Here is a 72,089-nt window from a genome sequence, read left to right as displayed (position 1 = left end):
ATTTAAATCACAATGTTGATCTTTAGGGAAAGATTTTCCAAAAATGTTTACACACAATATCAGAATTATAAAAATTGTATATACCCATTTATTATTACGAATAATCATAAATCTTAAAATTTTACACCATATTAATTTTCTCATTTTTATTTTATCATTTGGTTACTGAAATTGTGGTTTTTACTTTTATAATTGCATTTTACAATTTTCTTATTTTATACAAACTGGAAAGCCCACAACTTTCTCGTAGTGCACACGTATCCAGGTATTTGGGCATAACGACTTTAACGAACTCGTGTACTAAATTTTCATGTGTGGTTAGTGTACTGCACTACAGCATTTCATTTATAAAAAAATCGCACTCCATTATATGAAAAAATTATATATAAAAATTAAATAAAGTGGGAGTCTTCAAAGGTTACATTTTGAGGAGGGTGAAAGGAACAATTATGCAGAGGTAAAACAGGTCTCTGTTTTGGAACCAGTACTCCCTCAACATGCTTTATATTTAACATACAATTATTGATGATTATAACATTCATTTACCATAATTCCAACCAAATGTTAATACATTTTACTCTTAATTAAATTCTGATATAAATTTTATTACGATTTTTCAATTCTACTGCGATTTAATATGAAAATTATACATAGATAATTTTAATAACAAAATACGATAGCTGCTTTTAATTGGCGACCTCCAAATTAACATTCTAGATTTTGTGATCTCACCTTAACTTCATCTTTTCTCCTAAATTCGAGATCTTTCGACGTTACGTAACGCTACTTGAAAAGGATAACCAAAACTAATAACTAACCAATCATAACTTATCTCTCGAATCGCACCTACTCTGGTATAAAAATACCTGACAGTTAATTACGTCACTTCTTCTAGCTCCCACCTTGCTAATATCTCCTCGCTTTGCTTTCCCGCCTAAAGTGCCTGCATCTTAAATTTAAGAATCAATGTAAATAGCAGTTTATCATATTTCATTATGATTGAATCATAGAAATTAATCGGATTTCATTATGATTGGATAAACATCTATGGAGATGATTTTATATATGTGAAAATAAAGACGGTAAATTCTTCAAGTTCATGTTTTATTATTTTCATCAGTATGCCTTAACCACAGCCATGACGGACAAAGAAAGCTGTCAAGAGTTCCAGCCATATATGTGTGTGTGTGTGTGGTTGTTCTATCTTTTCTAGTATTTAATGTTTGATTTTAATATTTGTTTTAATATTTTTTCTCAATTTTAATTTACGTATTCACTTTGGTATGAGTAAAAATTTATTTGTGATTTAAATTCCATTTTTACCAATTCAAAAGTAAGAAGAATATCTTAAATGAAACCTGAGTTACTGGCAAGCATCTGCCGTGAAAAATCAACGGGAAAAGAAATAATTTTCTTGATAACAACTGATCAATTGATTAATGTAAACAAGAGTCTAAAAATATGCAGTTTTTCAAAACTGCTTTGAAGGTTCTAAGAAAGAAGGTCAAAAACCTTTAATTAATATCTGAGAAATGCCTGTAGCAGTTGGCTTTGAATTGCGTGTAAACAAAACTAATTGCATCACGTAAATAGCATTTGAATTTCAAATTTCTCATTGTTTCATACTTGGAAACATATCGGAACATCACTTCGACAGCAAGACAAATTTTTAAGAAATGAAATTGTACTTATACATTATAAGGATTAAACTGCTGCGGGGTTAAATCAGAATCAATTGTATGAATAACTAAGGAAAGCCTTTCCCATTTCAATTCTTAAATTAATGGCAAATTTAGAAGAGTCGACAATGTTTAAATTGGCCATTTTTGATACTATATCTTTTCTCAACATCTGCTGTAGATACACGTTTGAAATTTTTTGTGTAATTAAAGTACGCCTATATAATTATATTGAAATGAGCTTTTGAAACGTTTTGAATTATAGAGTCATTTATAGACTATTTTATTAGACACGGTAAAATTTACCTCTTTTCTCACAAGAAAATGTGTCAAATTTTTATCACAAAAAGCTCGTATTTCTCCCGCCTTCTTAGCCTGCCTTCGTGGTGTCGTAGTCTGCACGCTTTGCGCGTATTCCAGGGGTCTATGGTTCGATTCCCGGGGAGATCGTGCTCATTTTTCAATCGCTCTTGCTCCCAAAAACTCCTAATGTCTCTACAGTGGCGCCCGAATTAAAAGGGTAGTAGATGATGATTCTCCACAACCAGGATTTGGCAGTTGGTTCCCCTAAAAAACCCAGTCGCCCTTTAAAGGAAGGAGTACATAAGACATTTCTCCCGCTTTCTTAGCATGCCTTCGTGGTGTGGTGGTCTGCATGCTGGGCGCGTATTCCAGAGGTCCGTGGTTCGATTCCCGGCGAAGGTGTTGCTCTTCTTTCACAGCTCCTGCTTCCAAAAATTACCTAATGTCTCTACAAAATATTACGAAATATAATAAATAAGCGATAAAAAGGTTACCTACATGGTGAGCAGTAGTTCCTGAGAAAAAGTTCATAGAGTTTAAAAATTCACATTTGGAGAAAAACACATTTTTATGTAAAAATCCTCATTTATCAAAGCATTCGAAGATAAATTAAAACTAGAATTTTTACATTTCTTATTTTCATAGAGATTAAAGTATGGTATTTTTAGAAAGCTAAAAATGTAGAGAATTTGAAAATGCAAAAATTCCAAATCACCAATTTTTTGAAGATTTTTTTGTTTCCAACATCCCTTAAGCGTTATAGACTGTGCTCATTGGTCAGGTTGCAAAATTTTTTTTAATATTTCTTGATAGCCCTCTCCTCCAAAGACCAAGCATTTGCTGATTGTCCTGTTGAAGCAGTCGTTTCATCGTCTTGTCTGTAAAAGGGTTGCCCTGGATGAATTATCAAAGATAAAATTGATCGGAAATGAAACTGGTGAAAGACAATATAAATGTCTATCTATTATCCAGATCCAACAGCGGGACACCTGCGTATCCTAATCAGTGCTTTTAATTGTTGCTCTTACCAACTGGAATGTTCAACTCTTTGATGAGAAGCTGAAACTATCATTTTACACTTATGAGCAAGATGTACATCATTTGAAACTAGTAAGAAGTAGCTGAATTATTTGTCTCCACCCGGGTAGGTATCACGTCGCTTATGAAGGCAAAATCTGAGATTTTAATATAGTTGGATTTCAGAATGAGAAAGCCAGCTGTACTAAAATATCGGTTATATCGATTCATGGAGATCGATAACTGTCCGTTGATGTTCAAAGAGCCTCAAGAAAAGTTGCTTAGTTGCTGTCAGCATACTAAGAATTAAATTATCATAACATTACATAGTATATCTGAATAAACAAGCAAACAGAATAACATTATCAAATTTTAGGAAGCCGCAGAAATTATAATAAGATTGAAATAAGTAAAATAACAACTCTCTAAAATACGATGAAATCTACTATATTCGTGAGCATTAAGAGTTCCAGTAATTTCAAAAAAAAAATATCTATCTTAGTGTTTTTCATAGTCTGGAACTGCGGTTAAATTAAAATCGTATTCCTTGAATATTAATCATTGTATCTAACTGCCACTAGATTACTTTTGAACTGTATTTATAACGATAATGGTAACATATTTGCATTCATAACTGCGCTAGTTCCTTTCTACATATTCCTTGCGATATGGTAAGAAGAAAACATGAGCAACATTAGCTTATCATTATTAAAAACCAATCGGCGTTTGAAATGATTCTATCTGTTCACTGTCTCAATCTTATTTAGAGGGCTTATGTTAATTAGTCTCGTGAACTTGCCGTAAAAGCCTTGAAGTTGGACTTTGTTTGATGACTTTTATCCTAATCCCTTCCACTACTAACCCACAAGCAAAATTTCAAACCAATTCATCTGTTGATGCTTTGCGTGATTCAGCACCAAATGTACAGATAATTTATTACACTCTTTTGTAAAAAAAATAACGAAATTTGGCATGCAAAAACATCTTGATCGAACATGCAAATGATCAAATTTTCAAGGTAAATGACCAGGAATTGCGATCGTAGCGCGCCTTTCTAGAGCGCAATTCGCAAAGTATAAAACCAGTAACAGAGGTGGGAAATTTATCTTTTTTGTTGCCATTGTAATTCTGTAAAGAAGCAACTGAAGATGCCATTACGATGATATCGAAAACCTTACAGACAACTAAACGATTTCGAAAGTGGTCGCACTGTAGGGTTGCGTGAAGCTGGGTGGTCATACCGAGCAATAGGCCTCCACCTGCAGCGAACAGACACTGCTGAGCAAAGATGTTGGCAGCAATGGTTGCTACAAGGAAATTGCCGACGAAAGCTCTGGAAAGCCAAGAAACTCAAATGCGGGATGATTTTTTGCCAGGCCTGAGCCGCCCCAACGGTATCATTGTCGACTATTCAACACGGTACAGCCACGTGGTACCGCCCGTGGTACCGCCTGCCATCTCATAGCGTTTGTCTGAGGCGAGGTTACGCTCATAGAGGCCTTTAAGACATTTGCCTTTGATCCCACAGCATCAGCGGAGTCGTCTGGAATGGTGTCGCAGCCGATCATCATGAATGCCATCAGACTAGCATCGTATAGTGTTCAACGATGAAATCACGCTTCACTCTTGAAGCAGATGACCACCGTGTTCGTGTCTGGAGAGGAAGGGGCCAGCGGTCCCAATCAGCCTTTGTTTTACAAAGGCATACAGCCATAACCCCTGGCGTCATGGTGTAGGGCGCTATTCATTATCATCATCAGGTCATCTTTAGTCATCCTCCGTACATCCTTAACAGCTCAACGATATGTTGATACTATCCTGCGGCCGGTTGCATTACCCTTCACAGCACGTCATCCTGGGACCCTTTTTCAATAAGATAATGCCAGGCCACTACCGCTCGCATATCTTTGGACTGTCTCCTTGCGGTTGATATTCTTCCTTGGCCAGCAAGGTTACCAGTTCTTTCATCAATCGAGCATGTTTGGGACCTGGTAGGCCGTCAGATTCGGGCACCACAAAATACCGCAGATCTGGAGCAGCAATTGATGAATGCTTGGCAGAATGTGTTACAGGATGACATTAGAAACCTCTACCACTCCATGCCTCGACGAATTCAAGCATGTATTGCCGGCAGGGGTGGTTCGACCAACTACTAAATTGAACACTCAATGGGTGATTGTAAGCCATGTACAGGTACTATGACCTTGATTTTTTAATCATTTTATTATCTGTGTATGAGCTATACACATATTCAGTTTCATCAGAAAACACAACTTCCTTCATGGTGCTTCGCTTTTTTTGCAAAAGAGTGTATATTGGTAGGTATATAATTATTCAAAATATGTGGTGTTTCATACTGAATGGGATGAAAAGAAAGCATGCCTGTGAACGCTGTAATTACTTTATCTTGATAAATCAAATTAACAGTGAAACTGTAGTTGTCACAGTTTCTATAGGTGTTCTACGTGTGCCTCTTTGGTGATGCGGCAATAGTATGTATGCGGTGTTCCAGTTCCTGATATATTCCTGGTAGAATATCTTTTGTCATCTGGACTTCAATTATCTGCTGTTTAAGCTGTTGTAAATCCCGGGAAAATGGAAGTACGAATACTTTATCGTTAACAAACCCCATAAGAAAAATCTCAAGAGGTTAGGCATCAGGATCTCGGTAGCCAATAAAGCAATGGCATATCGTTTGAGCTAGCAATGGCAATCCAGCGATGGGGTACACTATGGTTCAGGTAGTGGGATACGTTTTTATGCCAGTGGAGTGGAGAGCCGTCTTGTTTCAGAATGAAGCCGGCAACTGCTTCCTTCAACTGAGCGAACAACCACTCTGATAGCATATCTTGGTAAATGCACCCGTTAATTGATTTTTCCACGAAGAAAAAACAGCCAAAGCACAATTGTTGGAAATGGCCCCAAAAGCGTTCGCCTTTAAAGAATCAAATCATGCTTATTATCCCTTACATAGTGTGGATTTTCCATACTTCAAAATCGTAAATTATGGCGGTTAACTTTGCCAGAAACATAAAACAACAGTAAACACAAACCTGTTCGCAAAACCATCCATTTCCAGCTTATCTCTCAAATTCTTACATAAAGCTTTAAGCAATGGTTTTCTCGGTAGATTTTTAACGCCCACACCATCTGAAAGGTGTGTGGCCGAAATTGTAGTCGTTTCCGCAACACGTCATGCCGTTACATGAGGTACGTTGAGATCAAAACTCGCAAGACGCGTTGATTTTGTTGGACTTCTTAAAAACTTCAACCATTTCGGTTTTGGTTGTTGTTCATCCTGGCGTTGTTTTCTTAGACAAGCAACTCGTGTCCTCAAACTGCTTCACCCACCATTTGATGTTTTGACGATGCGGTGATTCTTTACCAAATGTCGGGGGATAATATCTTTGAACGACGATAAACAATGATATTTTTGCATATTCCGAAACACAGTATGTTTTTTTCCACATGGACGCGCCATTTTGATTAGCGATACCTCTAGCGGCGGTTTCGTAATCGGAAGATTTTTCGCTGTTGCCAGATCATACTTGTATAATCTTAGTTTTAGAATTAATTTGTTTCGAAATAGTAAATCAATTACAGAATTTGTACTATGCGATACTTTTTGTCCCATTCAATATGAAACAACCTGCGTATTTACAAAAGAACTAATCTTTTATTTCATTAGAAAAAAACAATCATTATTTTCTAAAATTCAAAGGAATTTTCAATATGAAACATTTTTATAAAGTGAATATTTATTATAAACTTAATGAAACTCTTTAACAAGGCTAAAAGGAGGTTATTTTTTAATCTTCTTGGATGCATATCCATTTTACAGCAAACGCTTTTTAAATACGGAATGCATTAACACAGAGTTCCCGTAACACAAAATGTTTCTAAGAAAGGCCAGGCATTCTCTGAAATAAGATGATTTATCTACGTTGTTCTCCACGTATCGTGATTATTCTTACTCGAAATATTTTGTGTTTCAGTTGCGGTTTTTCTCGGTAGACACACCCCCTAGGCGGAGAGAATATGTTTACATTCCATGAATTCAAAATATTGTAGATGATTTCTCAAGTGGTGTAATTGAAGTTTAGAAGGTTTTTGAGAGAGGCCATGTAATTTTTTTAATTTTTTTTTTTTTAATTTTAATTTATTTATTTATTTTATTTATTTTTTTTTCCTTCGTTTTATTGCATTTAGTAGATATTTCGTAATTTTAAAGCTAAGTTTTGAGGGACTATTGTTTCGACCAGTTTAGTAAGTAATTAGTAAAAGAAGTAAAACTCGTGCAACACTAGTTCAATAAATAGCTCTACAAAATGTTAAAACTGAAGAGAAAAGTTTTATCATAATTTATCATAACTTGAAAGTTATAATTGATTAAGTGAAGACATCTGATATCACAGAAATTTAAGTAATGACTTTGTTAAGTTGTTATTTAAGTTAACCAGTTATTTATAACTTCATTTAGTTACCCGAAGCTATCCAAAATACTAATGTTTTGAAAAAGGGACGAGTAATGTACCAATTTTTTTGTAGCCGCAAATGTTGACTGAAATAGAAAATCTTCCTTAGCCGCCCAGTTTGTTCTTCATTATGGATCAACATTCTGTGCAACAATATTTCTACGACATCGTTACTTCTAATATTGTTACACACACACACACATATATATAGTATATGTAAGATATAACAAAACACGATGGCTGCTTTAAGAAATAATTGGTGACCTCAAAATTAACAATGCTAGATTTTATTCTTTCCCTCTAAATTCATCTGTTCTTCCAAATTCGAGATCTTTCCGTGTTACATAACGCTGCTAAAAAAAGTAACTAAAACTAAAATTAACCAATCACAGCTTAGATTACTTTCTACATATACTTGGAATAAATATCAATCGCAAGTTAACTACGTCATCTTCCTTTCCTAGCTTTATTCTTCAAAGCTTTACAAGAAATAAAAATAAAGAAATCCAATATTTATGCTATTCCACAAATAAGATCCCATGAGAAAAGCTGAACTAATTCAAATTCTTTCAATAACTACCGAAGAGATTTCAATACGTTTTTAATAATTTTGGAAATAGTTAAAAAAATTAAATTGCTAGCTCAAAAAAAGTAAAAATAAAAATTATGAAATTTAAAAAATAAGGAAAATGTACTGCGTTTTTCTTTAATACTACTACTTTAATACTTCTTTGCTTCAGCAAGATTGACTGCTATGGCATTTTAAATTACAAATTAGATTAGCTGATTTTCACAAACACATCTTCGTAGTACATTTCTTTGAACAGTTGCATTTTCTGAGTCCTTGCTTCCCAGTTTGTACACTTATTTCTTTTGTATCAACTTCTTCGGTGTTTAAAAAATTTTCTTTGCAAAAAGAAAACTGATTTCTTGTGTACAAAAATTTTAATTTATCAAACTTAGTACCAAAAACATAAAACGCATTTTTAACTGTAGTAACGGCTATTACTGATTTTAGATCCATTTTCGATTTATCAATGTCAGGCACTTTTATTTTAACATTTTATCCTAGAGTTGGTTTCGGACAAAATTTTTACAAAAAGGAAAAAAGGTTTTAGTAGATGCGATTTTCAACTTTTTGCCGCCTTCTCAAATCTTTCCTTAGCTGCCTCTCGAAACACTTTCACATTTTGTACTTTATTGTTAATCGCATCCGTTGTGCCAAAATATATTATCTGGTTCTTTTTTTTTAATTTGAACTTCCGTATCTACTTCCATCGTTATGCAGGATTCCTTTTCACATGTATCATTATTATCTTGCGATTCTAAATCAACTGTTGATTCGAGATTAGTGCCTTCATCTTCTGTATTAACCCATGCATTCATTATTAATATTTATAATTTTTCGAAGTCTTCTTCAGTGGCCATGTAACTAATCAAATTACGTGGCAAAACTAAATTAGCAAGTCCTAGCTTCATAATAAAACTAAACATAGCTTCGCAAAGTGAACATTTGATTCCCTTGTTATATGCTTTGTTTTTCATTGCTTGAACAAATTTTAATCCTTCCTACCACTTTTCTGTGTTATTTGTTTCCATTCATGTTGTCAACATGTTCTCAATGTCTTGATTCGCCCGTTCGACAGAACCTTTCGATTTACTGTGCTTCAGTTTACCGTAAACTGTTTTTATATCACTCCACATTCCAAATAAACTGTTTATAATTTGGTTGCAAAATTCCCTCCCACAGTCGAAATGGAGAATGTTCGACACTCCAGAAATTGTGAAAGTATCCAGATAGGGATATGCTACTTAATCAGCTCTTTTACTGTGTAAACTTCGGAGTAGGACGAATTTTGTAAGATGATCTTAATACACTAAAATAAATTTCATATCGCAACCAGGATTAGACTGCATATCTGTCTACTTGGCATCGAGAATTTATTTTGCTATGTATAGCGTTTCAATATTCTGTAGTGAGTTGTTTGTTTTTCCTTCACACATTTTGCTTCTTTCACTTCATTTATTAAAGAAGTGTATTTCTCATTTGTTAAATAAAAGCTGCTATCATGCTTATTTTTTACAGATTCAGACAAAATGTCGTAAAACCTTTTCCGCATAACATCACTCACTTCCTTTCAGGAAAGCAGAAAAAGCAAAATATTTTGAAATGGAAACAAACTACTTCTAGTTTAGATCGTAGCCACTTACACTTGTTTGAATTCACTCGAAGCTAGATTGCAAATGGCGCAATAAGGAAGAGTAGGAATGCAAAAGTGTCGCAATAGAATTTGCACCCGCAGGTCGATTCAAGGTCGAATTAAATTGCTCGTTTTGGGCTGTTGGTAACTTCGAGGTTTTACCGCCAAGGCTTAGTAATTGGCCGAAATCGAATCATATTAAAGCATACTTCGGACTTTTATCAAGCCACTTTGGTTTACCTAGTTTACCAGACTTTGAGCTTTTGTAGTATGAGTTAAGACACACAAAAAAGAGACTAGGTGTGTAGCTTGAAAACAGAGTGGAACTGGCAACAACGGTTTTGCTGATGTCATACTACACATCTCCTTTATCCACACGGCCAGTTTCGATTTAACCGACAGCGCCAGTGTGGAGTACTGCTTCTTTGAGTGAACACATGCAATTGCATTCTGCCGGAAAAATGTCTAATTTAAAAACCGAACAGCGAATCAACATCACGTTTCTTGTGAAACTTAAGAAATCAACCACAGAGGAAACATTTCAAATGATAACCGAGGCTTATGGAGATGAAACTGGTTCATGCACGTGTGTTTGAATGCTTGAATGCACGTGTGAATGAAGCGGTTTTCAGGGGGAAGGGACAGAGTAGAAGATGGTTCAATGGTGATGAACGGGCTCACCATTGAATGGATTCCCAGTGGTCAGACTGTTAATCAATACTCTACATTGAAGTACTAAAAAGACTTCATGAAACAATTAAGCGGAAAAAGGCCATAGTTGTGGAGTGATGGATGTCTGTTGCACCAGGACAATGCGCCCCCTCATACGGCCCTATCTCTCAAGCAATTTGTGACCAGCAAAAACATTACTGTGATGGGGCATCCTCCTTATTCATCTGATTGGGCTCCATGCCACTTTTTATATTTCCAAAAGTTAAATCTTACTTAAAGGCAGCCCATTTTACCTCAGCTGAAGAGGTTCAGGCGAAAACGGAGAATCTTCTAAAGGGCTTCCAAAACCCTCATTCCAGAACTGTTACTAGCAATGACAGCACCGAATGCAGAAGTGTGTGGATGCTGAAGGGAACTACTTCGAAGGTGATAATGTCACAGTGAACTGATTCTGTAAGTACAATGATTTATTGGACCAGTCTCATTTTTTTGTGTCACACTTTGTATATACTCTATGACCACTGGATGATTATTCGTTTTTCTGCTTTTAAACTAACAAAGTGACATCTAGATTTCATGAAGAGTAACAATTCTATGCACTATTGCTCATAAAAATGGCATCAGAATGAAGAGTCACTAAAATAATATATAAACTGAGGTCTTTCTAGGTCGCTGGGCAATTAAATAAATGGTTCGAGTTGCAGGACCAGCTCGATTTTATTATGCAAACTATGCACTCATGAGTGACATAAAATAAAATGTAAAACGAAAATAAATATCAATTGACCTTTAAAATTATTTTAGACTTAGAGTACCATCTACTGCGCACAAAACAGTTGAATTTAAGTTCAGTGACTTAATATATTTTTTATTCCTCACCCTGCAAGCTATCCTCCTGGATCTATAGTCATAAGACAGTCTACTTCAATCACTCATCGAAGTATATAGTAAGACAGCTGGAAAACACCTTGCACAATTAATGCAAACTAGTCGCGGCATACAAGGATAGTTGGAGTCGGAGAGTATTTTTGATTGATACGATCGCTGACTGCTAGGCGATAACGGATCGATATGAGATAACTGATCTGCATCGATACTAATTTAATCTTCAAAAATTAGGGAAGAAAAAATAATAATACGCGTCATTTACTTTAACTTATCTTTTCAACAGAATTTCCTTAATATTTCGCGATCATTAACATTATACCTGATAGATAACCTTTACATGATTTACATTAATTTTCCCGAAACTTATTTTAGTTCTAGCATTTTAAACGTAAACTCTATTTTTTCTACTTCTTTTCCCCCTTAAAAATCGCATTTATTTTATTATTTATCAACATATTTGTACTTTAAACATCTTCGTTTCGCAAACTGCTTAATATATAACGGTTTTACGCCCACCAGCGGCCGAGTGGTAAAGTCTCTAAACACTGGTAGTTCGGTCCGAGGTTCGAATCCCGCGAACGGGCTGGCTGCATGGGTGTTTTCGTGGTTTTCCCCATGTGTAACGTAAATACGAGCCAGTTTCCCTTAGAAAGTCCTCCACGAAGGCATCCCTCCCCTTAAGCAGATAGCCCTCGAGGCTTTGCCATAATCATACACACACACATAAGAATATAACGGTTTTACGTCTTCAAATTTGGCGATTAGTATACCGTTGAGCCATTTTATGATATGTTTGCTTACCAAAATTTTGATTTCTTAATTTTGGAAGCTCGTGACAATTTCTTGAAATAGAATAATATTACGTGATTAATATATTAAAATTTCATCATTTTAAGAAAAAAAAAATGGAACTTTTATTTTTAGTCCAAAGGGGCTTTGTGCCTGAGGGACTATTGCTCTCGTTTTGTGTCGAATCACTCTGAATGTCCGTTTCACTTTTCAAACTGTTGCCACCCAATATTATCGTCCTGTACTATATTTGAAAAAATTAAATAATAAAGAATCTGCATAAATGTATGTAAGTTTCTCGTATTGTTATAAAACAACGGTACCTAGAGCCATCCAATTTTGATAACGTAATCCTACTGCGAATATGGGCATCTGGAAGCCCAAATTTGAAATTTGGAATTTGTTTTATTATCGATTTCATATTTTGTACTACGTATTAAGCATCATAACTTAAGTATTAAGTGTTGGGCATTATATTTTAAGTACTGTGTCATCCTGTACATACTTCCGCACAATGTACCGTGCACTATGCTCTGCATAATAATGTCTCAAGTATTGTGTACTGCATCAAGTATAGTATTATGTATTGTGTCATTATATTGTACTAAAATTATAATTGCACTAATATGTTATATCTTAAGTAACGCATTTTGTAGTAATTAATGTGTAGTGTAATGTATCATCATAATGTACTAAATATATAGTTGTACTAATACATAATATCTTACGTAATGAGCATTGTTGTAAGTAATGCACTAAACATATATGTACTATGCATTATGTCCCGCCTTATGTACCTAAACAACTTTCAGTATTTATCCTTGCGATATGTATCAAGTCCTAGAGTAATTCTTAGGCGTTCAATCTTCCTTTTATATTATATGTCTTTATGTGCTTATGTTCTTATTTTATGTGTTATGCGTGTCTGTGTTTTATGTGCTGTGTTCAGTGTGTGTTATGTGTTTACTTGGTTGCGTTCGTGTATGTATTTGTTTTCTATTTTGTGTTTTTATGTCTTATTCTCTATGTAATGTACTTTGTATGTCACCTCAACCACATGTGTAATCCACCAACTTATGTCAAACAATTGCGCCTGTATGGCCTTGTAAACCTTTCTTATTATATAAACTCCCCTCGTGCGGCTCCAGGGAGTTGTTACCTCTAGATAGTGGAGGACGCGGGACACATGCCTGTTTACCTCTGTTAAACACCAGGCGTCCCCTCCTCCGTCACCTGTCACCTGTCTCACGAATTCAAGCGGTTATTCGCTTACTAGTTATTAAGATTCTTCACTAACTGTAACTTGGAATTACACAGTGGGGGGAATCCTACAAGCTGATGATCACTAATAATAAACCACTGGTATTTGCTTATACAAAATAATTATTCGTTTAAATAATCCAGAATCAGTTAAGAACGGGGACAAAACAAAAATAATTCATTAAACGCGTGCCTTTTCGCTGTTTGCTATGTGAAAATCCGTACAATTTTTTCTGAATGTTTTCAAAACTTTCTGATTTTTAGATAGGATTGGAAGATATGTTATGAATTCAAGCAACTGAAGTTATCTATTTCCAATAAACTTAAAAAATTAAATTTAGTGAATTATGTAAGCGATTCGGTGCATATTCTGCAAGGCTGCTTCCACTAACTGTATAAAAAATGTATTATTATTCCGCGCATGCTATCGTGGAGAATGTCGTCAGCACGTCTAGCTGACATTTGGAATATCTGGCATTTGGAGTTCGAATCCCGAGAAAAGTGCAGTTAATGTTCAGTTTCCGCGCTTCGAATGTATTTAATTATGGCAAAACTCTCGAGGGCTATCTGCTTAACTGGAGGGAGGACTTCGCGGAGTCGAATGTCTAATGAATCTCAACAACTGGAATAATTTCTTATCCTATAGTCAGTTCTTCTTTTAAAGCTGTCTCTTACTTTTATGGCTGTCGACTTTGTTAGAAATATTAAATCCTCACTCCAAAATTTTATAAAAAATCCTTCATTGTGTTTCCTTTATTTGCTTTCGATATCATTTTAGATTTTGTTTTGCTGAGTTTATGAAGATACACTGAATAACGTTTACATTTTAAATTGTTCAGATGTAACCATATTCCTTTATGACCAATGTACCTTCAAAGAGTCATTTCAAAAGGATTCTATAGCCTTCATGCCTTTGCTTCAGAGTTCTTCTGATTAATGTTCACTTTTAACTACTCTTTAAAAGAGCTAAACGCAAATTACAAGTGTTTAGCTGCCTCGTAAGATTAGATTAACTCGTCTTTCTAATGGGAGCTAGCATGTATTAACGTAGTACGTGAGAAAACGTACTGTATTAACGTAGTACTGCTGGCCCATTTGCTGTAGTCCAAAGGGGCAATATGCCCAGAAGGACTATAAATTTCGCTTTGGCATTTTGCGTTGATTCACTACAAGTGTTCTTTCTTTTTTTTTTCAAATTGTTGTCACCAAATATTATCGGCCTGTATTATATCTGAAGAAATTAAATAATGAAGAATCTGCATAAATGTGTCTATCTTTCTCGCACTGTGATCAAACAACGGTACGTAGAGCCATCAAATTTTGAATAACGTAATCATCTTGCGACTATGGGTATGTGGAAACCCAAATTTGAAATTTGGAATTTGTTTTATTATCGATTTCATATTTTGTAAAACTTTAAAGAATTTTTGATGAACAAACTCAAGGATTTCAAAGCGAGCAATGGCAACGTGGTGCAGGAAAAAAAATTTTATCTCCAGCGCGAGAGACTGTGTATGGGAAATTCTAAAGATATGCTCATTTTTGTGTTATTTTGCGATATTGCTGTTGAATTGAATTTTGTGGTTTAAATGTGAAGAACATGACATTTAATAAATAAAGGTAACACAAAAAGCGTTAATAAAACGCCCCTTTGGGCCTAATGTAAAATCTGAAACCTTTCCTATTCCTATTATTATTATTAAAATATTTAATTATTTTCTGGTGTAAGTGATAATAACTATTTTGATTCCTGATCGCGGTGAGCCATTAGCCTCAGGATCTTGCACTAATGTTAAACGCCCCTTTGAGCGTTTAACATTAAAGTGCAAGATCATTCGTTTAAAGAATTTCATTTCAAAGGCTTTTCACTTGAAAATGACCACCATTCTGAGCCGAATTTCTGAGGTTAATAATGACAAAGGTAAAGACATAATTGAGTTCGAATTCAGACTGCAGCTGGGCAAGAGATGGCAAAATGGTTACGCGAATCACGCAAAACTATAGAGAATAACATAAGATGCCTTAAACTCGTTAAGAAGTTCGATATTTGGATTCCGCATAAATTGAAAGAAATCCAGTTTTTGCGATACGCATTTCACACGCAATGCAATCGACCCTTTTACGACTGAGTTGGTAAGAAAGTAATTTCGGTTTACACAAAGAGATAGCAGTATGTTCTTTTTGTTATTCTTCTGCCAATCTTTCAGTATTTTTCGTTTTGATATTTGCTATCTGACACTTTGTTATAGAAACTAATTCCGTGTATTTTTGTTTCCAACTGTTAGTTTACGGTCAGTTTTAACATGGGTTGCAAAACGTTTATTGGTTGTGGGTTGCAAATGTATTTTACTTTTTTACTTCCATAAAGGCAACAAAGCGGCTTAAGATTCACTAGAAGATATGGGAAGCTTATGGTGTAGATTGCCTTATAGAAAGCATGTGTCAGAATTCGTTTAAAGAATTTCATTTCAAAGGCTTTTCACTTGAAAATGACCTCCATTCTGGGCCGAATTTCTGAGGTTAATAATGACAAAGGTAAAGACATAATTGAGTTCGAATTCAGACTGCAGCTGGGCAAGAGATGGCAAAATGGTTACGCGAATCACGCAAAACTATAGAGAATAACATAAGATGCCTTAAACTCGTTAAGAAGTTCGATATTTGGATTCCGCATAAATTGAAAGAAATCCAGTTTTTGCGATACGCATTTCACACGTAATGCAATCGACCCTTTTACGAAACGAAATATCAGTGGTGATGAAAAATGAGATCGTCTACAATAACGTTAATCGAAAACTGTCATGGTTCAAGCACGATGAATCAGCACAAATCGTATCGAAATCTAAATTGCATCAGAAAAAAAGATCATGCTGTGAATTTGGTGGATTACAAATGTGCTGCATACTTTGAGCTGCTTCTAAGCAGGCAAACAATCAACTCAGATGTTTACTGCCAACAACTTATGAAACTGGAAGAAGCAATCTAAAAAGAAAAGCTAGAATTGGCAAATCTATTAAGACAATGCGAGGCTTCACAAATCTTTAGTAGTAAGCATGGAATTATCAGATCTTGGTCGGGAAGAAGTGTCGGATCCGTCACAGAGTCTCGACCTTGCACCAACGGATTATCATTTATTTTGAAGTTTACAAAACGTATTAAATGGTAAAAATTTCAGTAATAATGATGAGCCCAATTTGCACTTGATTAAGCTTTTTTGGCTGATTAAGACCAAAAATTCTAAAAGTGCGAAATCGTGAAGTTACCAGGATGGTAGAGAGTCATCGAACAGAATGAAAGATATATGACTGTTTAAAGTTCATTTTTGTACAGAAAAAAACTGAGTTCTATTTCACACTAAAAAACCAAAATTACTTTCTGCACAACCTGACATATCATTCTAGTAGTTCGATTGACGCAGAAATCTATAGTAATATGAACTGAGTTCTCCTTTGGTATAACCATAAGTATTTTTTTTCTTTTCTTTTCTTTTTTTTTTTTTTTTTTTTTTTTTTTTTTTTTTTTTTTTGTTCAATAGGTTATCCACCAGCATTAAACGAAAATTACATTTAACTAGGGAGCATTAGTTATAAATAAGGAGATAGTATTATTTTTCCTCCGAGAACAGCAATTGTGTTGCGGTTCATCCACAGGAATGCCACTATATTCATTATTTTTCATATCAAATTAAGGTATCCCTTCATTTTAAGTTGTTTACAATCCTTGTCTTAACTATAACTAATAAACCGAATATAACCAAATCAATATAAGATATCGATTCGTTTGTAGACCTGTTTTACAACATCAGTTTAGCATTTAAGTTTTAAATTCAATCAATCTTGAAATACTGTTGCTTTTATAGAAAACTGTATGCATTTTGAGATTTGCAGCTTCGGTTACTTCTTCTTTACGGAATAAGTTAATTCTGTATTGCAAGCCGAAAATACATCATTTAAATAAAGTTTGTAAAAATAAATAAATAACTGATAAAAGCGGAGGTAAAAAACATATGCTCTATTTGTCTAACAAAATAGAAATAAAAAATTAAAGTTAGAAAATCAAATTTTTAAAGTTTTCGAAAAATTACATTGAAATTAGTAATCAATGTATAAGAGATTTTAATATATGGATAGATGATCAAACATCTAAGGCACCAACGAGGAAGCCATTTCAATAATTTTAGAGGAACTGAATTGATTTAAAAAATTTCACTTTTTTTCTCTTACTTTTGAACTTTTGTGCTTACTTGGGTTCACTGAACCCTGTTATGAGAACATATTTTCATAACGATGTTTACCAATATCCGCTCGTTACTGGTTATTCTAGTTAGTCATGACATATTACGTCCTTTCCGAATTCCTGGAAATCATTGTCTGTCAGTTTAAGCAACGAAAATACCTCCTCAAGACTGCTTTTAGTAATGACATACCTTACTATTTCTGTATGTTGGATAATTTGTGTTATTTGGCCATGAAAGAATGGCTTCATGCACATTTTCTTGCACATTATTATTCTGTAAAATCCGCAGTGCTTTGAGAAGAAAACTTAATTCAACGCTAAATATACACCTTCAAATATCATTGAATAAGTATTCTTAACTAATATCATCACTTTATCTTCTATCTCCTACTTTATTTTTCTATAATTATTGATTGATTTCTATGTTTCTTAACTAATATCATTACTTTATCTTCTTATTTTATCTTCTATCTCCTTTATCTTTCTATGATTGTTTTAAGATTTAAATAATTGTATTGCACTTTCTCGGTATGAGGACATTGTTAAAAAGTACTGGACAGCCCGTGAACTAATGGCTTAAGCGCTAATGTTTGGCATTTGTAAAATAAAAATAAAAGTAAAAAAATCCGAAAGCTTTCAAATTTTAAATTACGTCCAAAGGAGCGTTTTTTTTTTTTTTTTTTTTTTTTTTTTTTACATTTTGTGTGTTACCTTTATTTGTTAAATATCATGTTCTTCGCACGCACGTAAACTATAAAATTCAATTCAACAGCAATATCACAAAATATTTAAAAAGGCGTATATTTAGAATTTCCGATACACAGTCTCGCGCGCTGGAGAAGTTTCTTTTTCTTCAGTGTTGCCATTGCTCGCTTTGAAATAGTTGAATTTCTTAATCAAAAACTCATAAATACTTTACAAAATATGAAATAGATAATGCAACAAATTCCAAATTTGGGCTTCCAGATGCCCATATTCGGTTGGAGACGTGCTTTATTCAAATTTTGATGACTCTACGTATCGTTGTTTTATCACAATTCGAAAAACATACATACGCAGATTCTTCAGTATTTAATTTCTTTAAATATAATACAGGGCGATAATATTTGGTGGCAACAATTTAAAAAGTGATTCACCGATTATAGTGAATCAAGGCAAAATTCCAAAACGAAATTAAAAGCCCTTCTGGTGAAATTGCCATTTGAGCTAATAAATAAATATTTCTAACAATCTTTAAACTATTTACGACTGTGCTGGTGCTTTCACATTGTAAAATCATCAGTCTAAAAGAGTGTAAAATCATAATATTAAAACAACAATGGTGAGAAATTTAAAAACTATTATTTAACTTATATGGTTAAAAACAGCACAACAAAAAATGATCGCTTGGTGAAAAAGTCAACCACAGTGCTATAGGATTCCCCACCGCCCGCTGTCTTCTACATTAGGTACATTAGGTTATACATTAGGTATTTTTGAAGCAGAAGAGATGAAAAATGAGCAACGCCTTTGCCGGGAATCGAACCACGGACCTCTGGAATACACGACCAGCATGCTGACCACTACACTACGAAGGCATGCTAAGAAGGTGGGAGAAATACCTTAGTCTTAAAGATTATCCGTAGAATTACAAACAGTAGTGTTGAGTTCATAACTCAGATTGTTAATCCTGACCTACATACCGGAGATTCTTGCATTTTACTTTGAATGTCTTCGAACGAAGAGAAATGTTTATGGGAAAATTGTTGAATTTAAAGAAACTGAAACATAATTTTTTAAGTCATAGGAAGCTTTAATGGAAATTTTATCTTGCCACAAATCAAAAAGGAGTAAAATGCACTTATTTGGAGCATGATCTAATAATGTATTAGGGCATCTTGTAAGTGCAACTCAAACTGTTGGCGTTTGCTTGATTTTCCTTCTGTGTAAAGTAAATGCGATCAATTTTCCTGAAAACGTTCTCCAAGAATGCATCCTTTCCCTTAAGTACCTAGATAACCCTTATGCCTTTATGCTTTTTTAACCCTTATGCTTTCTAGACGAACACAGAAATAGGGAAAATTTAGTCTTCATAAAAAAGTAGTAATTCTTTGTACTTTTGTTTGTTAAATTACGTGATGATGAATAATTAAATGAGCCTCTGTAGAAAGGTATACGAGGCACACTCTGAATTGTTTGAGATACAGCTAATTAGTATAAATTAATCTTACCAAATTTTAAAGTTCAAACAGTTCCCTCCAATATAAATACAGTTATTTCTGCAAAATTTACAGAGATTTAATTCTTCAAGTCATTCATTCCTTGGAACCTATGAAACCTATGCTTTAGTGGCATCGTTAATCTCACGCCTAGAATGGAAACGGCGGCAAGGTTTGATTTTAGATTACAAAATAGCCAAAAGACATACATAGCAAGATCAGGAAAATAAGATGCATGTTCTATCTTTTTAATGTGTTTTTACGCAAGAAATTCAAGTTACGATGAATTCTGCCAGTTACGATGAATAAGGAGATACATTATCATGGATACATTATCCTTAGTTCCTGAATTTTCATTTACACTTCAATGTGTGCCCTGAGGGAGATCGTCAATTTGAAAAGTGTCGTCAGTAGCTTTGAACAGCTTTAATAATTCAAACAATAATCTAAAAAAAAAATCTGAAAGCTTTCAGATTTTACATTATGCCCAAAGGGCAGTTCTTTTAACGTTTTTTGCGTTACTTATTAAATATCATGTTCTTCGCACTTAAAGCATAAAATTTAATTCAACAGCAATATCGCTAAATAATTTTAAAATGAGCATATCTTTAGACACACAGTCTACGCGCTGGAAATATAACTGTTTTTTTTTTTTTTTTTTTTTTTTCTTCCCATTCAGTGTTGCCACTGCACGCTCTGAAATCGTTGACTTTCTTAATCAAAAACTTACAAATGCTTCACAAAATATGAAATAGATAATAAAACAAGTTCCAAATTTGGGCTTCCAGATGTTCATATTCGGAGGACGATTACATGATTCAAAATTTGATGGCTGTAGGTACAATTTTTATAACAGTGCAAGAAACATAATTACATTTATGCAGATTCTTCATTATTTAGTTTCTTTAAATATAACACAGGCTGGTAATATTTGGTGGCAACAGTTTGAAAAGTGAAACACCGCAGAAAGTGAATCGACGCAAAATGCCAAAACGAAACTAATAGCCCTTCTGAGCTAACCCTCTTTTGGGCTAATAAAGTCAAATGGTCAATGACCACTTAAATATCCAAATAATTGTGTAAATTATGTGTATATATGTGTGTGTGAGTTATTAAAACCTGGAGAAAGCTGCAACGGATTGACGATGATTCTCAGCGTTATAACTTGGACAGACTGCTGCATAATTAGAAAGATAATACTCGAAGGAAAGACTTGTAGACAGACGTAGCGGACTGAACCTAATCATTAATGCTGGACACGAGCTAAATATCGAAACCATATTTTTCATTACACATGATCATGAGCGAAATACGCACACCACAGTTTTATAGAGTATCATATTAATTATCAGATTTGTCAGAAAGTATGCAGCTTTCATGGATGAGCACGCTTCTTAATGTGCGGAGTTAGATGGGAAAAAACACAGTTAGGCTTTTGTCCATCGATAAATGACGACAGCCTTTCTTAGAAAAGTAGAATCAGTAGATGAATGATCTAACATTCTACTTAATTTACGAGTATCTGGGAAAGTCGAAATCGTTTCACAGTAAATTCTCAACAGAGAATAAAGGCGTATCAGTTTTTACTCAAGGACTCGTGATGTAGTTTATTCTCTGACGGAAGAACACCTGGAGTTAATCATTACAAGAAGTTTTCCGAACCACATTATTCTATAACAGAAGGTCTCTAAGCATTTAACACAATCTAAGGGATCATCTAGAAATTATTAGGGATTCCAACAAGTAATTTAAAATTTTATTTTTTACCTAAATGTAGCTCCCATATTCGTTGCTTGTGTAATATAAGACTAAGATGTAAGTATCAAAAAGGTTTCCTTTTTTTAGTTCTTGATTATTACGTAAGTAATTTATTTTTAAAAGATAGCTTTTCATTTTTTACTTTTCAATCCCTAATGCTGATTTTTCAATTTTCTTTCAGTCAATATCCTCTTTTTGCAAATCAAAACACTATTGAAAGCAGCAAAAAGGTTGCGAAAGATTTCTAGTTATCACGAACGATTACGACGAAAAAAAATTGGGTATCGTAAGTGGAAATGTCTGAAAGTCTTTACGTTACAGCAGCTTGACAAAAAAAAAAAAAAAACGCTCATTTCAGTTATTCTTTCAGTATGTTAATTTTTAAATAATGCTGAAAGGCATAAATTGCTTATAAATTTATTTTTAAAAAATCATAAAGCTCTGCTAAAATAGCTTTTTAAGTTTCGAATATTTTGTTTACTTCTTGTAAGCTGATCATATTATTTTTTCCGTATTACTTATATTAAATATTCAAAACTACGTTAGCAGTGATCATTAGTATTTTTAACGGAGGTATTACTTTCGTATCATAAGCGATCATAAAGTTCTACAGCTTCCTACGTTCTTAGAAACCGCGTATATTGAAGGCCTTCATAGCAAGATATAAGGTATTTTTCCCCCCTTCCCACATGCCTTCGGGGTGTAACAGCAAATACACTCGGCGCATATTCAGAAGGTCCGGAGTTCAAACCCTGGCGAGAGCACTGCACATTTTTTACATCTACTGCATCGAAAAAGAAAACAATAACTCTAAGTGGCGCCCGAACTAAAAACCAAAAGGCGGTAGATAGTAATTCATCACCCCAGGATTTGACGAATGGGTCTCCTCATCCCCAGACGCCCCTTTAAAAGGACGAATACACAAAGTATTTTCTCGCCCCTTTCCGTATGCCTTCGTTGTGTAACTAGAAGCACGCTCGACGAGTATTCGGAAGGTCCGGAGTTCGAATCCCGGCGAGGTCACTGCACATTTTTCACGTATTCTGCATCTTAAAAAACAAATGACTCTGCAAAGACATACATCGTACACATTTCTACGCTTGTCCTACGCTTAAGCCAAGCTGAGTTAACATTGTTGGTTCAGAATCTAATACAGGGAATATACTACTCTAAAAGAGAACGTGAGTTATAATGCACTGTTTAGGGAAAAATGACAAAAAAGCATTGTGCAGTACCTGCAGCATCTCAGTGATAGAAATATCCATGGTAGGGTTAAAGTTGTACATTGCGTAAGAATCAAGAGCAATTTTAATAGTGATGAAATAGATAACGATTCCTAGAAATCTGAAATGTACAATGAAAAAATACAGTCACTAAGTTTCTATCAATGCTTATATTTATTTTCTACCGCTTACTAATAGCATAATATTTCGTCTCTTTCCACTCTGAAACTAAGTAACATTTTTTAACGTAGTTACGATATAAAGTCATTCAACCTGAATGAAAATCATTTCTCGTTTAGTCTTAATGGTAAAAATAAAACCAAATCAACATGAATTGTTTTCCCATGTACATGTGATGCAAAGTACATAAAGCGCCAGTATTATAAATGTAACCTCTGAAGATATCCGACTGTATAAACCTCAAAATAAATATACAATATTTCTCAAAAAGGATTGTCTGATATCAGATTTTATAATTTTAAAATTTCTAAGCAATACATAAATATGTAAAAGAAGAAGTCTAAATTGTGGTCACAAATATTCTACAGGACTTTCTTTAGTTATGCATATGAAAATTCCTGCCAAACACACTCCAATGTGTCAAAGTTAATTAGTACTACAGCAGCAGAAAAATGTGTTTTTACGTTCGTTTTGCCTTGGGAGTATTAGCGGCACAAAGAATGATATTGAAGATCGACGAGCGTAGTTGATTAAATCCAAATCTCTTGGTCCCCTGAGTTCCAATCCCGGTGACCAAGATGGATAGATGGGCATTTTCTTGGCTTTCTCCTACCTATAACGAGCCAGCTCGTAAAGAGTCGCTCAATTCTTCCTGATAGGCAGAAAGATCATATATGATTCGTCATAATCAAACGATACAATGCGAACTTTTCGGGAACCTTTCAAAATCCAAACCTTTCAAAAAAAGAATGAGATCATTCCTTACATGATCTCATTCTTTTCTATCTACACTGCTGATCATTAAAATTGCTACACTGGGAAGGAAAGCAAATATCATCTTATTTAGTGTCCGTAAACAGTATTACGAGGCTACGACATCATTAAATCATCAGACATCATTTTCAGGTGGTTTCGTGTACACGACGTGCAGAATTCAATACACAGAACTGCGACCTCTGACAGCAACAACGGCTGTAATCCGGCAGAGTAATCGACTCAAACTGAGCTTGAATGACAAATACAGGTACTTAATTCCATGCGACTTAAACTCTATGCAAAAGTTCATCAATCGGTAGTGCCTGGCATGTGGTGGAGTTCCAGTTTCTCAGCAACCTATGGTCAGATGCTCTCAATGGGTGAGAGATCTCTAAAACTTACTGTCAGAGCAACAGGCGAACACACTCTTATCAAGGAATGTCAGGCAAGTATGCGCACGTGCACAACGTTGTTGAAAGAGAGCTTCACATTGACCTGGAAGATATTGCATAGCCACGACCTCTAACATGTCAGAAATGTAATGACACTATCCATACTACCGACTATGGGAAATGAGGTGACCTAGATGTATACCCAGTGCAATTCTATAACAGTACGCCAAGGTGCTAGGCCAATATGACGAGGACGAATACAGACTGGCAACCTAATTGCCCCTCGTTGACTTCGCATACGGATACGTTGATCATGATGCTATGAGCAGATCTGAGATTCATCCGAAAAGACAATCACTCTTGTATTTAGTGTCGTCATTCATGTAGGAGCACCTGTATCTGCAGGTATGGCTACAATTCGTCTGTATTTACAAAAAAAAGTCCGCGATCCTGTAGACATTATCACACTGTTCCTGTGAAACTTCTCGTCCTTCCTACGAGCTAAGCTGCTGATTCATGGTACATAAAATGGTTGTATGATTTCGCAAGTGCGAGAGGACACCATGTTCGTTCTCTCAGGGTTTAAGGCCCCAGGGCTGATGACATCATGGAGTTCAGTATAACCCTTCTGTAAGTCCCGATAAGCCGCAAACCTGCCGGAGTTGAAATTCGAACATATATCAGTAGGAGTTTCTCCTTAATACATGAGACATAGCAACCAACATTTACTTAAACAATTTTGCATGCATGAGTTGGAGACGCTAATTATTTGCATATCCAGCATGTAGTAACTTTCATGCGTATTTGAAGTTTGTTGCATGCTGCCTTTATAGTGTAACAATATTAATGGCCAGCAGTGTAGTTCTGGAACGCTTTTATTAAGTATCGCATATGAGTCGTTAATTTAACACAATGTTTTATTGTTAATTTTTCATAAGTGAACGATTTCTGTATAATTTTGCATTTTACAATGTTCCTATTATCAATTTGACTGAATCCTTTTGTATGCCATAAGCAGGCATTGTTATTGCCTAGGTCCACAATGCTAGGATTCCAGATTTTAGAAAGTTTGAAAATCCCCTGGTAATTGTAAAACTAGATTTTGTAATTTCAATAATACATTTTTTAAGAAGTAATTGGGGATTAGTAGTACTTAATGATAGGAAGTTTTAAATTACTAGTATTAAGAAAATGTGATTTTGTTTCTTTGCTCACAGAAAATCTAGGTACATGGACATCAGGTAGCCAGAAAGTTTGTTATACTTGAGGAAGCAGACGGTAGTTTTTATCGAGTGCAGGCAATAAGAAAAAAAAATAAATAAATGAAATGTAATCCCAAATTCACTTAAGAGTGGCATTAATCCGTGAAACACCTCGCAGTTCCAATTTGACATAACTCTAAACTTCTCTAAATGATTGAGCATCACTGGCAACTACAATTTCTATAAGACGAGAATCACAACAGTCAAATCAGATTACTCTTCAATTCAAACGTCATCTCAATTCAGGTTTAAATCCCATGTTATCTTAATACTGATACGTTGAAAGGCATGTTGATGACCGAATCACACACGCGGTGGAAAAATGATAAAAGTACAGTTTTAAATGTATAGCAGACATTTAAAACATATATAATACATGTATCTTACAAAAAATATTTTGGAAAGCGCATGATGGATTACTTTGCAGTGTCGCCGAATATTGAACAAAGAGCAACTACCGTGATTGTTGATTTGCAACAACAGTTGCAGTGTTAACTATCAATGATTGTTTGTTATTTTCAGTTAAGAAGGTACCTCTCTGTGCAAACACGGATCCCGAAAATAAAACAAATGAGCGATCGTATAATTACTCCTCGGCATCATTCATTAAACAGCTGCTGAAAATGTCCACCTTGTCTACTTGACTATCGAGTTTAAAACCGTTTACTATCGAGGTTTTAAAACAATAATTGACGGTAGGATCTCTCTTTTAGTTTAAAGAGCCGCTGATGTTCAATGGGTAGGATTACTAATGGAGGTGTGAAGATGTTATAAAACAAATAAAACAAACTAAAGTTTTACACACACATATATTGTATATTATTTTATTTTTTATTTATGACATTTAAAAAGACCCTATGTAAAATTAGTCGATGATATTAAAACTTTTCTTAACCAATCGCGGGCCCTCACCCGACTTCACCTTGCTCGCTAAGACTACTAATTGGTCTCCATAATAAAGTACCTCCATAATAGGTGGGCCACATTTGCCTCCTATGAAAAATCGGACAGTTACAATCATCTCTTCTTCGGGATTCGAACCCGGACCCTTTGGTATCGCAGTCGGTGACCCTAAACACTATACCTACCGTCTGGGCGACAAGTATTAGAACTAAAACGCATAATTTATGATACCTCCAGTTATATTCCTAGTAAATAATAATTTCTATAAATGTAGTTGGATAGTTATTGAGATTTAAATGTATTTCATAAAATCAAATACCTTTTCCTTTCATTTGACGTCTACATTGAAATCTCCGATCATAATAATAATAAGAACATAATAATAAGAACATCTGTATTTACAGTAAACTCTCCATCAATCAATAAAACAGTCTCATAACATTTCATCAATGCACTTCAAATCTCCTGAATTAATCAAGAGCATCTTCAAATCTCCTGAATTAATGGATGCTAGAATAAATCTTGACTGCCTATTAACAACTACATCAATCATATAAATATCGGGTACTTTTCCGTTTCGCCGGCGCAAATCTCGCCAAGCAGACTTTGTTGGCGACAGCATACAGTATACACACAAAAAAATTTTAACAAATGTTAGTTCTAAGAATTTTTTATTTTAAAGGCATAAATATTTTAATTTGGTTTAAAATTTTATAAAAAGCCAATAAATAAAGGCAATAAATTTGTAAAAAGACATAAATTTAAGAATTTACTATGCTTTCATGGTTCAACATCCTGATTCACCGGTTCATATCACGTGACCCCAAGTGATCTCATCACACGTAAACTACTCTCCAAAAATGTAATTCTCTCAGTAATTATCTACATTAATTTCAAGTTAAATATTAATTTGGAACTGTAATACAAGTTTAAATGCGAGAATTATTTAATTCGTTCGAATAGCTTACTCAGAAATTATGTAAAACTGCAGTGCATTCGCGTTAGAATTGATAAATTTAACCCTTAATTTTGCCTTTTCTATATTTTCGCCTTCGGGTGAGCGGTGTGATTGTATTCTAATTCACTTAATTTATCGATCTTGTAAGCATTCTATGTAATTGTATGCCAGTATTGAAAGAAACAATCAATCTAATAAGAATAGGGTGCGACTTGTTTTGAAAATGAAGCGCAAAAGGTTACCAGCGAAGATATTCCGTTTGGCGTACCATTATTGGCGACTTTATCGTTTGTGCCGGCAAAACGGAAAAGTACCAAATATCGCTTTGTTTTGAATCCTGTATGCTCTTACATTACAGAATTTAAAGTAAATTCTGTTGGTACATAATCTGCTACATTGGTCACATTTTTATAAACCGCAACGCCACTAACTTCGTAAACTCAAATAAAATATAGCAAACACCACACGAATACAGTAACTGTCTACCAGACAGCCCACCAGCGGCCGAGCGGTAAAGTCGCTGAACACTGGTAGTTCGGTCCGAGGTTCGAATCCCGCGAACGGGCTGGCTGCATGGGCGTTTTCGTGGTTTTCCCCATGTGTAACGTGTATACGAGCCAGTTTCCCTTAGAAAGTCCTCCACGAAAGGCATCCCTCCCCTTAGGCAGATAGCCCTAGTGTGCTTTGCCATAATTAAATACACACACACATGTCTACCAGGCAACCTTGCTACTCGCGCATGATCATGGAACTTAACCAAAAATATTTCTCTATTTTTCACCCGTTTCTATCCTTTGTCTAATTTAAAATTGTTTGTTGCGTTTGCTGATGTACTCTTTCACCTATCTAATGGTGCATTTGGATCGATAACAAACATTTGTAGTTTCGAAAATATATGCATTCGGCGCACACTTCAATACAACGTCTTAATTTTTGTTTTGAGATCAGATCATTATGGATAATCCTACGTTATCCAACATAATCCTACGTTAAAAGTACATTCAGTGTATTTTATTATCTGTCCAGGGCAATTATCTTCAAGGAAGTTTTCCTAAAATTAACTGAATTTTGTTTATATTAGCATGAAATAAGATACAAAAAATGTCCATACAGTCAATCTATTTTACAGCTCGTAAAATTAAGAAAGAATCAGGTGCTAGTATTCTAAGAGCATTAGCCTCTTGACTGTAGATAGAGGTTTAGGAAATTGAATCAAAACGTCTCTCACCCAATTTTACAAAATTTAATATTTAGGCATAATTTTGCTTGTAGAATCGAAATATGGAAACAAAAATACGTATGCCATTTTGAAAAAAGTCCGATTGTGTCAGAATACCTATGTTAGAAAAATACTACACAAAAATATAATATATATTCCAAGTCGCACTTTTGAGACATGAAAATAGCAAGTTAAACTTCGTCTTTCGGCCCAGTATAATTTGGAGGTACAGAACTGTACCTTTTTTATTTTTATTGCAGAGTGTACATTCTGGTAAAGCGCAGAAAACGTTATTAAATTTAAAACAAACTTAAGTCATTTAGACAAAATACAGAGGTAGTATCATTTCATAAAGTTCTACTGGCTTGGTCTTAACTTCTGAATGAGCAATACACGGTTAGTGAAAGCATGAATTCGTCGTTGAAGCTGCAAAATCTTTCATTGAATACCAAGACGATCAGAGTATAAATTTATAATAAGTTGAATATGCCTATGTAAAATCTTTCATACACCAAAATAATGACAAATTTTTAATATGTGAAGTTTGAGGATACCAAGCACTTCATCGATGAATGTACGCTTAGCCGGAGTGCAAGAGAGAAACATAGAAAGAATTTTAGGAAAGATTTTAAAAGGAACTATTCAAAGTTGAAAGATTTTGCAGAGACAATAATGAAGATTATAAATACGAACAAAGGTAGAATTGGAATTCGGCACTGAGACTCAGATTTTGGAGTTTATATTTTATATCTTATATTTGATTTTTTTTGGCCAGTCGTATTTTTTAATTATACAGCCGGCTAGGAGGATCGGGGCTGTGCCCTTATAATGATAATGATAATAATAATAATAATAATACACCAGAAATAGATTTTCTAATCCCAAAATTAAGAGACGAAATATGAAGCTGGACATTAAGAAAACCGAAATCAAATATACTAACGCATGTTAATACTTTTACCCTCTTTTTTAAATTCCTACTATTAGCTCACACTCTCCCTATATCTTGTTCAAATTTTCAGTCGTGAATAAAATGCTTTTTATTCATCCACTCAAGTTCAAATATATGTTTTAAACTTGTAGTGGAGGGCACTTGATATTAATACAGTTTTTTCACATATTAATTTTTTTTACATTTTTAATTTAATTTTTTTTTTTTTTTTTTTTTTTTTTTTTTTTTTTTGTATTTTAAAAATTTTTCTTTGTTGACACAAGCAAGAACTGACTTTAAATTTTTTTATTTAATTAATTATGAATTCGTTAATTTTCAATCGCTAATAAAACACTTTTTATTCACCCACTTAAATTCAAATTCATTTTTTAAACTTGTAGTGGATAACACTTGATATTAATGCAGTTTTTTCAAAAAAAATTAAAATTTAAAATTAAAATTTTTTTTAATTATTTTTAATTAATTTTTTTTTTATTTTTCTTTGTTGACATAAGTAGGAATTGTAGTAGGACATTAAAAAAAATTTATTACTTGTTTTTCTTGAATCCAATTAAAATTAATTAACATCAAACTGTAAATTTCTATGGATATCTCGGTTTCTCAATTCAGGATGAACTCTTTGACTTTCTTGATCTGAAATGATGGAGAAGAGATTGCTGTACTTAATTATGGAAAGTACTCGAGGGTTATCTGCCTAAAGGGAGGGATGCCTTCGTGGAGAACTTTGCAAGGAAAACTGGCTCATATACACGTTACATATGGGAAAACCACGAAAACGCTCATGCAGCCATCCCGTTTGCTGGGATGCGAACCCGAAACGAACTACCAATGCTTAGCGATTTTTCTGCTCGGCAGCTAGTGGGCCTGATGGAGAAGAAACATTTTGTAAGAGGTGCTAACTGAAAGGATGGCATCCAGAGTTATGTTGCCCTAGCGTGTAACTTAGATACGATCCAGTTTCTCTCAGAATGTCCTGCAATACGGCATGCCTTCCTTTAGGCATACGGCCTTCGTGTGCTTTGCATTATTCAGCTAACCAGCCTATGAACATGGAAAGTGTTCTCATAAATACTCGTTTCTATTCAGTGCAAAAAGCTTATAATTCGCTAAATAAAGCCAAACTTGTTGCAATGTTCCTCAAATTTAGATATTTAATATATCTGCAAACCTGATTATTTGAATATGGCAAATGACACAAATATTTTCTTGTAAGGAAATAAATGCCATCGCGGAGGACGTTTTGAGAGAAAATGGTTGGTATTCAAGTTACCTATGTGGAGAAATCCCAAAAATCTGGCCGAAGTACGTTATTCTACTACTATATTATAACTACTATACTCTGGCCAAACTACGTTTTATCCATAGGTGGATCTACAAATATTAGGTTGTCCAGAAAATAATGCAGGTTTTTAACCTATATATTTTAAGTATCATAACTCAACTCAAAAACAAGTTTATTAATCAAAATAAGCTGCAGCCGAATTAATGCATTTTTGCCAACGGGATATATGGTTATTTATGCCGGTAGAATAAAATTCTGAAGTTCTAGACGCGATAATTTTGTTAAAAGCGTTTTTGACCTCGTCTTGGTTTTTGAAGCATTTCTTCTGCAGAATGTTATCCAGGTGTTTGAAAATGTGGTAATCGGTCGGCGAGAGGTCAGGCGAATATGGGGGAAAAGGGAGAGTCTCGTATCCCAATTCATTCAATTTTTTCTATAGCATTTGCACGACGTCTGGCAGAACATCGTCAGAGAGAAAAACTGGCCGCTTTCTGTTCACAAATGCCGAGCACATGCGTTGCAATTTTTGGTGCATTTCGTTGATTTGCTGACAGTACTTATCTGCCGTAATCCTTTCGCCCAGATTTAGAAAGCTGTGGGGGACGAGACCGGCCTCAGACCACCAAACAGTCACCATAATTTTCCCTTGGTGCAAATTTGGCTTTGGAAAGTGTTGTGGTGTCTGACCTCCAACCACTGAGCTGAATGACGCCAGTCGTTGGAGAAAATCCACTTTTCATTGCACGTAACAATTCGCTGAAGAAAAAGGTCGTTTTTGTTGCGGAGAAGAAGAGCAGACGACACTTCAAAACGGCGATTTTTTTTTTTATTTTCGCTCAATTCGTGAGGCACCCACTTATCGAACTTCTTTGACTTTCCTATACGAATCAAGTGATCAGAAATCGTTGCGTTGCTTATGCCAAGCTCTCGAACAGTTATGCATGGGTTTGTTTCAACTAAAGTCTTCAAATCAGCGTCATCAACAGCTGAAGAGCATCCACGATGCTCTTGATCTTTCAGGTCAAATTTCTCCACGACGAAGCTTTTGGTATCACCGTTAAACTGTAGATTCATTAGCACTTTTCTCACCCCATACTTCGTTGACATTTCGAGCCGTTTGTGCTGCGCTGTGGCCTAGCTTCCACTCATAAACGTAAATTTGCAGAAAATCCCGTTTTGACATCTAAACAAAAACACTTAGTAAATATTTTTGAAAATAATTTTGGAACAAAATGATTGTTATAGAAATGTAGAGCAAAAATAGAGCTTCAAAATGATATATAAACTAATGTAATTCAAAATAATTTTGCTACTAAAAATGTACAGGAAAGATAAACAATTGCAAAAACCTGCATTATTTTCCGGACAACCTGATAAAATGTAAAAAGGCCTTCTCAATATAAAAGAAATGCTTTTAATTAGACCGAACATTCAAAATTACTTATTTTTGATTAATATCATAAATTCTCATATAAATTATAGCACTGCCAAAAAAAAAGCGTTGCAGCTAATTGGAGCAATGTGAAGCATTTAATACACTTTCGTTTTAGTAATCGTAAGATTTAACATATACTCGCATTAACACTAAAAAAATCCATGCTTTATTAGATGTACCTTACAAAATTCCATTCATGTGCTGTATTCGTAATCGCAAATTTTCCTTCATTTTTAAGTGTCTCTAATATGTAATAAAATTAGAATTAACATTGAAGTAAATCATTTCTTCTTCTGATAATGAATCCCATTACATTGGCTCTTACACTGCAATGATATTTTATTGATAACTTTTGCCTTACTAACTTAATATACAATAACCCATATTTCAGGACCATAAACTTTTATTAGGCGTACAGAAATGCGTTCATAGACGACGTTAAGACCTTGCCGACTAAAAAAGCAGGCGCCAAATGCTATAAAATAGGCAGTCATTTGTTAAACATATGTGTTTCTTCACAAACACAGAATCTCATCTTTAATACTCATTCATAAATGAGCGTAAAATTTTCACTTTTATGTTAGCTATTAAGACATCATAAACGATCTTGCCGCAACAATAAAAAATATTCTCTAAACAATAAGTTAGTATTTAAATACTTTTATATAGGTATACGAACTATTCGCTTAATCCGAATAGCAGGATTTTTGTTTATATTAACTTAAGCGCAGTGCCGATATCCCAGATTAAAATTAGCTCTGAAAATGATCTTTTCTTGCGGATAATTTTGCCTTTACATCTTTCTGATCTTATATATCCAATGTCATTTTTATGTTATGAAGAACGAAATATTTCCTAAGGTGATGCATAGGTTTCATGCTGATGAAACAATTGAGTGTACAGAAGCGAAAATTTGAGGAAATTGCCATAAAATGCATATTGATAAATTGTGTTACGAATGGAAAGTAGAAATGAATCATATAAGATAGATTAGATAAATAAGCAGTGATGAAGCTTTTAAGGTCCGAAATTATTAGTGATGCACTTGTAAAATAACCCTATCAACACTATTTGTAAATGTTTTTTGTGATAATCGCTAACTTGCTCCCTTTGTGGAACTTTTCATTTGTGTTTTTACTACCCTGTAGGATGTAAAGGAAGTATCGTAATCGCGAAAAATTTCGGCTATCATATTTCAGCGAAAGTATCCAATTTCACCGCTCTCTAATCCACTACAACTATTTTGTTTTTATCGTGATATCTGTACATACGGGCAGACTAAAGGACTCGCTTTTCAAAAAAGGATTCTGAAATGGATTTAAAATGGATTCGGAAATAATTTTTACCGTGACGTCTGTACGTTATGTATATATATATATATCGCACAGTACAAAAACGGTTGGCCCTAGAACATTTAAATTTTGTATATGGTTTCTGCTATACACAATTTTTTGTTGCAACAAACGTGTATCTATACACTCACCCTTTTCTCCAGCTAGATGAGCTCTGTTTATTTATACTTATTTGTTGCTAAACTGTAACTTTCTTTGCTTTAAAAGTGATTAAATTATGTTGATCTTATGTTCTGGCTGAAGGTTTTACGCCTTTAGTTAATCTGGACGTAATAATTATATAATTATCAATAATTAAAAGCGTAAGATTCGAGAGGTCTTACATAGCGTCTATTTGTTTACATTCGACATTCTTAGTAGCAAGGTGGATTAAATCAGTTGGTGCAGCAAGTTCAGTGTCTTCTTGTCAGTGGGACCAGTTATCTGTGTGCACCTAAAATATTGTCTTTCTGCCCGCTTTTCGATTTGCTCCTTTTCCCATAGAAACTCTAATTTTAATTGAAAAAAATTAGTTTTTTTAACCGTTTTTACTGTATTTGATGTTTTAGGTTTTTCCATATTTTAGAACTTTTAATAAATATGTATTGAGTGTCTTCCCACGAAATGAGAACTGAATTGAATGAATGCGAAATATATCTGTAATGAAATTCGGAAAATAAGTTTTAATGAAGTGCTACAAAAAATTTGTATAATTTAATAAGCCGAACAAGGTAGTCATGTGGTGTCCACATCGGAAACATAAAAAAACTTTTTGAAAAAGGAAAAACTTCAAAGAGTGAATAGAAGGAAAAAACTTTCTAATAAAAATACATTTTAAGGGCCTTTTAATTTAGCTGTATTAAGACTCAAACAGTTTATTTGAAAATAGTTGAAATAAAGCTGTTTCTTATCTATTCGTACAATAAAAGTTGCACAAAATAAATCGAATTTAAACCATGTTCTTCATGTGCTTTGCCATATTGAAATAAAGAAACAAGCATAGTTTATTTACAGCAATGTATATGCTGTCCTACACGAATACGCTGTATAAAACAATAATTAAGAGAATTTTTTTAAATGGGAAATCATTTTTTTCCTTTAACTATTATTATTAAGAAAGAGGTAATCTTGATGCAAACTAACTACGGTTAATGCATGCTACCCGAAACTTAACTCGTTTTTTATTTATTTGCAGTTGATTATTTGAATAAACTTCGAAAGCGATCTGAACAAGTGGGATCTTTCTTCTCAGCATATTTTCTACTTGGTGCAAGCCCATGTAAGGCAATGATGTCAAACTTAGCTTGCAAGTGTGCCGAAATCGCAAAATGAAAGCAGCTGGAGTGACGAATGTTTTTTAACAAAATGAGAGTAATTATATATACGTACGATAAAAGTATGTGAATAAAAAATTCTAACTTTAATTTTCAATAGCCCCTTAACTACCCATTTTAATTTCGCTATTTGCCCTTTCCATCCCAAAAATAGTAACTGCTTATAATAAATCGCTCTGAACTGCATCCAGTGCCAGTGTATCAGTGAGGATAAAGAGACATTAGATTCGCCTTGAATGCAACTACTTCTTAGTGTATCTACACGCCACAAATCTACAAATTCCATCATATATACATAATGTATGAAATAATTACGTATCAATATACACATGTATATGCGATATCTTAGGATGCGTCTGAGGGAAAAGACGAGTTACATTTTGTTCATGGTGGAGGTAGTTATGAATGTTTCTGACATGTAGATAGAATGCGTAGTAGAAAAAGTAACTTGACGATAAAATGTAGCTGTAAATTCATCACATAGTTTTGCTTATTGATGAATAAATTTTTAAGACACAGATTCTTGTTTACACATCACTATACATGCTACAATTATACCTTACTTATTAATTACATAGCCACTTTGAAGGATGAATAACACGAGCAAGCAGAACGAAAGTAGAAAGAAAGAAAATGCGCATTTCACCAAAGAGTATTTATAGAGTTGATTCTTTGCGTAAATTTTGAACGGTAGTTGCACAAGAGCTAGCCGCATTGTAGGATTAATAAGATGGCATAATGTGGATTAGTTTTGATTCATAGTTTAAGACAGGGGAAGCAGCCAGATTAAAATGAGGAATTAAAAGGCCTATTGTTAAATTAAAATTAGTAGTTTTCTTTCATGTTTTATATCTCATATATATATTATTTACTATTTTAACATTGATAACAATATATCATTGATCTAACAAGGACCACGAATAAACAGATTTTAATAAGCCGTACGTTAGCCGTCTCCATATACACTGCGCATCTGCGTATGCATATACAGCTAACTAACTAGTCACTAGACTGACTCAAAGAAAGTATATATCAGAAGTACCAGAACTATCACTCAATAGGATGTAAAACAGGAAGCTCCAGAATACCGAAGTGTCACCAGCTATCGGCTAACAAACTGACCTGAGTGTACTGATGTAAAAAATTACCTCACGTATTCAGTAACGTGCCCTGGCTTAAAATCATAAACTGGCAATTTTTAAACCTATTCGTCTCTATCTCCTTTAGTATCAATTCACACAATTCAGTAACTGTCACATGAGACCAGTCCATACCTCTACGTCTCTAAATAAGAACCACACATATAACAATTACATAATTGAAATATATTCTCGGGCCGTGTCCTATTGCCTCGGTGAATGGATGCGGCTCGTGGACCGCCACTTTCAGACCTTTAATGGAAGGCATTATTGAGTGAACTATTTACATGCGCTCTACTTACAGTAGAAGCCTGATGCCAAAAAATGAGCTTCAAATTAGGGCGCAAATACGGAACAAACCTTGCAACTTATTAATAGCTTCGAATTGCAGTTAACTGTCTATTAACCAAAAGTGGATTAATCAGATTATCGTTTAACTGAGAAAATAATAAAGGAAAAAAGTTTGTTTATTGCTGAAAGATGGGAAAAATTCCTACCACAAACTATCAGTTTTAAACCAAACTGCCTACGAAAAACACGAAATAGAAAAGAGGAACGGAAGAGATGACAACTGTGAAAACAAATGAAGTTACAGTATTTTGGAGTTGTTTTTATCTGCCACAGTACGTAATTCAGTTATGGTTGGTAAATGTAAGACGGTAAAATTCAAGACAGCTATCTGGATAAGAGAAGGTATGTCTTCGTGGGAGACTTTCGAAGGGAAACTGGCTCATATTAACTTTATTAGTAGGGGAAAACGCGAAAACTTAACCATGCAGTCACCTCGTTCGCTTGTTCTCGAGACCGAATCGAGGCACCAGTATTCCAATCTCTTAACCACTCGGCCATTGATGGGGCGTACGCAATTTTAAATATTTAAGTATAACATTGTACGATAAAATACAATACACTAACCGACTTTTTAACGCGCTTTGAAAGCATTGACATTGTTCACATTCTCTCGCAAATATTATTCTTTAATGCTGTGTATAAATATCTTATTAATTAAGAAATGGGTCTTTAATCTTTCTGACGTTATTTTAACTGCCTTCAGATTGAACGTGATTTTAAGTTAACTGTGGATGTTGTACTTATTAGAGGAGTCAATCGGGTTGGTTTGGTTTTATTTAATTATGGAAAAGCACCCGAAGGCTATCTGCCTAAGAGGAAGGGATGCCTTCGTGGAGGGCTTTCGAAGCGAACTGTCTCATATACACTTATACATGGGAAAATCTACAAAACCCCAGCCCGTTCGCCAGGAATCGAGCCCCGTACCAAGGTACCAGTGTTCAGCGATTTTACCTCTCTGTCACTGGCGGACCTTTCTCAATCGGTAGTTGACTGAATAGAACATTTGAGAAGTTACTGGACAAGCGTTAATGATGAAAGAATGTCGGTATGATGCAAACTGTAGAGTGTAAAAAGGAAACAGAGTTTCAATCGTAGTACTACACAATAATCATGTCATTGTTGTGTAGAAACAAAACAGAGTTTCAATCGTTTTCAGATTGTTATATCTCCTAGTTTTTACACTAACTGTGAAAATTGTCCTTATATGCTCAATTATTAGCGAAATGATTTCAGAATATTGAAAATCAAGATTTCGATATGGAATAAAAGCATTATCGACTTTTTACTTCCTTGTACGAAGTAAAAAGGAAGTATTGTATTCGCGAAAAGTTTCAAGCAGCATATTTCAACGAAAATATCCACTTTGACCACTATCGAATGCAATTTAACGATGTTTTTGCGTGATTTCTGTACGTAAGGACAGAATAAAAGACTCGTTCCCTCCAAAAAAATTATAAAACTGCTTTAAAATTAATTCTGAAGAGAATTTTTCGTGGCGTCTGTACGAACGTATGTACGTACGTATCTCGCATAACTCAAAAACGAGTAGCCTCTGAACGTTGAAATTTTGTATATAGAACTGCTATAACATGTAGATGAGCACCTCGTATTTTGGTTGCAATCGGCCGCACCAAACGTATATAAATATATTTATATATATATCCACTCTGTTACCCGGCTCGGTGATCTCAGTTTCTTTACTCTTATATGTTAGTAAATTTTACATTTGTTGCTTTAAAAATGATTGAACTATGCCGTTCTTATATTCCGGTTAAGGGTTTTATGCCTTTAGTAAATCTGTATGCAATATTTTTAGAATTATCAACAATTTTAAAGTTGTTTAAGTGCCGCTAAGCCTAATCGTTTTTTTTATGGCGGCCATTGCTTGGTTACATTTGAAACAGCAGAGTAATGGATTTGTTGCCAATCTAGAGAAACGTAGCTTCGCAACAACAAAGATAACGCTTTCATTTATTATTGCGAATTAAATCATGCTTAAGCCTTTCTGGAATTTTTTCGAGGAAATAAGTGTTTAAGATTTATTTTGTAATTTTTAATACAGATAGATTTATGTATTTTTGCCATGTCGCGAAGTGAGAACTGAATTAATTGAATGAGAAATACTCAACCGTCTGTGAAAAACTGTTTCTTTTTTGTTTTGTTTGCTTAATTTCTTTTATACATCATTCTAGCTTTATTATAGTATTTGAATAGAACATGTGGCAACGATTAGATAATTCTATTCTTTAAATGATGTAAATTTTGTGCATTATGAGTTATAATATGAACGAAATATAATACTGTTAAGTGAATCTAGCGCCAGAGTGTCGCTATGGTAAACAAATACTAGAGTGAATTTTTAATGAATGCATTTATTCTATTGTGGTTTTTGTGCTGTCGGCGAAGTATATTTAATTCAATCCAATAAGTTTAAATGAAATGCAAGAAAAAACGCATATAATTTAATATTCCGTACAAGGAAGTCATGTGGTGTACACATCAGATTTTTTAAAATATTGTTTGAACACAGCCATACTGACAGATTTTAGAACCAATAAAATCTCAAAATCGCATGTGCATTTTCTTTCTGATTTGATACACTGTCATTTCTCTCTGCTTTCTTTTTTTTTTTTTTTTTTTTTTTTAAATTATACCTAAAAAAGGTGCATCATCCTACTTTTATCACATCATTTAGTATTCATAATTTAAGCCTCAAAAGGTCTTGTTTCTTACTAAAATGTTATAAAATTAATGGATTATTTTCTGTTTTATAAGGCAGCATGAAATATTTTCAAGTTTTAAAAGCTCCTTTAACTCTTTGTAAAATGGAATTAAGAAGATTCTTGAATGAAATTGTTAATAATTCTTAAGGAAAATTGTTAATGAACTCATTCAAATTGTCTCAATCCACCTAAAAATTACTATTAGCACTGGGTACCCAATTTAATATTACATCCAGCTATTTTCCGCACAGTGATTATACACACGCATATAAACGATATTTATAAATATCACTTTAATTCACAAAATGCAACACCAAATAAATGCTGCTAAGTATGTATTTTAATAACCTTTCATGCATTAATTTAAAATTTACTTATTACAGTGTAAATTCCATTAGAATGTTCTAGCTATTCAGGAAGATGCAAAATAAATCATAGCAATATTATGAAACTGACAATTCACTCAATTACCCTTTTTTAAACAAAAGCAAAAAATAAAATTAGCATCATCCATTTATACTGATCATGATTGAAGTATAAGGATGTAAAATCTTTATATTATTTATTTTATCAGAATCACGTTGGTAGCATAATAAATAATTTTATATGTAACAACTAAATAAAATATCATTTAGAGCTAACCTAACAAAAGGAAAGGAGAAGAGTTGAAAATATTTATAATCTAAATGGATAAAAAAGCAAAAGACTGGCATTACCCTTGTCGACTGAAAACATAACTATTCATTATTGACTGAAATAATATTGCAATGGACATGCAAGGTCAGAGCATTAATGAAGTTATGTTGCTCGTTTTTCAGGGCAATAGTTGGATATTAGTTCGACATAATTTGAGTTGAATGTCCTAATTACTAGACTAAGAGGACATTAAATTTTTCTTATTCTTCTTTCGGTCGAAACAACTGGACGAGTATTATAGTTTCTATCTTTAGTTTTAATGAAGTTTATATACCCCGGCTCAGTATTTTATGAAGTTTATATACCCCGGTTCAATTTTGATGTCAGAAAAGTCTTTAATGATTAAGTATAATTTTCCCGACACGTGTATTATGTTACAGCTTTTGACAGATTTGTTGCCAAACCATGTTTTTAATTTATTAAAAATTGAACCAATTAATTACTTTTAGAGTGGCAAAATAGGCATTTTAAAATCCTCTGACTGGCAAGGCCGTATATATACGGCCTTGAAAACTTTTTTTCATCTTTAAGAAAGTATACATCTTGAAATATGTCGGAAACATTAAGGCAATATTTTAAAAATGCGTAAATCCATGTATAAAGTACCAAAGACATTTGGCATTAAATTTACGAAAATACATCTTTCTCTTGGCAGTTTTGGTAAATTTAGGCTTTCCCAGCGAAACACTGTGCAGATCAGAGCAGAGGGTTAAAAGTAATGCAATTAAATTTCCTTAAATAGAGGTCTGGGTAATATTTCTCCTCTTAAAAGTCGCTTAACAATCTCAGTTGTTCATTCACATAATTTAATTATATTTTTCTTTTCCCTGTTCAAGAAGACAGTATTGCTTACAAAATCAGTTTAACTTTATAATTGTTACGAGTTTTGTATTTAGGTAGATAATTTTAGTAGAATTATAGTTAAAATTGTTGTATTTTTCTGTGTAATGTAGTGCGAGACAAATTTTTAACAGAGGGTTATGCCGGAAAAGTAAGAATACACGTGCGTTTAACATTGAGTAAATGGATATTTCGATTTTGAAATTGAATTAATTTAATTGACCACTATGTTAGTTGTAGCCGTAATTCCACCCTCTTATTGCTTTCCAGTAATTTCGAGAAGCAGAAAGTACTAGAAATCACGCGCGGCAGGTTGAAAACTGTTTAAGGAGCATCTGCTCTCTGTTGTTTGGTTAGTTGGTGTTGTTTAGATTTTTGTTAGTTGCTGTTTTTTAGATTTTTGTTAGTTGCTGTTGTTTAGATTTTTGTTAGTTGCTGTTGTTTAGATTTTTGTTAGTTGATGTTGTTTAGATTTTTGTTAGTTGCTGTTGCTTAGTTGTTTAGTTTTTTTGTTTTGTTTGTTTATTTGTTATTTTTTAATAAATTAAAAACATATGTTGCGAGTTCAGAGTGAGATCGTATTAGTTTTCTCTTTAGATGCGCTTCGCACTGAGTTGTGTATAACGTTCTTAGTAGTTTGAAGTGTACTACTCATTATATTGTGTGATACTGTGAGCACTTATACGAATATTTGTGTGGTAAATTCCAGACTTCTGAAATATTTCTTTTGATAAAAAATTAATTTCATTACCCTCTTATCAAACTTGTGCATTCAATCTATTACGCACGCAACAATATTTTTATTTGACACTGTTTGCCTCTTTTGCTGAAATTTTTTTTCGGTGAAATGATTTCCAAAATCTATTCATATGAATATTTTTCGAGAATAGGGTAACCTCATAATAATAATATAATCGGTATCCAAGGCAACTATAATTCATTTTAAATTATAATATCTGTCGCTTATACTAGGAATTTCCGAGTATGTTGTGTCCACATTGTCCTACTTTTTGCTGTTTTGACTGAAATTTACTAAATACTTTAGTTTAAAAAAATAGCCGAAGTATCAGAAGTATTTTAGTAATTTTTATTTGTGATTCTTTGTGTTAAGAATTGTTCGTGAATATATTATACAGTTATTTTTAAATATAATGATATAAATACAAACAAAATATTTCTATCATTCTTTGGATCTCTTTTAATGAGGAAGTTTTAAAGATTAAAGACCGTTTTAGAAGTCATTCTGCTTTATATATTAATTTTTAATGAATCACTAGAATGAAGTATCATCGAGTTTTCTGTCGTATTCTTAATAATATTTTGGTCTTTCCAGGGGCAACAACGCATTTTAATAGAATATTTCTGTTTGAATTTTGACTTACACCCAGTGTTTTAAAAGCATTTACGAAATGTTGGAATTTGTACGTTCCTCCTCTCTTCTATAATCTGTAATTTTTTTTTCTGCGAAGAATTAAGAAATGTAATAAATTTTTAGCATAGTTTTTAGTATCCTTTTTTCTCAGAGATAAACAGATTTTACAACTTATGATAAATAAATATATTTGAATCTATAAACAACGAACCATATATCTATCTCCATAAAAAGACCTGTTTAATCCTTCTTTGGCAATATTACTTAGCAGTATTTTTTTAATTAGATTTATTTAAAACGTTACTAATGTTTAAACTGCTGGCTTAGTTTTTAAAAAGTAGACATGTTTATTATATATATATATTATAATTTTAAAAATAATATTTAAAATAACATGATAGTTGTACTTTTTATTTGTTAGTTACAACTGAGAGATAAATCTGCAAATATTCTTTTAGCTTAAATTTTAACCTTACAAATCTGCATAAAGCACTTTATTAATAAATCTAAACTATGAATAATATATAAATAGAAAAACATTTGTTTTAGTCTTCAAAATAAAAATCAGATACATTTTACTCTTGTAGTAAGCATAATCAGAGAAACTTTAAACATTATAGCTAAAATCGTTAGATATTTTGGAAATTTGAGTCAATTTTGGAGTCAGACTAAAAAATGAAAACTTAGTTTCAAAGTTAAAATTAAAACTAAACGTTCTTAAATACTCATAACATAATAGATTGGACAACTTTTTTACAATTATCTTCATCAAAGACATTTTTACAAAGTTTTTCTAGAAAACGTGAGCTGAAAAATTCTTTTTTCTTAAAAAATAATTTCATGTTCAAATAATGCAAATGAAATATTATCAGTACATCAAATTAAAACAAGGAAGTAAAACTTTTACCTTGCCTGTTTATAAAGTATATTATCTCATGCTAAATAAAGAAAAGCGGCTAAAAATGAAAATGTATTTCCGTTTTTCATAAAAAGATTAATATTTTATATGTTTTATATCTTTGCAAACTACTAATTGGTTTTATACATTTTTTGCTTACGGATAAAATATCCGGGTACAAGACTAACATTATTGCTTGCTGTATTCCGCCCCTCAATTTTAATTTCAAAGAAACTTCCAAAATTTTCCTGTAGAGCTTCTCAAGAAACTCCCTCAACATTTTAATTGGACACTTGGAAAACACCTCTTTCGAGTCCTACGTGTCTTACTTTGTTCTCCGTCTGTTACTACAATTTCTACTTAGTTTATCGTAATCGCAATGCCTTAGTGAAGTTGAAATAAGCTCTAACGAAACTGCAATCAGCAGCTACGACTTTTTATTTCTTTGTCATAATTTTCGCGTAAAACTTCTTAGTTTATTTACTGTTTAAATATTCCGATTCAATGGCTCAAATTATGCCAAAGTGCCAAGGTTTGTAAAAATCGTACAAAATTTGCAAAAATTTGCTCTCAAAATTTTAGCTCCTCAATGCTAATTGAATTTCGCATTATTATTAATTACGCTAATATTTATTAATATCTCTTTTTTCATTAAACTTACTTCATTCCTTCTTTTATAGTTCAAAATTTAGGTTCAGTTAAATAAAATTCGCAGCTATTTTCTGATTTGTTTTAAAATTTGTATTTGTAATTTTTATAAGTTTTTCGAAAATATTTTTGAATTAAATTATAACCTATAAACAAAGTAGATCTCTTTCTGAGCATACCTACAAAAAATGAGTTTTTTTTTTTTTTTTTTTTTTTGTTCAAAATTTCATCATCATTCAATCATTTCAGAAAAAGTCAGATTTTCGGTCAAAGTACTTATCTTAGAGCAAAAGTATGTTTAAATCTAATACATATCCTGCACTTTTGAGATATAAAAAATGCAAGTTAAATTTCGACAATCGGCCCAGTATAACGGAAGATATAGAACTGTCTCTTTTTTTTTTTTTAGTGTTTGTAAGGTGTACATCCTTTCTTTTAATGTATCTTCATGTGTGCCTAAGTTTTCTTGTGTGTTACCATTTCAAAAATGAGTCGTCTTATGTCAAAAGTCACCTTACATTCGGTGCACTATGGTCTTTTACTTACCCGATACATTTTAATAAGAAAATTAACTAAGCATTACGATATTAGTATTTTATATATACATAATTTTATGCAAAATATAAAACGAATTTTAAGACAAAAATTCTAATGTATATGCTCTGTGTTTCCACTTGCGTGACTTTGTCTGCTTATTTATTTTAATTTCAAACAATTATAATAGCTAATTTTGAAATTGATTTAACTTTTTTTTTTTTTTTTTTTTTTTTCATAATTAGAAAAAGTTTTTTTCTCTCTTCATACAAACTTTTTTATAGAAAGGCATGGCTAGTAATCAATTTAATCTACATAATGCAAAATTTGTATTTTTATTTAGTTGATTTTAACAATAATAAAACATAAGCACGAGAATGTACTTCGGAATTTTCAAATATTATATGGTTTTAATCATTTTAGCAGGAAATACAATTTACAGCAGAATAAATAAATTAGTTTCATTTCTTTTCTAAATATCTACATTATTATTAAATTACTAAAATTATATGGATTATTATTATTGCTAACAATAATATTAATATTATCAATATTACATTATTATTACTAATAATAATATTAATATTACACTTATTATTGTTCTTAACTAGCTTATTTATTATCCAAATCATGATGATAAGTAAATGTGTTATAAGATATGATACGAGCTTCATACAATGAGTAAATGTATTCTTCAAAAAAGACCTTTGAAACATTTATTAGTTCATTAACAGGAAGACCATTAACACTGTAATTGAATACGATTCTACTAACTACTAAAGCCCCTTTTAACAACTCAAAGAAAATTTGTCACGTACAAAATTGCTCGTTTTCGGTATCATATAATTTAGTTCACTGCACTCTTTGCAATTTTTTAACTTCTGTCTCCCATCGTTAACTATTGGATCACGCAACATTTAATTTATTCTTTATTCTCCTACTTAATCATAAGTGCCAATTATGAAAAGGTTAATATATTTGGCTGCAAACTATCCTTCCTTTCTTCTTTTACTGCTTGTTGTGAAACTTGCGTCGTAACACAGTGCACATTTTATTAGGCATGTTTATGTTCGTTATACTAAAGTTCCTTCACACTACGTAGAGCGAAATAGGAAGTAAGCTGTGGAGTAAAAAATAAAAATAAATGAATGTTCATATGGCCACAGTTGGACATTCTACAAAGGTGTGCCTAACAATTTTACTACTAATTATCTAGTTAAAGAAAAATTATATTCTTTCCTCGACTTAAACACCCATTTCCAACAAATCAATATTTATAGCAGTAGGTTTTTAAATTCTTTTTTAATTATTCTCTTCAATCTGCTATTCTAAAAGTTTCCACATGACTAACTTTAAAAGTATCACAACCATCTGTAGTATAATATGATCCGTTTATGTAATTTGAATAATTATATGTCTGCAATAATGCTATCTCAGAGGTGAAACGTTTAGTTAAAACCTCTTGTTGCAAAACTCTTCCTATTAAGAACACTTATGATCATAATGCATCAAAAATACATACGCTTATGCATCAAAAAAATCAAAACGTATGGAAAAGTACTTTTTAAGGTTGGAAATTTGTGATGTTAATGGTCCACATTGCATCTGTCAGATAATATTTACATAGCATTCGCGCATGTCCTGACAAACAGTATCTTTCAGTAAAAGCTGTAGAGCACGAGAGGCTAATGTTTAGGGAACAGAGATATGATCCTTCTAGTTGTTGTTCTTCATCAAACTAGGATAAGCTAACTAAACGCATGCTGGCAACTATAACTGGGATGCCATCAAAACTGAGATTAGATAAATAAACTGGTACCATTAACTTTCTTATATACCAGCGCCACCCAAACGGTGTAGTGGTTAATGATACTCAGTGCCGTACCAATAGGCTTCGGTTCGAATCCCGGAGAAGACATGAATTTTGTATAGTTTGTGGCACTCTCCAAATACACGGCGATTAGAAAGTCCTCTCGAGAGGTTAGTCGTAAGGAAAGAGGGGCGGGAGACCTTGGACGACTCCTTTTGGGGTATGTTCCTTGAGAATTGGGTCGGAAGCTTGATAATTATAGAGTATCAAAGCCTGGCTATACCTCTTATACACTTGTGGGAATACACATATGCTGGCCTTGCTTCAACCTGTACTTTTCAACTATAAGGTGTTAAAGGCGTTGGCCAATGATATTAGCTTTTCTTCCTCTTGGCTAAGATGACATCCTGGACCTAATCTAGATTATGTTTAGATCAGAATGAGCCCCAAATTGTAAAAATGCAGAAGTAAACGTGCCTCCTATAAATCGGTATCCGGAAAGCTAAATGCGGCTCTTGGAAATTACACAGTAGCAGTCTTCAAAAGCCATTTAGTCCGGTACAAAAAATTTACATGGATAGAGTATTTCGATCAAGATAATTCTTTGCTAAGTTGGCAAGACAGGCCACCATCAATGCAGAAGTCCTACAAACAATTATGAACACGATTTTTTTAAGAAAGACGAAAGGAAAGACATTGACTTCCATATGGAGAGTAGGAAGAAATTTCAAGGCCGCAAATGGACTAGCAAGAAAATCCGCCAATCACCTGTTACTCATAAAGCAAAAAATGTCATTCAGGCTGTAGCCAATAGGAAAGTTCTGAGCCCTGACGAAATTTAGAGTGTAATCCTGCATAAAGAATTCCCGCACTTTGCAGAGCTAGCTGGAAAATGATCTTCCCCAGATCCATGAAACTGGCAGAAGTGACTTTGTTTCATAAGCAAGTAAGACCCATAAACCCAGCCGCGTATAGACCACTCAGCCTTTTACTTTCAATTAGTAAAGTGTTACAGCGACTAATACTTTCCCTGCTGAATTATTATCTTAACAATTCAATCTTAACAATCTTATTACTATCTTAACAATTATTATCTTAACAATATCTTAAAAATATTATCTTAGCAAACAGAACCACATTAGTAAAAGCAGGTGTGGCATTTTTTGTGGGCGACAGAAGGCGTAATCAAGAACCTCCTTGAACACATAACTACCAACAGAGGCAATGATAAGCATATAATAATGTTGGCCATTGACATCAAAAAGGCTTTCGTCTCGTTATCGCGGGCAGCCATAGTGAAATGCTTGGCTAAACACAGATCACGTATGAAACGAAAAAAATTGCTCCATAGCTATGTGCAGGCTAGAGCAGTCCAAATAACAACAAGCATTCAATACCAATTAGAGAGGTGGTGCCCCCAAGGTTCTTACCTGGAACACATTTTCTAAAACCTGATTCCTAACGCAACCTTCGCATTGTATGAGACGCAGATGTATATAAAAATCCAAGCATTCGTTGACGAATTTCTGCTAATTATCTCAGGGAGAAAGGACGTCGAAAGGAAAGCCCAGTAATCGATGACTTAAGTGAGCTGGGTCAAACAGCACAAATTACGTATATCAGCGACTAAGATCCAAATGCTTTATGTAGGCAGGAAAGGCATACCAAAATGGAACCCGTCAGTAAAACTGAATGGAATGTCAATCAAATGTGTGGCCAGTCTCGCGCATATAGGTATAGACCTAATAACAGACTATCCCGGATTCCAGACTTGAAGGAGATGAAACCTAAAATCACTAAATTGACATATGCAATATTCAGAAGGGAAGAATCTATTGGGGAACACCAATTAGCAGATTTAGAAGCTGGTATAGAGCAATATCCGAAAGGATTGTCCTGTATGGCCTAGTGATCTGGGAGAATGCAATTTCGTCACACATGCGTGAACAGCTGCTTTTAATCAAACAAATGCAACTCCTGCTGATTTGTAGATGTTACAGTACGACTTCAACAGCAGCACAATAGGTACTTTCCAGACTGCTTCCCCTAGACTTCTTAGCTGAGAAAGAGTCCCTCTTGGTAAAGGTTTTACTGTTAATTGAAAAAGCCATACTTTGGGACCAGAAATATTTCAACACTGTCTATGAGAAGTACAAACCAGCTGTGCTCGCGCATGCGACAGATGACAATTTATCAGAATGCATGCAGCTAGAGAATGCCCCTCCCAGCCAACAGCCTTTGCCTATTTGCAGATGGCTCAAAGATAGAAAAAGGAACGGGAAGCGCCTTCTGCATGATACAATAAAACAGACTCATCAAGATATGAAGAAGCAGAATGAATATCCGGTACTCAGACTTTCAAACAGAAGTAGCAGCACTTGAAGCGACTGTAATGTATGCAATACACAGATTAAGGGAAGAAGTGACCTTCTTTAGTGACTCTGAATCATGTAGTGATAGGATTAATGTGTTTAATTAACGTGATACGATTAAGAGCAGGAGTTGGTATCTACCGGAGTTAAGACGAGTACTCCTACAGTCTCCCTCCTAGTTCCGTCCTTATTTAGTTCGGGTATCAGTTCACCTAGGAATGCTGGGCAAAGATAAGCAAATGAGGTTTCTAAACCTGCAGCAAATGACGAATACATTTTGAACGTCCAGTAAAATTACCGCTAACGTTTCTGAAAAGAATGACATTTGAAAAGCTTCTGAAGTGCAGGCAAGCCCGGTGGAACTCCAACAACAGGAATGAGAATTTATTATTTCTTCTCAAACGCAAAATGTGGTGCAAGCGTCATCAATGGGATCCAAAGTAATTGCTATACCGTACATGGGCTATTCCCTGCCTTTCTAAAGAGATTTAACCTCTGTAACTCTAATTTATGTGAATGTGGAGAGGTAAGGAATTAAGATCACTATCTTTTCTTCAGCACAAATACGAAAATGTATCGCCTAAAAACGCCCAGTGACAACCTCAGATTGCAATGGGCACACAACCTCTGTCGGAATAGACCTACAAAAATAAATCTAACATAAAAAGATAACTAACAGAAGTGATGAAGTTCTGTTCATAAACTAATGCAGGTTCAAGCCATTCCCAATAGCTAACTTCCTTGATCCTCTGTCTTGCAGTATCCAGTATCTTGTTGCTAATTTATAGTCTTTCACTATGTAATTTATATATTAAAGTTATGAAGTTTTAAAGCATTTGTAATTCGCATCTTGTACATAATATTGAATATCACAAGTGCTCCTGTAGAGTAATGTCGATGCATACAATATGTATTAACAAGCGTAAGGTTCTGCTAGCAAAACAAAGCGTAATGTACGTAAATACTTCAAGTATAAGCCTGGTGTTTAAATTGCTGCCTAAATTGTTAAGTAATAACACAAAGAACAGTATTACGTATGTTAATACAGTGGTTCACAAAAGTGTTCGTACGCTTACGAGTTTCAGTGAAATATTCCTTTATTCATTTGTAGAGTACCTCACTTTGGAATTCTAAGTTAATGTTGGAAGTGATGAATCTAAGAACTGATAAGCGAATAATCGCTTGCGTTCGGTGACAAGAAACAACAAGATAGAAGGGTAACTAACCCTTTATTATTCCAATAAGATTTAACAAAACTCCTCCTGGGAGTGTACAAGCAAAGCCCGTACTTGGACTTGAACTTAAAAGACTAAGAATTAAACTAAAACTAAGATTAACTAAACAAGTAATAGCCGAAGCTATCAAGGTTCAATTTGAGTTGGCCCCTTAACTTATTTTACTAGGAAGCTTAGCAAGGGCCTGAGTACGGCTGAGTGCAATAACAGCTTTGAGAGAGAGAGTGGCCAAAAAGGCAGACGCGCGTAAATCAGAAACTCTGATTCTCTCTGACTCTGTAAGTAGTTATGTGGTGGTGTGGTGTATTTAATTATGGCAAAGTACACAAGGGCTATCTGCGTAAGGGGAGGGATGTCTTCGTGGAGGACTTTCTAAGGGAAATTAGCTCGTATACACATTACACATGGGGAAAACCACGAAAACACTCATGCAGCCAGCCCGTTCGCGGGATTCGAACCTCGGACCGAACTACCACTGTTCAGCGACTTTACCGCTAGGCCGCTGGTGGGCGACTCTGTAAGTAACTTCGTGGTTTAAATATCGCTCCTCCTCATTAAATATTCAGCAAATTTCAAAACTACTTTCTGGCCGGAAGTAGTAAGTTGAAGTTACGAATTTGACAGGAAAGGAACTTTAACTTAAAATTTAACTGTTAATAAAATTAACATAATCCGTACACATTAATGAAAATTAATATTTTGTAATATCTGCATCAATGTTCCTCCTGTTTTCCATCATTACTGTTTTAGTTTTAATGCTGTGCCTTTGTACTCTAACCTCTAATTTTCTCCAAATGTGTTCCGCTGGGTTGAAATCTGGTTACTGAGGTATTTTTTTTTTCAGAACTTGTGGACAATTAGACACCCAAAAAGCAAAGCGTGTGCTTAGGATCGTTACCCTGATAAAAAATAAAATTGTTTCCAGTGCCCAAATATTGAGTGGATAATTTTAAATTATTTTTAAAATATTTAAATAAAGAGCACGGTTCATTTTGTCATCAATAAATACTAAATTATTTAATTCTGATGCTGACATGCACCCTCACACTGCTACACCTCCACCGCCATGCTTTGCTGTTTCAACCAAGGTCTTGGGATTATGCTCTATCCCTGGTTTTTCTCTCCATACAATTATACGCCCATAGAAACCAAAAATTATAAATTTACGTTCTTCTGCAAATAAAACATGATTAAAATACGCTTCGAGTTTATTTACCATTGATTTTTAGAAGAAAAGCCTAAGCTTTCTATTTTTTGCACTTACAAAAACGTTTCATCCAGCAGAGCAGCCGTGTAATCCAGCTCATTTGAATGCTCGTCGGACAGTTTTAAGTAAAGCTGAAGTAAAACATTTTTCAGTAAATTCTGTAGAAATCTTTAAATTACTCAAATAAGGATTTTTCACAGATTTTCTAAATATAAATCTCTGATTACGTTGAGTCACGTCGGGATCTCTTTGCCAGACAACCTATTCTTACTTTATTTTGGATCCGATTTTCTTCTTTAAAACATTCTATCACATACTGCACCGTAGAATGGGATAAATTTACCAATTTAGAGATACCTCGAACCGAATTTCCATCCTTATGGTAAAAACTGACCAACTTTCGAATGCTGGTTGTTGTTTCCTTACGCTATCATTAAACATTAAATAGAATATAACGAATTAAGCAAGCAAAAAATGAAACCAACAATTTTTAAAAGTCACCGAAATGCAAAAATAAAAAATCTGATGTGTACACCACATGACTTCCTTGTACGGAATATTAAATTATACGCATTTTTTCTTGCATTTCGTTTAAACTTATTAGATTGAATTAAACCTACTTCGCCGACAGCGCATAAACCACAATAGAATAAATGCATTCTTTAAAATTCACTCTATTTGTTTACCATAGCGACACTCTGGCACTAGGTTCACTTAACAGTATTATATTTCGTTCATATTATAACTCAGAATGCACAAAATTTATATCATTTAAAGAATTATCTAATCGTTGCCACGTGTTCTATTCAAATATTATAATAAAGCTAGAAGGATGTATAAAAGAAATTAAGCAAACAAAATGAAAAAGAAACAGTTTTTCACAGACGATTGAGTATTTCTCATTCAATTAATTCAGTTTTCACTTCGCGACAAGGCAAAAATACATAAAAACTCAAAATATCTGTATTAAAAATTACGAAGTAAATCTTAAACGCTTATTTCCTCGAAAAAATTCCAGAAAGGATTAAGCATGATTTAAATAGTAAATGAAGGCGTTATCTTTGTTGTTGCGAAGCTAAGTTTCTCTAGACTGGCAACAAATCCGCTATTCAGCTGTTTCAAATGTAAACAAGAGCAATGGCAGCCATCAAATTAGGCTTAGCGGCACTTAAGCAATTATAAAATTGTTGATAGTTCTAAAAATATTGCATACAGATATACTAAAAGCATAATACCCTTAACCGGAAGATAAAAACAACATAATTCAATCATTTTTAAAGCAAAAAATGTACATTTTACAAACATATAAGAGTAAGGAAACTGATATCACTGAGCCGGGTAACAGAGTGGATATATTTATAAATATATTTATATACTTTTGGCGCGGCCGATTGAAACCATGATACGAGGTGCACATCTACATGTTATAGTAGTCTTATATACAAAATTTCAACGTTCTGAGGCTACTCGTTTCTGAGTTATGCGGCATAACTCAAACTCATGTACGTACTCATAACTCATAACTCGCATAACTCATGTAGGTACGTACGTACGTTCGTACGCCCGTACGTACATACGTTCGTACAGACGCCACGAAAAATTCTCTTGAGAATTCATTTTAAAGCAGTTTTTTAATTTTTTTTGGAGGAAAAGAGTCTTTTATTCTTTCCTTACGTACAGATATCACGAAAAATCATCGTTAAATTGCATTCGATAGTGGTCAAAGTGGATATTTTCGTTGAAATATGCTGCCTGAAGCTTTTCGCGATTACAATACTTCCTTTTTACTTCGTACAAGGAAGTAAAAAGTGGTGGACGATAAGTTTATTTATGAATTTTTACAAAAATTTGTCGGTGTACGATCACTTTTATGGCGTGTTTTATCTATGTCGTTTTACATTTTCAATTTTAGAAAAAGAAAAATAAGTCTGTATTAAAAATTAAAAAGTTTGGTTTTACTCAAAATTATATTAAGATATAAAAAAAGTATTGGGCTTTGTATACGAATTCAGTTCTGGGTAATTCTTAAAGTGTGCGAAAACTTTTGTGAGACACTGTATGTAAATAATGTAGTTGCAATAATTCCCTAAAATATAAAATATCGAATGAATACTGTGATATTTAATGTATTAAAAGAGAGTGCATGTCATGCATAATTGAATGATGTATTTTATGCATTAGCATAATTATCTAAGTAAGATGAATTTAATTGAATATATTAGAATATAAGTAACAGTATTTAGTTTTATTTACTATTGTATGCATAGTAACTGCATTTAAGTGAATAATTGTATTTAATTAAACATGTAGATACAAACTTACAACATATATGTGCATTTGATTAATACGTATGTATGTATAATTAATGCAGTAAGTGTGTGTATTTAAATTTATTTAACATATATGCGTATTTAAAATTATGTTATATAAGTGTAAACAGATAAAGTATTGTAAAAGTTTGCTATAACATAACGAAAGCATTGAAGCAATTGTAAAGCTTTGTACAAAACTACAGAGACTTTACAGAATGTTAAATCGTTGTAAAAAATAAGACTGTGCTAATTTTTTATTAATATTCTGATGAGTGAACGGTTATGCGGAAAGGCTTCTCTCGTAGAGGGTCGGCTATCCGTTCACGCAGTGTTCCAAGAACCTAATCAAGGTATAGAAATGAATTTCTTGTGCAATAACATTTCTATGCCTTGACTAGGTCTAAAATGGTAAAATCATCTTTTGCTTACTCAAAAAAAAAAAAAAAAAAAAAAAACTTCATATTAGAGAATAGGATTGGCTGAAACCTTTTTTCCCTGTGTAGCTCTTTGTTCGCAATCCGACAAAATTGTAAAATTCTTTAAATATGCATATTAGTTCAGAATTAAAAATATACATTTATGAAATAATTGCATAAAACAAAAGCTGAATGATAATTAGATTTCTCGCCTTGCTTTATGAAAACGAAAATCCATTTCTTTTATTAAATTTTATTTATTATTTAAAAGCATGAAATTAGTTTTTTCATGAGAAAGGAATGTTGTAAACAGAACATTCGTGAAGATGGAATAACTGAAATTATGTTTTTAGTACTTGAGATTGACAGCAGTGCTGAATAAAGTAGAATACAATCAAAGCTTTTAATTAAAAGAAGTACTTGCCCGTAAAAGTTTGAAATTTACGTTACATTTTGTAAATTTCCAAATTCTGCTAATCGAAATTTACTAAAATGCAGTCTAGCAGGAAATGATAGAAATATTTCGCTTCTCTTCTGAATTAAAAATAATACCTACAGTTTTCATTTGATAAAATCAAATCTTATAGTATCAAATAAAATTAAAGATCAACTCAAAATATCTCTTTAATTTTGAAGCATCAAGATTTTTTGTCTGTCCTTTTTAAATGAAGGCAAGTATAAATTTTGCTTTCTCATTTCTAATAATGAAATGTTTTCCAACTTGACACATTTTTTATACACTTGACATTATACAAAATTTACATTTCAATGTAAGAAATTGTTCGAGTCAAAACTCTTTATCCCTAAAATACACTATTAATATAATCATCATTAAAATTATTAAAACACTTTAAATAATAATATATTTTAGTTATACGTAAAATAATGTTAGCGCGGTATGAACCAGTTTCTGCTGTATGTTTCTCATTCAGTTAAAACATTGATATTACGAACTGCCTTTTGGTTTCCCCTTATAAAACAATTTTACGCCTGATAGGATCTTCATTGCAGTTGATGTAATTTTAAAATACATCGTATCATATCAAAAACATTGCCTTCGATAATAATGTTCTCTTGTGCAAAACGTCGAATTTCAGAAAGTTGATGGAAAATGGACTGTGACATGTTATGAGTATTTGCAGATTATTATTATTATTATTTTTTTTTTTTTTTTTTTTTGGCAATCTAAACAGATAAGTTTGATGAGAAGCATTTCAAAAACTCATAAAGATAAAAATAACATATTTTTTATTTTTGTACAAATTATATTTGTTTATAAAATTTTTGCGATAAACGCTTTTTCTAAATTATATGGAGTATCCATTGAAACAGGGGTCAGCTACTGTGCTATTTTACACCACAGTGAATTCGTTTTGGCATTGGGAATGAATTGGCATGGCATTCGCATTGCGCCATTTCATAACACACTTGCATTGAGGCATTTGATGCAAAAGTAGATACGGCTAATCTCGTTAGATTTGAATTTATTAGATTTTGAGACAATCGCTATTTTTGCACAAATTTCGGTACTTACGTATTAACGCAACCAGGCCAAAATTCGCATAAATCGCCAAATTTGGCGACCCTACTTACGGCAACCCTACGTGTTATACGTAGTTTTGTAAAAAGAATTTATTTGTAAAAGGAAAAAATAACACTGGGCGTGTACTACCACAGCAATGGGTTTTCGGCGGAATTTGCCGAGAAAAGAAAGAGACTTTTTTGGTTACTGTACCTAACAGAAGCGCCGTTACCCTCTTGAAAAAAATTTGCGAAAATATCAAGGAAGGAAGCATCATTTATTCGGATTGCTGGAAAGGATACAATACAAGTGAGTTCGAAAATACTGGATTTCTGCATGGAACTGTTAATCACAAATATAACTTTGTGGATCCCAACACGGGCGTTCACACACAACATGCAGAGCGCATGTGGGGCTCAGCCAAATGGCGCAACAAAAAACAGAGAGGAACAGCCCGTCATCATCTTCACTCATACCTTATTGAATTTATATGGCGCCAAGCTCAAGCTGTTAATGGCGAAGACGGTTTTCAATCAGTGCTAAAAGCAATAGCCAAAAGATTTCCGCCGAAAAATAATTCTGTAACTTATTCAAATTCGAAACCGGAAGGGTTTAACTGCCATTTTATATTTTAAAACAAAATAATATAAAAAACTGTATTAAAAATTATCTGTAATTAATAAATGTACATTTTCTTTCTATTCATACATTTTTACTCAAATTTACAAATCGCGCCAACCTGATTGCGATAATACAAATTTCTCATTCTATGTGTGAGAAAAAGCATTAAATTTGCTAGTGTTTGTTTTTCACATTTTATTAGTTATGTGTAATTTAAATCACTATTGTACTATCATACATAATTTAATACTCGATTTGATAACTATATAAATTTTCCTTTTTTTTCATAATTATTTAATATACAAAATAGAAAATATTTCCCTTCGAAAATCTATTGAATTGTGAGAATTTATACTCATTAATGTTTTTGGAAAGAAAAATTTTGTTTATAACTTGACTAGAAAGCCCGACGGTCATACAAAATGACCGCTGTTCTAGATATTATAAATTGTAATTAAAATGATTTGTGCCAAGGTGTCTGCTAATTCAAACTGAATTACCCAGGGCAGGCGGCGAGAACGCCCCCTTTTTGCTTACTGCCCCCCGGGGTTTCCTCCTTCTACTTGCTTAATTGCCTAAAGTAGAGTACAATGAAGGAAACGACTGGCGGTACATTTCTTAAGAGCCAATGCTAGCTCAATAAATAAAGGTGATTTAAATAATAAAATGTTAATTCACATGTCAAAGATCTCTTTGTACACAACATTTCTTGTGTAGATCTTTCCATCATTCTTAAGCTCGCCTTTCAGAGGACCATCCATTATTTTTAATTTGACGTCCGTTCTTTCACGAACTCTTGAACAGGCAACATAAAGTTGACCGTGTCCAAATTCAGGCTCAGGGGAAAAAATGCCAAAACGCTTAAGCGTTTGGCCCTGAGACTTATTGATGGTATGAGCAAAGCAAGTTTTACAGGAAATAGTCTACGTCTCAATTTAAACCGCAACCCTGTGCCGTGGCAACTTCACCCCATTGGCTAGTACAGTTACGCAAGCAACCAATAAAATATCGGCGACAAACAGACACTTAAGCCGCATATAATAAAGATATTTATTTATTTCATTTTATTTGTTTTTTCATCGTTGCCGGTTGTTGCCGGTTGCATATTTCCGAATTCGATTAACATAACGTAATCGGTAATGTAGTCATTAGCGCGTGTAACGTGTGTCCCATGTGTATTATTTTAAGTAACGCATATATGATTATAAGGCAAGTATGTGTGCCTATCTTGTTATATAGCATAATGTCATTTAAGAAGTAATAGCAATAATGTAAACTATAAGTAATCCAGTTATAAAGTAACTTAGCAAGTTCGCAATACAATTAACTTAACGTAGTATACAGTCAGGTTATAACTCTAATAAGTGTAGATTAATGTCATGCATTATGTATGTGTAGTCTAATGTCATGTGAAGTGTAAAGTATGTATGTACTAATTCATGCAAGTATTATGTATAAGTTTAATGTCATGTCATATATCATGTATGTAATGTTATGTTTCATGTATGCATTATGGCCTATGAACACCCAGGTCAACCATTAACATAAGAATCTGTACAGAACCAATGTCAAACTGGAATAGCCCCTGTATGGCCATGTAAACTTTTTCATGAAGGCTCAGTAACTCCCGGTGCGCCCTTGTGGGACCTCAGGGAGTTCTTGTATCTATATAGGGGAGGGCGTGGGACATATGCCTGTTTACCTCCGTTAAACACCAGGCGTCCCCGTCCTCCGTCACCTGTCACCTGTATATAGATGTTAAATTTATTTATTAAATGTAAAATGCACGTGCTCTTGTATTTTTAATTTTTCCTGCTTAGCTTTCTCAGAATATTCGTCACGCGCTGCACTGCACGGGGAATAAAACAATTTACAGTTACACAAGCAACCAATAAACTATCGGCGACAAACACTTAAGCCGCATATATATATATACATATAGCCGCATATATAATAGAGTAGATTACTCTTAAAAAAATAAACACGAGACAAAAATTAAATACATCTCTTAAGATGAATCAACTATTGAAACAGCTTTTGAGAATAAATGTCAAGTTATTTAAAGCGTGAGCCGCAACGTAATCAATAATATCCAATAGAAAAATGGAAATTTAATAGTAAAAACGAAAACTTTCTAGCGTTAGGTTCCATTGAACGCTTTCTTCTTAAAAAATAACCTAATTCAAAATTTATATTAAAAATTCAATTTTTTAAGCTTTTAAATTCCAAATTAACATGTGCCCCTAAAACATTTTGTTTTAAAAGAAAATCAAAAAAGAATCATGTTAATTGCTGCTGTTGCTGTTGTTGTCTTGTCCATATTACATGGAACAACAGTTTCCAGAGCCTACTCCGAAGAGAGATTGGGTTTCTATTTTCCACCCCCAATTTCGAGAGAGTGCACCCCAGGGAAGGGAGATCCGAGGGTCTCCCACCCCTCTCCTTTCCCACTAATCCACACGAAAGGACTTTTGGCTCGCTGCATATTTAGAGTGCCGCCATGCCGCACCGACACTGTACATTTACAAACATCCATGCTTTCTCCGGGATTCGAACCCGATCCTTTCGGCACCGTAGTAGGCTCCTCTAATCACTATACCGTCTAGGCTACATCATGCTGCATTAAATATCCTCACCTAGATGGCTTCTCAACACGATTATTAACCTAACAGAAAAATAGCATCTTGCACTATTTATGTAGCCAAGGAAAAAAAAAACAATTTCTACAAACAAATAAGACAAGTCGTATATCACAATACTTTACGGTCACTTGCTATATACGTGTGTTAAGTCAATATAATAATTTACAATCCAATAAGTCCGTTACAGTCACCACAAATGACACAGTAGACAATACATAAATTTACGATGCGTTTCTTTTTTTTTTTTTTTTTTTTTTTTGTTTTTTAAGATAGAGTACATATAACAAGAGAGATACAATAAAACTATTCAGGTTTTCTATTACAGACTAAAAGACTCTTTTTTAACGTTCTGTGTGTTACCTGTATTTATTCAATATCATGTTCTTCGCACTTAAAGCACATAAAATTCAATTCAACAGCAATATCACAAAATATTTAAAAACGCAAAACAGCATATCTCATTAGAATTTCCTATATATAGTCTCAAGTGCAGGAGATAAAAATGTTTTTTTCCGTATAGTACTGCCATAACTCGCTTTGAAACCGTTGAGTTTGTTAATCAAAAATTCGTTAAAAGCTCACAAAATTTTAAATAGATAATAAAACAAATTTTATCTTCCAAGTGTCCATGTTCGGTTGGAAGATTATGTTATTCAAAATTTGATAGCTCCAGGTACCCTGTTCATTTCCCAATGCGAGAAACATTCATGCAGATTCTTCATTATGTAGTTCCTTTAAATATATAATACAGGGCGATAATATTTGCTGGCAATAGTTTGAAAAGTGAATCGACTCAAAATGTGTTTGGAAATTAATTGCTGTAGACAATTGCTGATAATTTACTCTTGGCAACGAAGGATTTGCCGAAGAGAGAAATACTAGAAGTATAGTCTTTGTAAGAATATGATGAATATATCGGACTTTAATGACGGCTATATCTGCTTTATGTTGAGAAATATATTTTCTCCCTCCTTTTTGCAAGTCTTCGTGGTGTTGAGGTTAGCACACTCGGCGCGTATTCGAGAGTTCCAGCTTCAAGTCCCGACGATGGCACTGTTCATTTTTCACATCTTCTGGTTTAAAAATTCCCTAATGTCTCTACAAGTTTCATTAGATTGATTGTTCCAGTGAAGGAAAGCTGTAGTTATATTGCACATATGAAAGTTTTGTAATGTGCTGGATATGTCAGTTAATAGAACGTCTGCGGCAAGCTCAAGTTACATTATTTTAGAAAGGCTACATGATACAGAGGGATCCAAAAGTCCCACGAAGTTTCTGATAATTGTAGAAATTCCAAAATGTAGAAATCGCAGATTTTTTAACGAATGACAGCAATTATTTCCCTAATAACAAATTACCTTAAAAAATAAATAGCGAATTATTTCAATGGTTGACTATTAAAAATAATTTATCTCTGCTCCGAAAAAATTCATTTCTATCTCGTCCTAAACAAGCGTCTTTTAAAGCTAAAAACACAAACTACAATTCAAATTTCTAGTGATATATACTCATGTCCATAAATTAAGGATAATGCAAAATCAGGCAAAGGAAGAGATAGAAGCAAAACAAATTTGACTTATTTTAAAGCTTATTTATTAAACAAAAGGTAAAGAGCAAAAAAAGATGCTATATGTTTAATAATATTAAAAAAATTAGCGATTTTTTCTCCATGGAGCAAATTACAAAAAAAAAAAAAAAACCTATTTACAAAAAACCAATATTACATGTTGGTATGATTGTTAAAACATTGTATGTCTCCTAGATGATGCAATACAGTCCGCACAACGCCTAGGCATGCTGAGTATCAAATTATCGATCTGATCTTCGGGGATATTACACCACTCAGAAAGCAATGCTCTCCGAAGTTCCAGTAGACATGAAGGAGGAGGTTGACGGGCAGCAACTCGTCGGCCAAGCATGTCCCACACGTGCTGTACTGTATTCAAGTCCGGTGAGAATGCTGGCCAGTCCATACGGGAGATATCCTCCGATTGAAGGCATTCGCTTACGATGTTTGCACGGTGAGGACGGGCATTGTCACCCATAAACACAAATTGTGCGCCCATGGCGCCCCGAAACAAACGTACATGTTGTTCCAGAATGACGTCCCGATAGATTTGACTATGAGATGGTTCCAATTTGTACATGCAGGTCAGTTCTGGAACCGAGAATAATTCCACCCCAAACGAGCACAGCTGCACCACCGTAACGGTGTCGTTCAATGATGTTTTCTTGGTGGTAACGGGTACCTGGAGCTCTACATATGAAAGTCCGGCGAGAATCAGACTGCAAGCTAAACTTGGACTCGTCAGAAAACATCACACAAGCCACTGTTGCAGTGTCCACTGTGCATGTTCTCTACTCCAGGCTAACCGCAGGCGACAGTGAGTTGCAGTAAGTGAAACCCATCTGACAGGTCTACGAGCATATAGACCAATCTGCCCTAACCGTCTGTACACGGTCTGCCTTGAAATTGTCGTACCAGTGGCTGAAGAGAGCTGACGAGACAGGTCTGGGGCTGTGCTCCGCCTGTTTCTTTTGGCAGTAACTGCCAAATACCGGTGCTCATTAGGTGTTGTAACTCTGGGGCGACCTGTGCTGTATCGTCTACTCACATTACCATCATCTTGGAATCGTTCCCAAAGCCTGGAGATGACACTCTGGGCAATTCCAAGTTCGCCTGATACTTCCAGTTGGGTACGCCCACATTCCAGACGGCCGATAATTCTACCACGTAAAAAATCATCCAAATGCGTCTTTCGTGTCATAACTATTCGGTTATTGGACTGAAATGCTTATAAAGCGCCTGCGAACAATTTTACTTCTTTGCCTGTATTCCTTATATATCACTCTCTTACACTCTCGTCATTGTGACGTACCATCAGTGTTATCTGGTTACTTCCTGAAATTTTCATATGATTCTTGAAGATGTGTGTAGTGATTTTACAGGTGATATATTTATTTTAGAGTTCGATTTCCGCGCGACTCCAAATTATCCTTAATTTATGGACATGAGTGTATTACTTGTTGCAGTTTAGAGTTTTAACCGCTGAAACAATTTGCTACTGGCATCCATTTTAAAATTTTTAAAATTTTTTTAAGCTTGGTGCGCGAACTTTTGCATCTCCGTGTATCTAAATATACAACACGTGAAAAATAAAGCAGGCAGATAAAAAAGGAAGAATTTTAAACTTTCTTTCTTCTCGATGTTAATGACTACCACATAAATTAAATATGAAAGAAATCTAACCACTGTTTGGGTAGAAATCTTAGTCAGTCTGAAAGAAGCAGATTTATTTCTGTTGGTTAATAAAAGCCCTCCCGCAATAATCACAACACTCCAAATCTAAGAAAATTTTTATTCATCTTTCGCACTTCTTAGATTACGATCCAGGTGTTCTAGAGAGACAGTAGGTTATTTCAAAGCAGGACAGATGAGAAATGAACAATGACCTCGCCGGAGGTTGAACTTTCGACCTCTTGAACGCGCGCCGAATGTGCTGACCATTACACCACGAAGGCATGTTAAGAAGGCGAGATAAATACCCTATAGTGTTAATTCCTAATTAAATTCTAAGCAGAAATAACCCTTTTTGTATATTTTTGTAATCTAACATTAATTATCTTCAGACATAAGAATATTCTTTACATACATATACATTCACCATGCAAGTCATATAAAAGCTGGAAATTAATTATTCCTGGTTTTTGGCTCAAGAGCAGAATTCGTATTATTTTTAGCAAGATTCCTCTAATACCTAATGGATCAAGCAACTTGCTATGAATTTTGACTGAAAGTGCTATCTAATTCCATCGAACCTTTCGCAAAATATAAACACTAGACATGACAACGATATATTAGCTATCGTAAAGGAATATGCAGATAGCAGGAACAGTCTATGCGTGCAAACTTTTCTACTGCCCCCTGCAGTTTCTGAACCCAAACATGTTATAAAGCTGTCAAAATTTCTTTGCGAAAATCAGAAATGATGAAAGGGTAGGAAATAATGAAAGAAACATTATCCAACGTCAGCTTTGTTACGCTTGCATGAAAGATTTGGTACAATAGCCAAACGAATCGTAATAGCTAATAGGAAATGAAAAGTAAATTTTACCTGTGGAACGGAAAATCGCAAAGCTAGACATGCAAGGAGAATCTCGACGAATCTGTACCAGAAAGAAGAAAATTTCTGGTGTAGATTCATTGAGATCATTCCGAATACTGAGATACTACGAGGGCCATGCTGTTCTGGTTTATTTTATGAGAGGATTCGTGGACATTTTCATGTTTGTTTTAGTTCAAAGATTTATTCTCAGTCCATGTGTAACATCAATACGTTTTGAATTTTATCCTTCAACTTATCACTTATTCTCGGTACAAACTGCAATTTTTAGAACATCGAGGACACGTTTGCTTTTTTTTTTATTTCAAACCGTTTTAGTAAATTACATATTCTTCCGAAATGCCCAGCTGCGGTAAGATAGCTTGCTAGGGTTTCCAGAAAGTGCCAAAAAATAAAAGGGTTGCAACATTTGGCGCGAAATCACCCATTTGGCGATATTTGGCGACAAAAATTGGCGCTATGAAATAGACGGGGCGAGAACATTCTAGAACCCGTTCTTAGGTGTTTTCTCGAGAATATTCTTGAAGGTAAGTTAAAGCTATGTATACCTTCTCCGGGAGAAAATACTGTAGTATCTTGTCTTCAGAGATTCGCTAGAGAGCGATCGACTGAGTCAGGAACTGTACTTTAGTGCTATACCATGGAGTTGTCTTCACAATTATAGCCTGAAGTCTGTGTTTCCGATTGTTTCAGCGTGTTTATCGTAATTTTAATAATTATTAGTTTTTCGGCGAATGTAAACGTGTCATTGGAGCTCTCCTGTGTAATACTGGCAAATACATTGTGTTTTGATTCTTCATCAAGTGTTATAATCAATTACTCCAAAACCGTAGAACGCAACAACATGTAAATATACAAATTTAATGCAGAAATAAAATTTCGTCATTGAGAATTTCAGTTTTTCAAGTATTGCAATTCTTTACTGTTTGGGAAATAATGTAAACAAGCTGCATGGGATATGTGCAGCTCAAGCATGTGCCATAACACAGACAGAAACCTATAAACAAAACACTTGCGGCTATTAAAGCAGCACTGACATTAGATCACCATCAAATCATCGGTATTGTTTCAGATCCTCTGAAACTAAGTCGTTGTTATGTTGAACACATGTAGAGATATAATCATACACTTGTGTGCAAAAATTAGAGAGGTAATGCACGAATTAATATGAATGCAACGAACAAGCCAAACTGATCGACTATCCAATTAAAGAGATCGCTGAGCGTCCGGAACACTAGAGAAAGTGCATATGTGCAGCTTATTGTAATGTAAACGTATAAAATGATGTATTGTTAAGAAATGTCCAGCCGTAATAAGATAGCGTAGAGCGGGTTTAGGGTTACCAGAAAATGGCAAGGGAATGCAGGGTTATTAGATTTGACGCGAAATCGTCCATTTGGTGACAAAATTGGCGATATGCCATAGACGGACGGAGAACATTCTTGAACGAGTAGAGCGGGTTTAGGGTTACCAGAAAATGGCAAGGGAATGCAGGGTTATTATATCTGACGCGAAATCGCCCATTTGGTGACAAAATTGACGATATGCCATAGACGGACGGAGAACATTCTTGAACGAGTTCCTACCGGTTTGGTCCAGAATGTTCTCGAAGGCAGGCCAAAAGCTATGTGAACTCTGCCTATACACGAAGTAGCAGTCTAGTCTCGAGGTTACTCGTCAGTGTACCGCGAGTTGGTGCATCGTTGAGGCTATAGAGTGTATCGTCGAGTGCATCCCAAGTTGTAGCTTGGAAAGTCTCAAGAGTACGTTGAGTTCTGAGAACTACCGAACCAAGTCGAGAGCTATACTCTAAAGTCCCAATCACATTATGTTTCAGCTACGCGGCACTTGATGTCGAAAGGGACAATTCTCAGAACTAGCACAATTCCAGGAAACCCACGTGGCTAGGTTACCATTTTCACTTAAAGACTTGAACGCCAAACACTAATCGATTATCGCTCAGATTGGGATCACGTCAGGCTTCAGAAGCAGAACTTTCGTCTGATTGTTAGTCTCTACCCGGTAATAAGGTCTATCCAAAACATTTTCGGTGAGGTTTGAAAAAATCCCGCGTAGCCGCAACATTGTTTTCGTAGCTAGGCGGGACTTCGCTTCAGGCGGAGCTCTTTTTTCTATGAATCCTCCCGTTTAAACGAGTGCTACCAGAATCTCGTTTCTTAGAAAAGTCCCGTCTAGCAGGGACTGTAGCCATGTGTGATAACCTCTTAATGTTTTGCCGTGAAGCTGTCTTTACAGTTATACCCTGATAGTTTGAAGGCTGTGTTGCTGATAGTTTCAGCCTGCTTGTCGTAGTTTTTCGACGACTGTAAACGTATTTTGGAGCTGTCCTGCGTAATACTGGCTAGTAAATTGTGTTTTCATTCTTCATCAAGTTTTTTCGTCAATCACAGCACATCCACGAACCCGTAGAATCCAACAGTATCGTAATATAGATGGACAAACACAATCACAATTCTGTGCGATTTCACAGCCCTTTATGTGAACTTCTAAAAGAAGATATACAGATAGACGACTTATTGCCCCATCTTACTTCTAAAGTACAGTGAGTACAAATTCAGATGAAGGTTTAAAAAAACAATTTTACTAACACATCAGCCTGATGGTTCACAAACCTTAAAAATATAACATAATACAAACCTCTTCGGCTTGTGGGGAAATTCAGAACAAATTTTCCAGTTGAAATAAAACGTTAAATACAAAGTAACGAGCGCCGACTGTATTCTTCATATTTTACGAATCATTTGCGGCTAGCAAAACTAAAGCCGATAATTCATTTCAATTGTAGGAAGATCTAAAACATTTAATTTTAGTTAACTATATGTATATATATAATAAAAACTAAAATTAAAACATTTAATTAACTAAAATAAAGACATTAAATTAAGTAAAATAACTATCTAAGGAGATAATATTCTCAATAATACATTAGTAAATAAATTTTATATATATTTACAAATTTATAAATTTTATATATATTTACAAGTATTTACAAAGTCATATATTCATTTTATGTATTCAGAATTTTGTTATTCCTAACTTAAGTGAACTTAAAATAGAAATAAGACATCTTACGTAAAGTCTGAATTCTTTGTATTCCATATATGAAGGAAATAGAGTTCAGTGAACTTTCAGTACATTCTGAAGAACATCTGTCACGTCAGCATCGTTTATTTTGTCCTTCAGAGAAATACTGCATTAATACTAATGTACCATTCCGGCCACAATTGCTTAAGAAGTTCAGTCAGTTTCTTACTTAAAATTAAAAAAATGGCAAACTGAAATTGTCCTTGCTCAAACAATCCACATTTTTCCTAAGACATCACATACATGACAGTTCATTTCTTTTTCCTCTCCTTCAATCATCTTTTAAACAACCCGGCCACTGAAGTTTGAAGGGGGGAGGGAAACAAGTACTCCTTACTTTTACGATGTTTTTAAGTGCGACTTTTAAACAACCTAAACTATAAAAATGACAGCTTCTTGGCAGATTTTTGACGAAGTCTGTCTGACTCAAATGAAAGATGAGCAGTGCCCACCCATATTACAATAAGGTCCTTAACTTTCAAACATACCTTTTTCCAAGTTATTCCCCTGTTGCCGTTATTTTTTCTCATCAGACACAAACCTCCCAAGACGTTTCTTATGTAATACTCAACTAACTTTTGTCTTTTTATAATGTTACTGAAGAAAATGTTTTAGAGTTTTCAAAGCTATGTAACTAAGATCAGCTGTAAAAATTGTAAAAACCCAGAGAATTATTCATTTTCAATTGTATTTTTGAAAGTTCTTTGGGTTTACGAAATTCCCAAGCTGAGTGATATATACTGACTATGAAGGATATTGTCAAAGATATTGAATCCTTATTTAGCTATAATCTTTCTTTTCGATTGACTTTATAAATGTGTTGCCAGAAATGAGTAAGAAAATATATATCACTTAAATGCTTCTCATGAAAGTATTCTATCATGCAGTTATTATTTCTTTATTTTGATAGAATAAGATTCAAGTTCATTTTGTTCTAAGGAGAAAGATATTTAATTTCAAGAAGAGTTTCTGAACCATAGATATAAAATTCAAATAAGTAATTTTCTTAAAAATTGGTACTTTTATGTACTTTAAAGTATATTAAATATAAATTATATTAAATATAAAATATAAATATAAATTATTGTATAAAGTTATATTAGGCTGTGGCGAAGAAAAGACTTTTTTCTGTCGCTATAACCCGGAAACGTTGCCAATCGCCTAGCTAAAGAAAATGAAAAAATATTTTTCAAATCAAATTACATCTTCTTGAGCGCGTTCTCGCATGTCGCTCAAAGTTTTGAAAAATGGTGACATTTTGATGTTTGTCATCAATTTTTTTATAGTTGCTAAACTCGATACTGTTGAAAACTATTACTATGGGTACTAAAGCGAATTTCGGGGAATGCAAACACGAGAAACTTAAAAACTATGTAATTTCAAATAATTTATTGCTCGCACAAAAAAGCAAAAAGCTTTCTTTTTTTTGTTAAAATAGCAATATTTCGTAATTTTTGCTTAAAACATTTTTAAACGGTGACTATAATTATCAAATATTATTAAGTATATTGAGTGATTTTAAATATTGTGTAAATCGTAGCTATTACTCAGCTATGTATGTGATAACTGATTCAGGCAATTCTGATGTCCTTGATAAAAACAATATAAGAAGAGGAAAAAAACACATAATAACAAAATTTATTTGCAGAATCATAATTTAAAGCGTTTTCGAAGGACTAAAAAGAGGAACATTATTCCCTCAAACCAAAACTAGGAATAGAATATATGGCTAATCTTTAGAATATGATAACAGTTAGTTTGGCGACATTTTGGTAAGGCGATAAAGTTTACTAGCTAGGACTTTAACAATGATCTGAGAAGTACTCAGTTTGAATCACAGATTATTTTGTCTCAGAGAAATGAGAGATTATGAGACATGTAATGTAATGGAAAATTTCAATCGTGATTTTAGCTAAGACTTAGAAACAATTTCGCTGCTAAAGTGCAGAATCGCCCACTTATTTGTTTGGCGCTTTTTACAAGAGTAAGGATAATTGGATTTTTGTCAATTTTCTTTGACTTTTTAAGTGAAAACAGGTCGATGTGTACATAGATAAAGTCAAGAGTGTTCGCAATGCCATTTTTGTGAGATTCTGGGATGCTTTTTACGTGAAAATTGGTCGACGTGTACATGGATACCGTGTATGTGCAATTCTTAAAAACGCGGCTAGCAATTTGCGATTCTGCACTTTCTCCCAATTTCGCACCTAATCTTCGTCATGATTAAGCATTTTTTGTTCCATAAAAGTTCTAGTATAAGCGTAATTCGGCGGTACTTTTCCGTTTCGCCGGCGCAAATCTCGCCAAGCAGACTTTATTGGCTACAACATACAGTATGCACATAAAAAATATTAAAAAAGAATGTTAGTTCTAAGAATTCGTTTTCTGAAGGCATAAATATTTTAATATCGCTTACAATTTTATAAAAAGCCAATAAAGGCAATAAATTTGCAAAAAGACATTAAATTAAGAATTTACTATGGTTCAACATCCTGATTCGCCGGTTCATATCACGTGACCCCAAGCGATCTCATCTCACGTAAACTACTGTACAAAAATCTAATGCTCTCAGTAATTATCTACATTAATTTGAAGTTAAATCTTAATTTGGAACACAAATTTAAATGCAAGAAATATTTCAGTTCGTACGAATAACTAACTCAGAAATTATGTAAAAATGCAGTACTTTACTTCGCTAATGCATTCTCATTAGAGTCGAGGAATTTAACCTTTGACTTTACCTTTTCTATATTTTCGGCTTCGGGCAAGCGCTGTGATTGCATCCTAATTGACTTAATTACCGAAAATGGCCTTAGACATAAAACTGAACTATCTGATAAAAATTCTATGTAATTATATGCCAGTAATGAAAGAAACAATGAATCTGATAGGAAAAAGCTGCGACTTGTTTTGAAAATGAGCCGTGAAAGGTTACCAGCGAGAATATTCCGTTTGGCATCGGTTGTACCATTATTGGCGACTTTATCGCTTGCGCCGGCAAAACGGAAAAGTACCAATTCGGCTAGCAGATTGTTGGAAAAAATGTTGAGTTAAAAAAAAAAACATGCCTTTACTTCGTGAAAACAAAATGGCGTCCAAAACAAAACTAGCAGGTTGGTGTAGCAGGGTTGGTCGCCAAACTTTCGCCAAAAAATCGCCAATTTACCATAATGTAAAGACTCACCCAATATGTCAGCCCTGTTTCTCCCTTCAAGGGCTTGCTAAAGGCATAAACGTTTACCATATCTTCCCATTCGACTACACGTGAAATTTCTCTTAAATGATTTGATATGATAGAGAGCGATGGAACTGTAGTTAATACAGGTTTGAAAAAAATAATCCGCCAGATAGCATAGCATGTTGGAAGACCTCTGCAGTAAACTATATGTCTCTTGCACTTCAATGAACTGGTGTTCAATCACTTATTTTATCACTTGGATGGTGTAACAGCATGGCTCAAATCCTTCAGTAGACAGATCTAGAAAAAACAACGAGGGATGTGAACACTTTCCACTGGTTTCCTTTGAAGTTTCCATTCCTCAAGCTGATAGAAAAGTGTCAAGCAAAGATCAGTTATACTTACTAGATATTTATTTAGCAGCTCATAATTCTGATCTGCTTTCACACTCAATATGACAGCAAATCGACAGTTCAGACTTAGAAAAACATAGCTTAGAAAAGCTTAGAAAAACATACTGATGAAATAAGGCAGTTGATACATTTTGTTTTGAATTGTTACGCGCTTTTTTGGTTCAGCATCAAAACCAACCAAAATTGCACAAAAGTTTCAAAGAAAAACAACTTTTGAAGAACTTTTCAAAGAACTTTTTGAAGCCATATTAGAACATCACGCAGTCTAACTCAGCTTAATTCAGCAACTCAGCGACTCAGTTGCAAGTTGTAATTCAGTGGAATTCATTAATTCTTTCCCGGTAATTAATTCTTTTTTTTTCAGTCTCGAAATTTTAATCCTTGCAATGACTATGGGTAAAAGAAAAAATTCCAGAGAACTAGGCCTGCGCCGATTTCCTTGGAAAGCTTGGTCACTAATCCCTCAGAACGTGATCGCGTTTCCCTTGGAAAGTTAAATCACTTTCCAGGAGAAAAATTATTCGATGCTTCACCACACCAAAGAGAAGAAACAGACTACGTCAGCGTGATTTGGCGGGACAGTTACAATATCGTCCTCCGCTATTAAAAATCATAACGGATGTGGGAAACAAAATCTATTAAAGACCGGCACATCGCTTCAACCGGATTTTCAAAGCTTTCCTTGTCACACCCAGGGTGTAGAACGGTGTGTCAAACCTGTAAACGAAGCGGTGTGTGGGGCTGGCGCAAGAGACAACTTTTTAGGACGACACAAAATTTTCATAAAAAATAATTTTAAAATAAACTCTTTTGATTAACGAATTAAAAATGATAAATATAAAAATAATTAAAAATTGATAAATTAAACACGATGAATAATATACATTAAGGTTCATATACATTATAAATGATATGCATTTTAATAGTTAATATGTATTCATATTTATCAAAATGATAATGTATATTAACCGTTTTTTTACAAAAAATAAAAAAGTAAAATTATCAAAATTAGAAAATATTGGCATTTTTACGAAAAACTCTTTGAGTATTTTGAGCAAACAATAAAGGATTTGTAATTACAGGATTTTAACGTTTTACGTGTTTTAATGCCCAATACTGGCATTAGAAATAATTGCATTTCGATAGTAGTGAATTTACTAATCATAAAATATTTGATGTGGACATCATACGAATTTCTCGTAAGGCCAATTAAAATATACATACTTTTGCTACACTTCACTTAAATTTATTTCCTCGAATTTCAGTAGAGCTATATTTATATTTCAGTGAATTCAGTTCTCACTTCGCAGCAAGGCAAAAATACATAAAAACTCAAACTTCATTAAAAATTATAAAATACAGAAAAACCTAAAACACCAATTACAATTAAAAAAACTAATTTTGCAATTAAAATTAGAATTTCTACTCAAAAACAAGCAACTCACGCAACGGGCAGAAAGACAAATCTTCAATCCACACAACTTTAAAGTTAACTTCTGGTTCCACTGGGCAAAAAAGACGTTGAAGTTCGTGCACCAACTGGCTTACTTCACTATACTACTACTAAGAGTATTAAACGTAAACAAATAGCCGCTACATTAGGCCTAGTGTAATTTACGCTTTTAAATTTTTGCTAATTCTACAACTATTGCATGCATATTAAGTAAAGGCATAAAAACCTTAACCGAAACCTAAGAACAACATACGTACGTACGAGATACATACATACATACAGATGCCACGAAACAAATCTCTCCTAAATCCATTTTAAATCGACTTTACAATCCGTTTTACATAAAAGAGACATTTATTCTCTGTGTACGTACAGATGTCGTGCGAATGCATCGTTCAGATGGAGTCGAGAGTTGTCAAAATGTATATTTTTGTTGAAATATGATATGCGAAATTTTTCGCGATTATCATACTTCCTTTACTTCGTACAAGGAAGTAAAATTTGCCGAAAAACAGAGAAATTTCGCTATTTTTCAAAATTTTGAGTACGATGCGCAAACGAAAGATATATTTTTATGAAACTTCTTATTTAATTTTGCATAGCTAGGCAATAAGCAACTTTTCCGAAAAATTCTTTAAAAAAAAAAGTGTTTTTTTTCCTTCGGCTCACGTTAGTGTATATTTGTTTTTTATTTTAAGGGATATATTACTTATTATAATATGCATTTTTACTAACCCTTGGATATTCCTTGGATGTCCTTTGTCTAATTTATCATTGCACATATATCATTACCACACGTATATCTTCTCTTGAATTAGGTCTAATATTAATATTTGAAATATTAACATTAGACCTAATTCAAATTGACCGATTTCCCTATGAATACATTATTGATTTTAAAGCGATTGTTGGAAAATTTTCACGTTCGACCGTTTTAGGTGTTCGTGTTTCTCTACCAAGGTACTAGATTTAGAAGACTTTTGCATTGAAAGACAGAAATTTTTTGTAGTTTATAATGCGAAGCTTGTTGATAAATCTCATGGTTAAAATATTATTATTAGGAATTGTAGATTAAAAGTTTAAATATCATAAATCCGACGTAAGTTTAAAGATTATAATTTAACGTAAGTTTAATTAATTAAAATTTAACGTAATTTAATTAAAATTTAACGTAAGTTTAAAGATTATAATCCTTGTGACCATGAAATAACATATATGAATGACTATTAAAATAACATCATAGGAAATGATTTCCCTTTTAAGACTGTTCTAGAACATGTGAATGTTAGACAAAATATAAAAATTAGAATACCTTGATACAAATTTGTTTTAATTCTAGCAAGCTCGCGTTTTCCCTCAAAACATTTTCAAGACAAAACGGAAGTTTCTTTAGAAATGCGGACCACCAGCGGCCGAGCGGTAAAGTCGCTGAACACTGGTAGTTCGGTCCGAGGTTCGAATCCCGCGAACTGGCTCGCTGCATGGGCGTTTTCTTGGTTTTCCCCCATGTGTAACGTGTATACGAGCCAGTTTTCTTAGAAAATCCTCCACGAAGGCATTCCTCCCATTAGGCAGATAGCCCTGGAGGCTTTGCTATAATTACACACACACACTTTAGAAATGCAAAATTTGTATTGGATTTTGAAAATGTGAGAGATACAAACACGAAGAGCTAAGTTTTTTCCCGCTTTGCGTTTATCTTTCTTTACAAGAAATAAGTTAAACAAAATAGTGTGCCAATTAATATCACCAAAACACGATACTTTTTTAATATT

Source organism: Stegodyphus dumicola, chromosome 4, assembly GCF_044657685.1.
Source record: "Stegodyphus dumicola isolate Sdum_Otavi_A_Nest chromosome 4, ASM4465768v1".
Taxonomy (NCBI): domain Eukaryota; kingdom Metazoa; phylum Arthropoda; class Arachnida; order Araneae; family Eresidae; genus Stegodyphus; species Stegodyphus dumicola.
Note: the sequence above shows the minus strand (reverse complement) of the source record.